Source organism: Rhinoderma darwinii, chromosome 1, assembly GCF_050947455.1.
Source record: "Rhinoderma darwinii isolate aRhiDar2 chromosome 1, aRhiDar2.hap1, whole genome shotgun sequence".
Classification (NCBI taxonomy): Eukaryota; Metazoa; Chordata; class Amphibia; order Anura; family Rhinodermatidae; genus Rhinoderma; species Rhinoderma darwinii.
Window position 1 is genome coordinate 29,862,931 of NC_134687.1, and position 72,089 is coordinate 29,935,019.

The following is a 72,089-nucleotide window of genomic DNA, read 5'->3' on the forward strand; positions in this document are numbered from 1 at the left end:
AGGGCGTATGAAGAGCAGTTGCTAAAATATACATGAGCAACGATTATAGAAGACCAGTCCCTTGATACTGAAAAATAGATTTTAAGGCCCCATGCATATGCATTTGCGTCTGTATACTATCCGCAATTGCGGAGCAGCAATTGTGGATGATATAGGGCACATTATATCCTATGGGCCAATGCACACGAGTGTGGTTTCCACGGTCCGTGCAATGCCCGGAGCCCGGGTTCATTAAACTCAATGCACTCTTGCGTATGCACGGTCTATGATTGCGGACGGCTCACGGATGACATGCCGTCCGTGCCGTAATCACGGACAATGCACCTTCTACACTCCTACAATGGTATGTTCACAATATCTCTCTTGCACCTATACAAATACTGGCTGGTTATCTAATTCTTATTTTATTTTAAGTATTTCAATGACCGGGGTTGTCCCATAAAATATGTAAAACAGGTTGATTTGGTTAGAGGTGTTTGTTTTCTTGCCATTCATGGTACTCTTGTCCAACATCAATGTCTGTAGTTTCCCATGGATAATAACTAGTGACTGAGAATAATTTCTTAGCACTCAAATTGATTGTAGTGTCTACCATTAGTCAAAGCCAAACTTTGACTGTATACAGCTGCTCATAAAAGGAAGGGTCTCTAAGTTTCAGTTCTTCTTCTTCAGTCAACCCTGGATTTTAATGTGTGACTGCATGTTCAGAACATATGAACCATTTCCCTTAAAAAGCAATATTTAAAGGGGTTTTCAGAGTTTATGAAAAATACAGGAAAGTACCTGAAGGTTTTTAAAAGCTCAACAGATGATACCACCATAGCTCAGTAGTAGTTATTTTTTATTTTCATTATGCTGACGAACATGGGTAGCACTGTTCTTTTCATTCTGCTTGGGGCTCTCTGTGGGCAGGATTACAATTTAAAGGATTACAGTTCCCAAGATTCCTTTCCCCTCTCACAGATATTGCCTATAATTACGGCTGCTGCTGAGCATGTGAAACACGATCCCTCCAGCGACAGAGAGGGAGGGCAGGAAGTAGTGGAGATAAGAGGCATGTGATGTGTGATGTCCCATATTACAGGGAGGGAGGAGGGGGAGATAAAACCACTTGTTCGGTGTATGAAATGTCACAAAAGCAGGAGATGAACTCCAAGAGCATTCTCATGTGAGACCGGCTTACAGAGACATATCAGTCACAAACCTTACATTAGTAAGTGATATAACATGCTACAGTTAAACCATCTCCACACAATTTTTAAAGACTGAAAAACCCCTTTAAAGTTAAGATAATTTTATATATTCAACTTCGGCCAAGAAGACTTTCTTCTCTACTTGACCTTCAAGTTTTTGTGACCTTGAACATAGAGATACTTTGACTTTTTCTGTCTTGTTGCCTACATTGTTATCACAACATTGACCTTTTCTTCTTGGACACCAACACATTCATAAGTGTAAAGTATAAGTTCTTTGTCATTCAATGATGTTAAATCAATGAGAATTTTAAAGTTTGTGACATATTGAATATTCCGTCTATGTATAAATGTCTTCCCTCATAGGTTAAAACAAGAATTGTACAAAATGTACATTTAGGTGTTAGCATCCTTTCGATTCCTTCATGCTCCACTTCCTCTTGCTCAGCCATTAGAGGCTCCTTTGTAAGCCATTTTGGCCCATGGTAGTGGTGAGATTAATTAAAGATTAAATTGTCCTGTCCGGAAGGCATGTCCCAGAAGGAACTTGGTGAAACTTTCCTTCTCTTGAAGTCAACATTTTGATGTGTGTCCCGGGGAAAGAAGCTTATTCAGAATTGAAGCAAAGAAGCTGTGCTGTTCACTTACTAGTCACAGTATAGAGGTATATTCACAGCTATTTCCTGGATCCCGAGAGGAATAGCAAAATACGTCTCTTCTTTGGAAAGATTAGAATGCAAGTTACCTTATTGACAAAGACGTTTCTTGTTCTAGAAAGAAAAATACTCAAGATGTGTTAATTGGAATCTTCTTAATATCATTAACCTATGATGAGAGTAATTAAATGTTCAGATAGTAGGGACAATACATAAGGGAAATCCATGTATATTTTAGGCTTATTTGAAGGGGTTGTTCTGGCATTTTAAAATGATGGCCTATCCTAAAGATGGGCCATAAATATAAAATGCCCTGAAAACCCCTTTGATAAATGTTCTTCTACAGTGTTGGGGAATTAGATGGCAATGGAGGTGGAACTTGAAGATCATGGACCACAGCGCAAAATCTGTAACAGGGCCCCCCATCTACTATGTGCCATTTATAATACCGGCATCACTCTATGTGGCAAAAGAGCTGTTGGGCCCCTTCAGGCCCCAGGGTTTAAGTATGACAGCTATAACTGCACCCTATAGTTGAGTTCTTGAATATTCACCAAATTTCCGCCTTCCATGGTTTAATCTACCAAAGTATTCAATTTACCTACAGTAAAGTTTTGTATATTGCCATGCAGTTCTCGATATTATGGACAAGAGAGGGACTGTTTATGGGGGGGAAAAGCCATACTTTTTTTTCTAATCGTGGACAATAACTTTAAAGATCATGGGCACTTTACCAACCAATTATAGCCATGCCACACTTGGTTTTGGTTGGTAAATTGCATTTCAATAGCACTTATCAATGGATTTTTGTTTTGCAGGGCCTGCACTTAAACATTTTGTAGAGTCGTAACTGACTAAGAGACTATGGGTGCTTCTCTGGCTATGTGCCTTTGGGCGCTGCTGTAGTTTCTGAATGCACAGTCCACCCATAGTAAATGGAATTGGAGAAGAGCTGATGTCATGTAGTTGGTTCCATGTATGGAATCAAGCTGAGGGATTCAATGCTCTCAAACTAAACTCTTTGTAGTTTAGGATTCAAGGCTTATCTGTTGCATGCGATCATATTTTGAAGCTTTTAAATTACTTACATGGGCTGTACATAGAGGGCAGTATTATAGTAGTTATATTCTGGTACATAGGGGGCAGTATTATAGTAGTTATATTCTTGTACATAGGAGGCAGTATTATAGCTCTTATATTCTTGTACATAGGGGGCAGTATTATAGTAGTTATATTCTTGTACATAGGAGGCAGTATTATAGTAGTTATATTCTTGTATATAGGAGCAGTATTATAGTAGTTATATTCTAGTACATAGGGGGCAGTATTATAGTAGTTATATTCTTGTACATAGGGGGCAGTATTATAGTAGTATATTCTTGTAAATGAGGACAGTATTATAGTAGTTATATTCTTGCGCATAGGGGGCAGTATAATAGTAGTTATATTCTTGTACATAGGGGGCATTATTATAATAGTTATATTCTTGTACATAGGGGGCAGTATTATAGTATTTATATGCTTGTACATAGGAGGCAGTATTATAGTAGTTATACTCTTGTAAATAGGGGGCAGTATTATAGTAGTTAGACTCTTGTACATAGGAGGCAGTATTATAGTAGTTATATTCTTGTACATAGGGGGCAGTATTATAGTAGTTATATTCTTGTACATAGGAGGCAGTATTATAGTAGTTATATTCTTGTATATAGGAGCAGTATTATAGTAGTTATATTCTAGTACATAGGGGGCAGTATTATAGTAGTTATATTCTTGTACATAGGGGGCAGTATTATAGTAGTATATTCTTGTAAATGAGGACAGTATTATAGTAGTTATATTCTTGCGCATAGGGGGCAGTATAATAGTAGTTATATTCTTGTACATAGGGGGCATTATTCTAATAGTTATATTCTTGTACATAGGGGGCAGTATTATAGTATTTATATGCTTGTACATAGGAGGCAGTATTATAGTAGTTATACTCTTGTAAATAGGGGGCAGTATTATAGTAGTTATATTCTTGTACATAGGAGGCAGTATTATAGTAGTTATATTCTTGTACATAGGGGGCAGTGTTATTGTAGTTATATTCTTGTATATAGGAGACAGTATTATAGTAGTTATATTCTTGTACATAGGAGCAGCATTATAGTAGTTATATTCTTGTATATAGGGGCAGTATTATAGTAGTTATATTCTTGTACATAGAGGGCAGTATTATAGTAGTTATATTCTTGTACATAGGGGGCAGTGTTATTGTAGTTATATTCTTGTATATAGGAGGCAGTATTATAGTAGTTATATTCTTGTACATAGGAGCAGCATTATAGTAGTTATATTCTTGTATATAGGGGCAGTATTATAGTAGTTATATTCTTGTATATAGGAGCAGTATTATAGTAGTTATATTCTAGTACATAGGGGGCAGTATTATAGTAGTTATATTTTTGTACATAGGGGGCAGTATTATAGTAGTATATTCTTGTATATGAGGACAGTATTACAGTAGTTATATTCTTGCACATAGGGGGCAGTACACTAGTAGTTATATTCTTGTACATAGGGGGCATTATTATAATAGTTATATTCTTGTACATAGGGGGCAGTATTATAGTATTTATATGCTTGTACATAGGAGGCAGTATTATAGTAGTTATACTCTTGTACATAGGGGGCAGTATTATAGTAGTTAGACTCTTGTACATAGGAGGCAGTATTATAGAGAAAGCAGCCCTGGAAGATGTTCCAGTCTTAGAAAGAGGGCAAAGAGTTTACTCCAGAGTGTTCCCGGTGGCCAAATCAGACAGCAGTTGGAGACTGGTAATAGACCTGACCTTCCTCAATCAATATCTGGTGATGAGAACCTTCAAGATGGAGACTATCCGGTCGGTGATGAACCTTCTGGAAATGAACGATGTTCTGGCAACAATGAACCTTATGGACGCATACTTGCATGTCCCTATTCTGGCCGTGCACAAAAAGTTCCTCTGACTGGCGGTCCAGACGCAGGGTGGAATACAGCACTTGCAGTTTACCTGCCTATCCTTCGGGATTTTGTCAGCACCCCGTGTGTTCACGAAAATCGTGGTGGTCCGAACAGCAGCGCTGAGGCTGAAACGGATATGTGTGGTCCCTTATTTGGACGACTGGCTAATAAAAGCACCATCAAAATCCCTTCTTCAAGAGCATCTCCAAACCACATTGGAGTTTCTTCACTTTCACGGGTTCATGGTGAACTTCAGAAAGTCACAGCTCTCACCACCACAGAATCTGAAATTCTTAGGATTCATGGTGAATTCCCGGTCGATGACAGTCAAGTTGTCTCCAGAGAGGATTACTGCAATTCGGAGTTCAATAGAATGCCTTATTTGTCATCTGAATATATCGGTTCGAGAAGCCATGAAAATCCTAGGTCTAATGACCTCATCCATAGATGCGGTCCCCTGGGCCAAATCCCACATGAGAGTTTGACATCCTTACTGGGACAAAAATTTCAGAAATCTGGATGCTCTCTTCAAAGTCTCCAACTTCACCCTTCAAGACCTCAACTGGTGGTAAATCCTGGACTCTCTCCGGTCCGGCAAATTTCTTGTTCCCCCACCAAAGAAAGTCCTCACAACGGATACCTCCTTCTGGGGCTGGGGTGCCCATGTAGATCACCTATGGGTTCAGAACAGATGGAGTCAGAAGGAAGTGTCACTATCCTCCAACATGAAGGAACTCAGAGCAGTGAGGTTGTCGCTAATGTCCTTTCAATCTCATCTGGGAAATACTCCGATCCTGGTCAAGTCGGACAACCTAGAAACTGTTTTCTATATAAACAAGCAAGGAGGAACGAGGAGTGCCTCAATGTCGGCCGAATGCAGACGACTTATGAATTGGGCAGAACAACATTCGTTAGGAATTTCAGCAGTTCACATCAAGGGCTTCCTGAACCACACTGCAGATTTCCTCAGCCACAATATCCTCCACCCGGGGGAGTGGAGTCTCAACCCTCAGGTTTTCAGCAGCTTAGCTGCCTCATGGGGAATGCCAGACTTGGATGTGATGGCATCGGAAGAGAACAATAAAGTCCTCGACTTCTGTTCTCTATACCACACCCGCCATGCAATAACATTGGATGGTCTGTCTGTCATTTGGTTTAAAAATTAATCTACATTTTCCTCCCCTCCACTTAATACCCAGAGTATTGAGAAAAGTTCTGGAAGAAAAAGCGGAAGCCATTGCCATCCTGACATTTTGGCCCCACAGAGCCTGGTTCTCCCTAGCCTTGTCTCTCCCGAAAGGCAGGTTGCTGAAACTACCGGTGTCATCGGACCTTTTGTCCCAGAAAGGGGTGTATCACCCGAACCCTCCCAGTCTACAGGTCACGGCCTGGAGACTGACGGGGAGAAAATGACAGAAATGCGGCTCTCATCTCAAATCATTAACACTTTGCTGTCAGCCAGATGCCCCTCAACGGTCACAGTATACAACAGAGTTTGGACCCTGTTTACCTCCTGGTGCTCTAAGAATTCAGAAAATACAGTTTCTCTGAATACTATCATGCAATTTCTTCAGGAGGGCTTCAGTAAATACCCTTAAGCTGCAGTTCACGGCAATCAATACCCAATTGCAAAATCGTTTCTACAACCAACAGTTGGTGAAGACCTTCTTCAAGGCTTTAAGAAACCTTAGCCCAGTCTCTCAGGTACCCTCTCCTTCCTGGGACCTTTGAATAGTGGTGTCGGCTCTAACAAAGCCACCGTTTGAACCCATGCAAGAGTCGTCCATCAGATTTCTCTCCTTCAAGGCCTTCTTCCTGGTGGCAATCACGTCGACAAGGCGCATAAGCGAGCTTCAGGCCCTCTCCTTCAAAGAACCCTATTTGAGAGACCTGGGAGATTGTCTTTTACTGCGTACCATGCCTGGGTTTTTGCCTAAAGTTCCTTCCTTTAGGAATATAAATCAAGAGATATTATTGCCAGTTCTTTTCCCTCATCCCCAAGGTGAAGATCAGAAAAATTAGCATACACTGGACGTGAGAAGAGTAGTACTCACCTATATTCAAAGGACAAAGGCTTTTAGGAAAGCAGAAAATCTGTTCCTTCAACATGCCGGTCTTAATAAGGGGCAAAAAGCAAGTAAAGCCACCCTAACCAGGTGGATTAGGTCAACTATTGAAAAATGCTATAATCTCAATGACCTTCAATCTCTTCTACAGATCAGGGCACATTCCACATGCTCTACAGCTACATCATGGGCACAAGTTGGGCATATTCCCCTGGATCAAATCTGCAGAGCTGCTACTTGGGCATCCACGTCAACCTTTGTCAAGCACTACAGGCTCAACGCACTGGCATCAGAGGGTTCTCTATTTGGCATAAGAGTGCTTGAATTGGCGTCTGCCATCTCGCCCATATAGCTATTGCTTGGCAAGTCCCATATGTGTTGTGCTCCCAAGGACGATCAGGAAAACGAAAATATACTCACCGAAATTTTTATTTCCTGGAGTCCGTAGGCAGCACAAGCTTCCCTCCCTGGCAGAACTTATGACTATTGCTTTGTAAAAATACGCTGGGGCCCGGTTACCGGTACATACTTATAGGGGAAGTCCTTAATTGCTTAATACTTATTGCTAATTAACCTGTCTCTGCTTAATTTTACCTAGGGGGCTATAACCCATATGTGTTGTGCTGCCTACGGACTCCAGGAAATAAACATTTCGGTGAGTACATTTTCGTTATTCTTGTATATAGGAGGCAGTATTATAGTAGTAATATTCTTGTACATAAGGGGCAGTATTATAGTAGTTATATTCTTGTATATAGGAGGCAGTATTATAGTAGGTATATTCTTGTACATAGGGGACAGTATTATAGTTGTAATGACGGGGGTGGGGAGACAGACAAGTGAGCCCTAATCTACCCACCACTCAGTCCCTGCCTACTTGCAACGACCCGCCCTAGGCGACGGGTTACAACTGGGCGACGGTCCCTACGCTCAATAAGTGCACGACAAACAGACAAGGGTACACAGAGATAGGGGGAGAAATGGGCCATTGCCCACGGCAACACCGTGAGCAACAAGAGAAGTGAAAAAGCCGAGTCAAACCAGGAGTGTACGAGGTACCAAACGCAGAGCAGGAGAGTAGTCAGCAAGCCGGGGTCAATATGAAGCAAGGACAATGGTACAAGAAGCTGCAGTAGGGCCAGGAAACCAAACGAGAAGAATCACAAGCAAAGGAGGAACAGGAAAGCAGGTATAAATAGACAGAGGGCGGGAGCTAGCTCCGTCTGGCCAGGCTGTGATAGGTTCTCCCACTCCTAAGCCTGCCACCCTGAGTGGTGGAAGATGGAGTCAGTCTCACAGACATAGAAGCAGGTGCAGACTGATTATCTATGGGAGTTAACCCCGAAGCTGTGCCTGGCAGATCCTTTACAGTACCCCCCCTTTTATGAGGGGCCACCGGACCCTTTCTAAGTGGACCTGGCTTACTGGGGAAACGAAGGTGAAACCTCCTGACCAATATCCCAGCGTGAACATCCCGAGCGGGTACCCAAGTCCTCTCCTCAGGCCCGTATCCTCTCCAATGGACCAGGTACTGGAGGGAGCCTTGGACCATCGTGCTGTCCACAATCTTGGCCACCTCGAATTCTGCCCCCTCAGGGGTGAGAACAGGGACCGGAGGTTTCCTCGAGGGAGCCAAGGACGGGGAGCATCGTTTAAGGAGGGAGGCATGGAACACGTCGTGTACTCGAAAAGATGGGGGCAACTCCAGTCGGAAGGAGACAGGATTGAGGACTTCAATGACCTTGTACGGCCCTATAAACCGGGGAGCAAACTTCTTGGACGGGACCTTAAGGCGCAAATTTTTAGACGATAGCCACACCAGATCACCGACCATAAACAAGGGGTTAGCAGAACGTTTTCTATCTGCCTGAGTTTTTTGTATGCTCTGGGACGCCTCTAGGTTCTTCTGAACCTGAGCCCAGACTGTGCACAGTTCTCGATGAACGACCTCTACCTCGGGATTGTTGGAACTACCAGGTGAAACGGAAGAGAACCATGGATTAAACACAAAATTACAGAAAAAGGGGGAGACCCCTGACGAGTTACTGACCCGGTTATTAAGGGAAAATTCGGCGAGGGGAAGGAATAAGACCCAATCATATTGACAGTCAGAGATAAAACACCTTAAATATTGTTCTAGAGATTGATTAGTCCTCTCAGTTTGGCCATTGGTTTCAGGATGGAAAGCAGAGGAGAAGGACAGATCAATCTCCAACTTCTTACAGAAGGCTCTCCAAAACAAAGAAACAAATTGTACCCCTCTGTCGGAAACATAATTGACAGGGACCCCATGGAGACGCAGGATGTGTTTGACAAACAAGGTAGCTAACGTCTTGGCGTTGGGTAGTTTCTTGAGGGGCACAAAGTGGCACATCTTACTGAAGCGGTCTACTACCACCCATACCACCGGCTTGCCTTGGGATGGAGGCAAATCAGTGATAAAATCCATGGAGATATGTATCCAAGGTCTCTGGGGAATGGGCAACGAACGTAGTAAGCCCGCTGGTCGGGACCTGGGATTCTTGGACCTAGCACAAACCTCACAAGCGGCGACGTAGGCCTTAACGTCTTTTGGCAACCCAGGCCACCAATAGTTTCTGGCAATGAGGTGTTTGGTACCTAGGATGCCTGGATGACCAGATAGTGCGGAGTCATGATTTTCCCTAAGTAACCTTAGCCGATATTGCAGGGGAACAAACAGCTTGTCCTCAGGAAGGTTCCCGGGAGCTGAACCTTGATCAGCCGCAATTTCAGAGACTAAATCAGAATCAATAGTGGAAATGATTATACCTGGAGGCAAAATACAAGCAGGATCTTCCTCCGAAGGAGGGCTGGCCATGAAGCTACGTGACAGTGCATCAGCCTTAACATTTTTAGACCCAGCCCTATAGGTAACCACAAAGTTGAATCTGGTAAAAAATAACGCCCAACGAGCTTGTCTCGGGTTTAGCCTCCGGGCAGATTCTAGGAAAGCTAGATTCTTGTGGTCGGTAAGGACCGTTACCTGGTGCCTAGCCCCCTCCAGGGAGTGGTGCCACTCTTCAAATGCCCATTTAATGGCTAAGAGTTCACGGTTGCCAATATCATAGTTACTCTCAGTGGGTGAAAACTTCCTGGAGAAGTAGGCACAGGGACGGAGATGGGTGAGGGACCTGGTACCCCGGGACAAGACAGCCCCCACTCCCACCTCGGACGCGTCAACCTCCATGATAAATGGCTCCATTTGGTTGGGCTGAACCAGCATCGGGGCCGAGATAAAGCACTTCTTAAGGACCTCAAAAGCCTGGACAGCCTCAGGAGGCCAGTGGAGGAGATCAGCACCTTTGCGAGTGAGATCCGTAAGAGGCTTAGCGATGACCGAGAAGTTAGCAATAAACCTCCTGTAATAATTAGCGAACCCCAGGAAGCACTGTAACGCCTTCAGGGAGGCAGGTTGGACCCATTCCGCCACAGCCAATGTAATGACGGGGGTGGGGAGACAGACAAGTGAGCCCTAATCTACCCACCACTCAGTCCCTGCCTACTTGCAACGACCCGCCCTAGGCGACGGGGTACAACTGGGCGACGGTCCCTACGCTCAATAAGTGCACGACAGACAAACAGACAAGGGTACACAGAGCTAGGGGGAGAAAGGGGCAGTTGCCCACGGCAACACCGTGAGCAACAAGAGAAGTGAACAAGCCGAGTCAAACCAGGAGAGTACGAGGTGCCAAACACAGAGCAGTAGAGTAGTAAACAAGCCGAGTCAAACCAGGAGTGTACGAGGTACCAAACGCAGAGCAGGAGAGTAGTCAGCAAGCCGGGGTCAATATGAAGCAAGGACAATGGTACAAGAAGCTGCAGCAGGGCCAGGAAACCAAACGAGAAGAATCACAAGCAAAGGAGGAACAGGAAAGGCAGGTATAAATAGACAGAGGGAGGGAGCTAGCTCCGTCTGGCCAGGCTGTGATAGGTTCTACCACTCCTAAGCCTGCCACCCTGAGTGGTGGAAGATGGAGTCAGTCTCACAGACATAGAAGCAGGTGCAGACTGATTATCTATGGGCGTTAACCCCGAAGCTGTGCCTGGCAGATCCTTTACAATAGTCGTAATATTCTTGTACATAAGAGGCATTATTATAGTAGTTATATTCTTGTTCATAGGGAGCAGTATTATAGTAATCATATTCTTGTACATAGGTGGCAGTATTATAGTAGTTATATTCTTGTATATAGGAGCAGTATTATAGTAGTTATATTCTTGTACATAGGATGCATTTTTTTAGTGGTTATATTCTTGTATATAGGAGGCAGTATTATAGTAGTTATATTCTTGTACATAGGAGGTAGTATTATAGTAGTTATATTCTTGTACATAGGAGGCAGTATAATAGTAGTTATATTCTTGTACATAGGAGGCAGTATTATAGTAGTTATATTCTTGTATATAGGGGGCAGTATTACAGTAGTTATATTCTTGTACATAGGAGGCAGTATTATAGTAGTTATATTCTTGTATATAGGGGCAGTATTATAGTAGTTATATTCTTGTATATAGGAGTAGTATTATAGTAGTTATATTCTTGTATATAGGGGCAGTATTATAGTAGTTATATTCTTGTACATAGGATGCATTTTTTTTAGTAGTTATATTCAGTATTATAGTAGTTATACTCTTGTACATAGGGGGCAGTATTATAGTAGGTATATTCTTGTATATAGGAGCAGTATTATAGTAGTTATATTCTTGTACATAGGAGGCAGTGTTATAGTAGTTATATTCTTGTACATAGGATGCATTTTTTTAGTGGTTATATTCTTGTATATAGGAGGCAGTATTATAGTAGTTATATTCTTGTACATAGGAGGCAGTATAATAGTAGTTATATTCTTGTACATAGGAGGCAGTATTATAGTAGTTATATTCTTGTATATAGGTGGCAGTATTACAGTAGTTATATTCTTGTACATAGGAGGCAGTATTATAGTAGTTATATTCTTGTATATAGGGGCAGTATTATAGTAGTTATATTCTTGTATATAGGAGTAGTATTATAGTAGTTATATTCTTGTATATAGGGGCAGTATTATAGTAGTTATATTCTTGTACATAGGATGCATTTTTTTTAGTAGTTATATTCAGTATTATAGTAGTTATACTCTTGTACATAGGGGGTAGTATTATAGTAGTTATATTCTTGTATATAGGAGCAGTATTATAGTAGTTCTATTCTTGTATATAGGGGAAGTATTATAGTAGTTATATTCTTGTATATAGGGGCAGTATTATAGTAGATATATTCTTGTACATAGGGGGCAGTATTATAGTAGTTATATTCTTGTATATAGGAGCAGTATTATAGTAGTTATATTCTTGTATATAGGGGCAGTATTATAGCAGTTATATTCTTGTACATAGGAGGCAGTGTTATAGTAGTTATATTCTTGTATATAGGAGCAGTATTATAGCAGTTATATTCTTGTATATAGGGGCAGTATTATAGCAGTTATATTCTTGTACATAGGAGGCAGTGTTATAGTAGTTATATTCTTGTACATAGGATGCATTTTTTTAGTAGTTATATTCAGTATTATAGTAGTTATACTCTTGTACATAGGGGGCAGTATTATAGTAGTTATATTCTTGTATATAGGGGCAGTATTATAGTAGTTATATTCTTGTACATAGGGGGCAGTATTATAGTACTTATAATCTTGTATATAGTGGCAGTATTATAGTAGTTATATTCTTGTATATAGGAGCAGTATTATAGTAGTTATATTCTTGTATATATAGGGGCAGTATTATAGTAGTTATATTCTTGTCCATAGGAGAGGATAGACGTGTGCTTGTGAGCTCCCTGTTAGGACTATGCATGGCTTCTGACCCAGGTGGAGGGGAGGGGTCCTGGGCTGATGATCCTGGGAAAGCCCAGAGTCTGGAGTTTGGCCTGCAGCATGGAGATGGTGGAGGTGAAGATCTGGAAATGGTGGCTGGTGAGTCAACTGAATCTCATGATGTTGGTGAATTGTGCTCAAAAATGACAAAGAAAAATATCTTTAAAATGGAAATGCAAGTTCGCAAATTGAGAACTGAAATTAACCAAGAGACTGATCCAAAGGCAAAGCTGATGAAATGTGAGTGTCTGGATGTTTGCACACGTGAGCTGGTGATATTGAAGGAGAGATTGCAGAAAGAATCATGCACAGTACCCAAAATAAAGAACTGGGCAATTGAGAACAAAAGGGAGACCAGAGCCCAAACTGTGAAGAGAAAAAATATCATTGCAAAAAAAGACACTGACTATAATATTGTGGCACAGGGAAACCCTGGAAGATATGAGTGTGCAGTGGCTGGAGGATCACATCTCTCATCATGTGTGGGGTCTGTGCAATCCGTCAACAAAAATGCTGCTAAAGCTGCAGAGAAATGTGTGGCAGCTGACGAGGGGTTAACTGCAGTAGACTCTATGTGCAGTACTGATGAAGTGAATGCGAGTGGCACTCCTGGGAGTGAGCAAGAAAGTGCCTCATGTCCTGATATTATAAGTGAGACCTCGCTCAGCGCGGTGATTGACAGTCTGATATCGGATGAACCAGCGGCACAGGCTGAGGCGGACATTGCAGACCCTGTTCTGGAGGTTCAGCCGTCCGCAGTGTCAGTGAATGGAGTTCAGGTTACACAGCGATCAGGAGCAGACACAGGAGGATCTGCAGTACAATCAGCTGAGGAGAGGTCCAGTCCTGACCCACCTGCTGACAGACCTCAGTACAGGAGACTGTTCTCCAGCGTCACAAGACCGACTAACCCCACACCTCAGAGGAGGAACGCGGTCAGAATCAGATACAGTATCAGTAGTTATATTCTTGTACATAGGGGTCAGTATTATAGTAGTTATATTCTTGTATATAGGGGCAGTATTATAGTAGTTATATTCTTGTACATAGGGGGCAGTATTATAGTACTTATAATCTTGTATATAGTGGCAGTATTATAGTAGTTATATTCTTGTATATAGGAGCATATATATATATATATATATATATACTCTTGGGAGGTGCCTCGATGGTGGTTCTAAAAGAGTTTTGCTTCATGCTTTGCCAGACTCTACTTTGACTTAATGTAGTTGTCTAGTTTTAAAAAAAAAAACAAAAAAACATTTTCATATATTTGGGAATTCGGAGGTGTCTTGTTCAGGATCCTTATCTCTTGACCATAGAGAGGAGCGGTTACAAAGATTGTCTCTTTGGAAAACCTGTTGTTTTCTACATTACAGACAACCAAGCTGTGGCATGCATGCTGCTGCATAGGGCACAGTCCGTAGCCTCTCCTGTGCTTTAGCCACCTATAGCTACTGACAGACGTGATCTAGGTTAGGGCGGGTTGTAAATGGTTTCATGTGTCTGCTTGAGTTTTTCTTCGACTAACAAAGTGGTACAGTGTCTTGGACTTTTAGATTGTTGTTCAAGAGGCATTGGGCCAGCCAATAATTAATAATTAAGGTACCATCTGCATTGAGTTGGTTTCCATTATTATTCCAAGTACGGCCAATTGCCTTGGATTTGGCCAAATGGATGGAAACTTAGACCTGGTCAGAGTGTGACCAGTTAAACATAGGCACTGCCAACAAAAGGGATCTCATTGGTTAAAATAAAGCCATTGCAGCCCTTGCAGTTTCAGTGGACCCAGTTGACAGTTAGGTCCCTTCATCCCCTCCAAAATGATGATGCCTTGCTGCAAAAAGACTCATGATCAATAGAGGTACGAAAGTAAAGCAGATAATTGGAGGATCAGTTCACTGTTAGGTTACGTTCAGACATGGCAGAATTGCTGCTGAATTCTGCTGTGGACAGTTCACAGTGGAAATCTGCAACAGCCTTATTTTCCATTGGTTTCTATAGCATTTTAGGAAACTTAGTTCAGACGTTGTGGAAAATAACAGTGCAGAATTTAGGCTGCTTTGCAGGATCTACAGTCCGCAGCATGCACAGTCTGTTGCGGAGAAGCAGCGGAATTTAGCTGTGGATTTCAGCTTTTGCAATGCAAATTCTCAAATCTGCGGCAAGTTCGATGTGCTATCCGCCACATCTGAATTACCTGTTAAATATGCAAATTTTGCTGCAGAATCATTTAGTAATTGCCGCGAATTTGCGGCAAAATCTACAGCGGAACATTTCTGCCACGTCTGACCATGCCCTTAGTCCACCACTGGTCTGCTATAAGGAGATGGTAAGATTATAGTAAGTTCTTCAGGTGCAATGAGTGATATTAATGCATGAATTCTACAATACATACAGCTCTGTAGAATAGGTTGGAGCTATAGTCACAAGATATAATGATGAACTGAATAATTCAACATGTCACTGCCGTCTGGACAAACTTCATGAAACATTCCCATCACAAGGCTACACAATATTTCCTTTCTCTACAAATAAACAATATTGATACATTTTAATTACATTTTTAACTCTTCTAAAACTCCTACTTGAGCTGACCCTATGTTCTGTAATCACAGGGTTAATCAATGACACCCATCCTCTGATTTACTGCTCTGCTGTAAAGAATGCACTGCCAAAAGCAATAGGTAGGGGGGGCACTTTTGTGCTGCTAACATCATGCGCTGACTTAAGTAGTTACATTGTAATTAACGGTGAGCTAATATATCTTGGCAATAGTCGCACACTTTGTTTCTGAATGTTTCAAAGAAAAACCTATTCACACATAGTAACACTAATGTATTTGATTCACTGATGTCCTGGACCTGAAGTGAGACGGGGAGAACAGAACACACTTTGATTTGATGACATGAAAGGTAATCTTTTCTTACAAAGCTATTCTTTCCAGACAAGCACATTTTAATTTATATTTCCATCTGCCAATGGAGACGTCGCTGCCAAATAAACCATTGACCACAGCAAGTTCATTGTGACTGCTGGAACCGTGAAGCAAGAGGAGCGATCAAGCTGTTCCAATCATTTATGTGTTACTGTTCCTTTAAGAAGGCTGTGTTGTATGTGAGTTTATTAAGTGGAGTCAGTATGTCTGACACCAGAAAAGCAGCTAACTAAAAAAGACAGGCTTGACAGCAATAAAAGGTACTGTAGCCCCGCTAGTTAAAAATAGCTGCTCGAGTTACAAGACTGTTAGAAACTTTGAACCATGGAGGAATATTTTGCATACAGCTGCCATGAAGGTTTTTGTAATATTTCCTCTTAAATGTTATCGCACCTTCCGTTCCTTCGGTTGGGGCCTCATGGTAGAGACAATCTTGTTTTATCATAGCGAGCCCATTGTAAACCAAGTTTTATGGCACTAAACAGAAAAAAAAAGTATACCAAGAGTAAAGCTGGCATTACACTGCCTGACCTGGGCCGTGTAAACGAGTGTCGATCAACGAGACAGCTCGTTGATCGGCGATCGTTTGCTCCTTTCACAATGAGCTAATATGGGGATGAGCGGTCCTTACTCGGATCGCTCATCCCCATACATTAGTATTGTGTTGCCGACAATGATAATATTTTGGACATTTAAAACAATACGATCAGCTGATGAACGAGCGTTTGGTAATTCATCTACTTATCGCTTCCCTGTTTACACAGGGCAATTATCGGGAACGAGCGTTCTTTGCCCGATAATTGGCCAGTGCAAAAGAACCTTAACAGAGGAACAGCAATTTTACATAGGGACTATCTATAAGAATTAAAAGGTTTTTTTGTAAAATGGAAAACTTTCTAATATATGCATTTCAAATCCTCACCTTTTTCAAGATCTTGGCTTGCTGTCATTGAATAGAAGCATTCTTGTTTACATCCAGAGGCTGAAAACTGGCACAGATCTAATATAACTGATAGCTTGCTACAATTGTATCCAGTCTCACTCTGAGAGACTTCAGGCTAATACATTGACAACATTGGTAACACCCAGCTGTTAATGTATTCATATATTTCCAGGAGGAATAACAGAGGGACGTCCCAATGTAGAGTTCTAAGAAAGGCTGCTCCAGAATTTTTATTTCATGGGGAATACTTACTAAAACAGACGTGTCAGGAGAGCTGACAGATCTTTTTAAAGAGGTTTTGTATTCACGATGCCAATAGTTTGTGTTTGTTTGATCCTGGTTTTTGTTTGTTAATTTCCTTTGACAATGAGACGTGGATGGGAGCGCTGAGTTTACATTGAAACGACCTGCGTTACTTCACAGAGCTGCTGGGATATGAAGATAAACAGAACTAATGTGCAACGGCAGAGGTATTAGTTTTCACAGGTCACAAGCAAAGTTACAGCAAAGTCAAATACAGTTATTCTAAAATGATGGGGAAAAAGTCCATAAAAGTGACATACAACGTTACTTAAAGGGAGAGTTCACTTTTACAGTCCCATGAGACTTGGCTCCTGAAGTGCTGATACTTGTGCTGTTACTCTGCACTCAGGCTGAGAATGTGGAATTGTTCTCATAGGCAATGTTCACATCTGCGTGTAACGTGGACTTTATTATGATACACTGTAGGCAGATTAATAACCAATCAACGTCTTTATTAACCCCTTAAGGACGCAGCCTAGTTTTGGCCTTAAGGCTCAGAGCCCATTTTTCAAATCTGACATATTTCACTTTATGTGGTAATAACGTCGGAATGCTTAAACCTACCCAAGCGATTCTGAGATTGTTTTCTCGTGACACATTGGGCTTCATGTTCGTGGTAAAATTTGGTCGATATATTCAGTGTTAATTGGTGAAAAATTGCAAAATTTAGAGAAAATTTTGAAAAAATTGCATTTTTCAGAATTGAAATGCATCTGCTTGTAAAACAGACGGTTATACCACCCAAAATAGTTACTAGTTCACATTTCCCATATGTCTACTTTAGATTGGCATCGTTTTTTGAACATTCTTTTATTTTTCTTGGACGTTACAAGGCTTAGAACATAAACAGCAATTTCTCATATTTTTAAGAAAATTTCAAAAGCCTTTTTTTAAGGTACCTCTTGAGTTCTGAAGTGGCTTTGAGGGGCCTATGTATTAGAAACCCTGATAAAACACCCCATTTTAAAAACTAGACCCCTCAAAGTATTCAAAACAGCTTTTAGAAAGTTTTTTAACCCTTCAGGCATTTCACAGGAATGAAAGCAATGTGGAGGTGAAATTTGCAAATTTCATTTTTCTTGCTGAAGTTCAATTTTATTCATTTTTTACCAGAGAAACACTACTAAATATGTATTGTCCAGATTCTGCAGTTTTTAGAAATGTCCCACATGTGGCCCTACTGCACTCGTGGACTAAAACACAAGCCCTAGAAGCAAGGAAGCACCTAGTGCTTTTTGAGGCCTCTTTTTTATTAGAATATATTTTAGGCAGCATGCCAGGTTTGAAGAGGTGTTGAGGTGCCAAAACAGTAGGAATCCCCCAATAGTGACCCCATTTTGGAAACTACACCCCTCAAGGAATTCATTTATGGTTGTTGTTACCATTTTGACCGCACAGTTTTTTTCACAGCACGTATTTGAATTGGGCTGTGAAATGAAAAAAATGTCATTTTTTCCAATAAAATGTCATTTGTGATCAAAATTTCTCATTTTCACAGGTAAAAAAAATACCCCATTTTGTTGCCCAATTTGTCCTTAGTGTGGCAATACCCCATTTGTGGTGATAAACTGCCGTTTGGGCCCATGGGAGGGCTCAGAAGGAAAGGAGCGCTATATGTTTGTTGGAGTCCAGATTTTGCTGGATTGGTTTTCGGGTGCCATGTCGCATTTGCAGAGCCTCAGAGGTATCAAAGCAATGGAAACCCACCAAAAGTGACCCCATTTTGGAAACTACACCCCTCAAGGAATTCATTTATGGTTGTTGTTAGCATTTTGACCGCACAGTTTTTTCACAGCACCTATTTCAATTGGGCTGTGACATTAAAAAAATTACGTTTTTTTCCAATAAGATGTAATTTTTTATCAAAATATCTTATTTTCACAGGGAACAAAATACTCAATTTTGTTGACCAATTTCTCCTGAGTGCAGCAATACCCCATTTGTGGCAATAAAGTGCCGTTTGGGCCCATGGGAGGCCTAAGAAGGGAAGGAGCGCTGTGTGTTCTTTGGAGTACAGATTTTGCTGGTTTGGTTTTTGGGTGCCATGTCGCATTTGCAGAGCCCCAGAGGTATCAAAGCAACGGAAACCCATCAGAAGTGACCCCATTTTGGAAACTATACCCCTCAAGGAATTCATTTATGGGTAATGTGACCTTTTAGACCCCATAGTTTCTTCACAGAACTTATTTGAATTGGGCTGGGAATTAAAAAAAAATATATTTTTTCCTATAATATGTCATATTAGCTCAAAAATTCTTATTTTCACAAAAAATAAAATACTCCATTTTGTTGCCCAATTTGTCCTGAGTGCGGCAATACCCCATTTGTGGTGATAAACTGCCGTTTGGGCCCATGGGAGGGCTCAGAAGGAAAGGAGCGCTATATGTTTGTTGGAGTCCAGATTTTGCTGGATTGGTTTTCGGGTGCCATGTCGTATTTGCAGAGCCCCAGAGGTATCAAAGCAATAGAAACCAACCACAAATGACCCCATTTTGGAAACTACACCCCTCAAGGAATTCATTTATGGGTGTTGTGACCATTTTGACCCCATAGTTTTTTCACAGAACTTATTTGAATTGGGCTGGGAATGAAAACAAAAATTATTTTTTTTAAATAATATGTAGTTTTGGCTGAAAATGTCTTATTTTCACAAGAAACAAAATACCCCATTCTGTTGCGCAATTTGTTCTGAGTGCCGCAATACCCCATTTGTTGTGATAAACTGCCGTTTGGGCCCATGGGAGGGCTCAGAAGGAAAGGACCACCATTTGGCCTACTGGGGATTTTCTAGTGCGAAGTCATGTATGCAGAAGCACCTGAGGTACCAGTACAGTTGAAACCCGAAAAAAGTGACCCCGTTTTAATAACTACACCCTTAAGGCATTAATCTAGAGGTGTAGTGAGCATTTTGACCAGAGACCTACACCCCATAAACTGTAATGTGGGTTCTCCAGGGTATGGCAATACCCTACATGTGGCTGTTATCAGCTGCCTGGGCACACAGCAGGGCTCAGAAGGGAAAGATGGGGGGGGGGGGAATAAGCTGTGTGGAGTGCATGAGGGTAAATAAAATTGGGGTAAATTATAAACCAAGGGATGTATGATAAATTTTAAAACTGACTTTCATACAGAGCTCTGGTTATTTGGGACACGTGTCACATTGATATATTGTGTCATCCCTTATCGCCCTCTTATAGCAGACTTTGCACCTCTTTTGACTTTTTCCCTTCTTGCCAGTTTGGGGAACTTCTCCTGGAAAGCGTTGCCGCCTTGGTACGATGCGTGTGGCCCCGCTTCCAGAAGTACTGGGTGCCCCCCCTTCTTTATCCCTAAAGATTAGGTTCTTGATAATCACCTCTTGAAATTCCAGGAAAGTTCCCGTCTGGCCTGCACATCGACGTAGCACGTACGCATTGTACAAAGCCATCTGTATGATGTGCCCGGCCAGCTTCTTATACCACACCGCATGGTGCTGTAGGGCTTCAGGATTTGATCTGACAAGTCCACCCCTCCCATGTACCTATTGTAGTCCAGGATGCAGTCTGGTTTGGGGGTGGCCTTTCCTTCATATATCCTAAACCTGTAGGTATACCCTGATGCACTCTCGCAGCTTATACATCTTCACGCCATACCTTGCTCTCTTACACGGCAGGTACTCGTGGAATTGAACCCTCCCTTTAAAATGTACCAGGGACTCATCAATAGAAATACACTTCTCGGGGGTGAATGCTTGGGAAAACCGGGCACTGGAACGGTCTAATAGGGGTCTCCGTTTATACAAACTGTCAAAACTGGGGTCATCTCGGGGTGGGCACGGCTCATTATCAGTATAATGTAAGAAGCAAAGTATTGCCTCATTTATTTATTTTTTTAGGTTCCAGTTCAGTTCTGAAGTTGCTTTGAGGGGCCCATATATTAGAAACCCCTATCAAATAAGCCATTTTAGAAACTAGACCCCTCAAAGTATTCACAACAGCATTTAGAAAGTTTATGAACCCTTTGGGCCTGTTCACACGGAGTTTTTTGACGCGGAAAACGCGTCGGAAAACGCGCCAAAAACGACCCAAAATGACTCCCATTGATTTCAATGGGAGATGGAGGCGTTTTTTTACCGCGAGTAAAAAAAAACGCCTCGCGGCAAAAAGAAGGGACATGACCCTTCTTGATGCGGTTTCCGCGTCCAAAACCGCATTGAAAGCAATGGGGACACGTCAAAAAACACCTCGAACTAGTGAGGTGTTTTCTGACGAGTATATTGCCGAGAGTTTTGGAGGAGTTTCTTGCAGTCTCCTGCTGCTAGTCCAGCCCAGAAAGGGGCTGTCATTTCCTGTCTGCTCGTGGAGGCTGAAAAACATCGTGGACAGAACTCAGGGATACAGAAAACCGAAGTCCTGCATCCAAATACAAGTAAGTGCACTTGCTCCTATGTTCCATACATGCTATACATGTATGGAGCTGTGCATTTTTTTTTTTTTAGATTTTTTTTTTTAGATTTTTTTTTTCAATTTTTTTATTTTTAATTTTTTAATTTTGTTATGCAGTTGTTCATGGATGTCATCTCTTTTTTATTTTTTTTTAACATTTCAGGAACAGAAATGACGACAGCAGAGGTGTACCACCGAATGGACATTGATGTTGGGAAATTGATTCAAGAAGTAAGTATACTTTTTTTTTTTTAATGTGGGCCTGTTCACATCAGCGTGGTTTCCGCTGAGGGGTTCCGTCGGTGCTTTCAGTCAGGGGAACCCCTCAACGGAAAGGCAAGTGTGAAGTGGTGACAGATCCGTTGCTAATGGTTTCTGTTTGTCCCCGTTGTGCAAAGGGTTCTGTCGTTTCGACTGAACCAATACCGCAGTGTAGGGAATCCCATTAGCAACGGATCCATCAGCATTGAAGTCAATGATGATGCAAACAGAAAACAATGTTTTTTTTAATGTGGGCCTGTTCACATCAGCGTGGTTTCTGCTCAGGGGTTCCGTCGGTGCTTTCAGTCAGGGGAACCCCTCAACGGAAAGGCAAGTGTGAAGTAAGTTCCGTTTGCATCACCATTCATTTCCATGGTGACAGATCCGTTGACAGAAGGCTGTCAGGCTGGGTTCACACGACCATGTTACGTCTGTAATGTACGGAACGTATTTCAGCCGGAAGACCCGGACCGAAGACAGTGCAGGGAGCCGGGCTCCTAGCATCATAGTGATGTACGACGCTAGGAGTCCCTGCCTCGCTGCAGGACAACTGTCCCGTACTGTAATCATGATTACAGTACGGGACAGTAGTTCCACGCAGAGGCAGGGACTCCTAGTGTCGTACATCACTATGATGCTAGGAGCCCGGCTCCCTGCACTGTCTTCGGTCCGGGTCTTCCGGCCGAAATACGTTCCGTACATTATGTACGTAACATGGTTGTGTGAACCCAGCCTCATGCGTGTGAAAACCTCGGCAAAAACAGCCTGGAAAACCGCCTCAAAAACCACGTCAAAAACCACGTCAAAAACCACATCAAACATGAAAACCTCCAGGGTCAGTTTTTACAGGAGGAATTTTCCTCCTGCAAAAAACTCCGTGTGAACAGGGCCTTAGGTGTTTCACAGAAATTTAGAGCAAAGTAGAGGTGAAATGTACATATTTTTTTTTGTCAGAAAATCCTCTTTATACCATTTTTTTTATAACACAAAAGGATTTATCACAGAAACGCAACTTAATACTTATTGCCCAGATTCTGCAGTTTAGAGAAATATCCTACATGTGGCCCTAGTGCGGTAATGGACAGAAGCACCGGCCTCCGAAGCAAAGGAGCACCTAGTGGATTTTGAGGCCTCTTTTTTATTAGGCACCATGTCCGGTTTGAAGAGGTCTTGTGGTGCCAAAACATTGGGAACCCCCCAAAAGTGACCCCAATTTGGAAATTAGACCCCTTGAGGAATGCATTGTAGTTTTCTTGGGGTGCATGCGGCTTTTTGATCAGTTTTTATTCTATTTTTAGGTGGCGTGGTGACTAATAAACAGCAATTCTACTATTGTTTTTTTATTCTTTTTTTTTTACTGCGTTCACCGTGCACTATAAATGACATATTCACTTTATTCTGCGGGGCGATACGATTACGGCGATACCAGATGTTTAGTTTTTTTTTATGTCTTATGGCGTTTGCACAATAAAATACGATTTGTAAACAATCATTTACTTTTTGTGTTGCCTTATTCTAAGAGCCAGAACTTTTTTATTTTTCAATCAATAAAGCCGTGCGAGGACTTATTTTTTGCGTAACGAACTGTAGTTTCGATCAGCACCATTTTTAGGTACATGCGACTTTTTGATCTCTTTTTATTCCAGTTTTTGGGAGGTGAAGTGACCAAACAATTGTGATTGTGGTTCGGTTTATTATTATTTTCCTTTACGGCGTTCACCGTGCGGGATAAATAACGAAATAATTTTGTAGTTCAGGCCGTTACGGACGCGGCGATACCAATTATGTATAGTTTATTTGTTTATATATTTTTATTAATAATAAATGACTGATAAGGGAAAAAGGGGGATTTTTACTTTTAATACTTTTAAAACTTTTATTTTCTTATTTTTACACAACTTCTTTTAACTTTTTTTTACTGTATTACTTTGTCCCACTAGGGGACTTGAGGGCAGGAGGCCCTGATCGCAATTCTAATACACTGCCCTACATGCGTAGTGCAGTGTATTAGAACTGTCATCTACTCACTGACAGCAAGCATAGTGGGTCCTGACGTTGTCAGGACCCACTAGGCTTCCGTCTATGGCATAGCCGGACGCCATTGTTTGGTGTCCGGTTGCCATAGTCACCATCGCCGGCCGCTATCGCGTAGCAGGCCGGCGATGGCAGCTTAACCCCTAAAAAGCCGCAATCTCTATAGAACGCGGCTTTTAAGGGGTTAATCAGCGGGGACACAGCGGTCGGTCCCCGCTGTAGGAGCTGTGACAGCTGCTGAACAAGACAGCAGCTGTCACAGCTCCTGTATGTGTCGGGAGGACGGCCGAAACGGCCGTTACTCCCGAGACGTACTATTCCGTCATGGAGCGCGAACGATACAGCTGCCATGACGTAATAGTACGTCCAGGAGCGGGAAGGGGTTAAACAGAAGCTTATACGTTTCAGAAAAGCGGTCAATAAATGAGGTCAGGGAACTTGACCTCCGTGGGAGTTCCCACCGTGCCCGTTTGTGTCAAAGATGCGCCGTTGTCTTGTACTGGCATGCACGGTGCAGCCGGGCAGAGTACACCTCGCTGCACCGTGTGTGCCCAAGTAGTACAAGGCAATGGCGCATTAGAGAATGTTGGAGGAGACTGGTAGTGATGTATAACAGCCAGGGGGATGTCAATCAAGCATGGAAAGGTGGGTTTGGAGGCAGGACTCTTCAGGATAGCGGCACCGCCCCATGACCCTTTAATAAGTAATTAGCATATAGCATGCACCCTTTTAAAAGTTGATTTTATAAATTTTGCTGCATCTGAAAAAAACCTAGACGGGAATATTTGGAAACATTGTCAGGTCATGTATTACTGCATGGTGGCGGTTCAAGGGGTTAAAACGACCTGATAGATTTCCATTAAATATTCATCGAATTGAAAACAATTCCATCTGCCCTGCAATTTTTTTATTATAAATATATTCTATATAATTACAGCTCCAGAACCAAGCTCATACATATATACGGTATGAGAGCCAAGCTCATACATAAATACAGCACTAGAATCAAGTTCAGTACATAAATACAGCACCAGAACAAAGCTAAGTACATATATACAAACCAGACCCAAGCTCAGTACATGTATACAGTACTAGAACCAAGCTAAGTGCATAAATACAGCAGCAGAACCAAATTCAGTACATATACACAGCACCAGAATAAAGCTCAGTACATATATACAGCACCAGAACAAAGCTCATACATGTGTACATCATCAGAACAAAGCTCAATACTTATATACAGTACCAGAACCATGCTCAGTACATATATACAACACCAAAACCAAGCTCAGTACATATATACAACACCAGAACCAAGCTCAGTTCATATATACAACACCAGGTGCGGCCATTTGTATCAGAGTCGTGCACGAGCCGGAATAATACTGATAATGTTAGCACTAAACGTGTGCTAACCGGCATTTAATTTGAATTTAACACAATCCCTGATGATCTGTCACATATGACTGTGGCATTGAAACGCGTAGGGTTGTTAACTAATTATTCAGCTTGTGGTCCGAGAGTTTGAAATCTTTGAAGGGGAATATCGGTCTGCAACTAGGACTGTTGATATACCCTCTCTCTTTGACTACAAGCTGTTTAACCTGTATGGGCTGGAATAATTCAATCCTTTCAGCGAGTGGTTGTTAGGGTTATATACAATAAGAGGAGGTTTGGTCTGTATACATATGCTCTATTAGACCATCTCCTATCCCTTACCGCTTGTCTGAGCCTGAACATATGTATTTTGGGCCATATGAGCCTATTTTATACTATACTAACAAAACTTAATTTTAATTCGTTCTAATCACTCAGTACATATATACAGCCCCAGAACAAAGCTAAGTACATATACAAACCAGACCCAAGCTCAGTACATGTATACAGTACTAGAACCAAGCTTAGTGCATAAATACAACACCAGAACCAAGCTCAGTACATATATACAACACCAGAACCAATCTCAGTACATATATACAACACCAGAACAAAGCTCAGTACATATATACAGCCCCAGAACAAAGCTAAGTACATATACAAACCAGACCCAAGCTCAGTACATGTATACAGTACTAGAACCAAGCTTAGTTCATAAATACAACACCAGAAGCAAGCTCAGTACATATATACAGCACCAGAACAAAGCTCATACATATATACAGCACCAGAACAAAGCTCAATACATATATACAGAACCAGAACAAAGCTCAATACATATATACAGCACCAGAACAAAGCTCAGCACATATATACAACACCAGAACCAAGCTCAGTACATATATACAACACCAGAACAAAGCTCATACATATATACAGCACCAGAACAAAGCTCAATACATATATACAGAACCAGAACAAAGCTCAATACATATATACAGCACCAGAACAAAGCTCAGCACATATATACAACACCAGAACCAAGCTCAGTACATATATACAACACCAGAACAAAGCTCAGTACATATATACAGCCCCAGAACCAAACTCCGTACAAAAATACAGCACCAGAACCAAGCTCAGCATATATACACAGCTCCAGAACCAAGCTCAGCACATAAATACAACACCAGCACAAATACAGCTCAATTTAGTGAAACCCCTGTCGTATAGGTTTGTACGGCCGCCTAAAACTACAGCTCCCAGCATGACCCGAACATTGGTAAGGATATGCTGGGAGTTGCTGTTTCACCCAAAAAATCATACCACCCGTCATCTCGCTGCAGCTCATACAGTGACTACTGTACTGATTAGAGGCGGAATAAATATTTACATTAAGTGTCTCACTGGTGACGTCTGTTCAGATTCTAGTTGTCCTTTTTCTCTTTTCTACTCCATCCGCTCCAGACCTCTATGATGATTTCTCCCGGCCACAACCCATTTCTGCCGTTTTCCACTCAGATGTTTTCAGCTTCTCACTTTTCAAACATTTCTGCCCCTATAAACGAATATAAAATTCTAATGGTGCCACACACTAAGTCCCTAAATATAATAACGCTATACACTGCACCTCTAATTATAATAGAGCCATACACTGTGTCCCTGATTATAAAAGCACCATACACTGCATCCCTGATTATAATAGCACCAGACACTGTGTCCCTGATTATAATAGCACCATACACTGTCCCACACACACACACACACACACACACACACACACACACAGTGCTCCCTGTAGATAGTGCCCCCAGAGAGCTCCCTGTAGATAGTGCCCCCATAGAGTCTCCTGTAGATAGTGCCCCTCATAGAGCCCGCTGTAGATAGTGCCCCACATATAGACCCCCTGTGGATAGCGCTCTACATATAGCCCCCTGTAAATAGGGCTCTACATATAGTGCCCCACATATAGCACCCCCTGTATATAGTACCACACATATAGTCCCCTGTATATGGTGCCCTACATATAGCCCCACTGTAGATAGTGCTCTACATATAGCCCCACCTGTAGATAGTGGCCCACATATAGCACACCCTGTAGATAGTGCCCTACATATTGCCCCCCAGTATATAGTATCCCACATATAGCCTCCCCTGTAGATTGGGCAGCATTCTATGTCTACATACTTATATAGTCTGTCAATCAATGAGTAGGACTGCCCATTGGACTCCTAAGCCAAAATGAAACAGAAATTTAAATGAATATATTTTAATGAGGATGTGACTCTCTCTGCTTACTTGCTTATAAGGACCTGATTTTCCATGTGGGTCCAGAATGGCAGCGCGCATAAACCAGTTTGTACCCTAAAATTTGCACTTTGTAATATATTTTTCTGTAATATTTGAAAAAATATACAAACACATAAAAAGCATGCCATGAATAAGGACACGAGACGTGTCAGAAACGCGTAGGCACAATTAACCAAGGAAATTCTTGATCCTTCACCCTTCACTCATCTCTGTACTCTGATTTGTTACTGAACTATCTCATTAAGTTCTTTTTAAACAAGTTATATCAATAAAATTGGAACAGGAGTTCCTTTTTACTTACGTTCAGCGCTGGATCTTGGTTCTATTTTTTCTCCTGTTGTTTGCCGCCGGCCGTGCGGGAATTCGGGCGCTGTCTGTCCACAGACACAACTAATGGTGAGCTGGAGGATTTCCTCCCCACTCTTCCCTACTTACAATTTTGATACATAAAAAGCAAGCCAGAAAACACTGCAACAATTTGCACATATGAACTGAGCAAGAATAGAGAATTAGGCTGCTGAAAGGATTGCCTAGAATGGATACAATTGTTTCCGCCTCACAGCTGCACTACTGTAGGTCAATATGAGTTTACAGCTTTCAGCAAGCAAGCAGAGGTCTTGAAAATAGTGAGATCATTAACCACAAAAGAGGAGATTAATCAAAACTTGTGCAATGTTAAAGTGAAGAAGTTGCCAATATTAATCAGGTTGCTGCTCTTTTAATGTTCCAAAGGACTTCTGAAAAATGAGAGATGGGATCTGATTTGCTATGCGCAACTGCAACTTTTTTCCCTTGCACCAGTTTTGATAAATCTCTCTCAAAGTGCATTAGAAAGTTGCAGAACGTGTCATTATACAATTATTACGCTTTATTTACCTAAAATATCCAGGTTTCAGTAATGGAAAAATGTGCGGAATAGAAACTGAGAGGGAAGAGACAGAGACCTCCTTGGGTGTCTGTGTGGACAGACGTGGAGTCTTGTTCTCCTTTACTTCCCGTCCTGTACGTTTTTAAAAGAGCAAACACTGAGCTGAAACAACTTACCAAATATTGAAAATGGAAACGAGATGAAAATAAAGAATATGTTCCAAATGGCCGGCTTTGTGCACTGTTTGAGGGCAGACATTGGCGGCATTCATTGAAAGGATTAAGTAGACCTGCAGCGAGGGACACATCTCCTTGCTGGGAGCGGGCATACTGCATATGGTTTACATGTAAAGTTTTTAATTGGCACAACCAGAACTATAAGGCTTGGACTCCACATCGATTTTTAGGCTCTTGATGGTCAAGGTAAAATCATGGGTTAACGCAACCGTCCTGCGACCTCAATGTTTTCCTATGGTGGAAAAGTCATGTGACAATTGAAAAGACTGTAAGATTGGTCAGAATTCTTATGATCGCCGTAAGTTGCCCACAACTTTTTCCGCTATAAGGAAACTTTGAGATCTCACAATTATCCCATGATGCCGCGACTGTCAAACAGAAGTTGACACAGAGCCCTAGCCTAACTATCTTTCCAAGCTATAGTAAAGTGGTCTGTGTCCTTTTGAAACTTCAACTCCCAACATCCCCTGATTGTCAGAACATCCTGGGAGTTGCAGTTTCACGACCGCCATAGAGTCACAGACTACGGACCACATTTGTATAAGCTAAACTTAACGAACGTTCATAGAAACGCTCGGTCCCGGTCATTGCAATGTGTAAACAGATCAACGATCAGGCGATGAACGAAGAAATGCTCGTTCATTAGCTGATTGTATCGTTTACGCAGCATGAAATAATATCGTTTTCTGGCAGCGCATGTCCCTGTGTAAACAGGAAGATGTCCTGCCGACATGATGGAAATTTATGGGGACGAGCCATTGTAGTAACGACCTCTCGTCCCCTTGCATTGCTCCTTGTGAAAGGGGCAAACGAGCGCCGATCAATGAGATGTTTTGTTGATCGGCACTCTTTTAGGCTGGGTTCACACGAGCACATTAACGTCCGTAATGGACGGACGTATTTCGGCCGGAAGTCCCAGACCGAACTCAGTACAGGGAGCCGGGCTCCTAGCATCGTAGTTATGTACGACGCTAGGAGTCCCTGCCTCTCCGTGGAACTACTGTCCCGTACTGAAAACATGATTACAGTACGGGACAGTTGTCCTGCAGAGAGGCAGGGACTCCTAGCATCGTACATAAGTATGATGCTAGGAGCCCGGCTCCCTGCACTGTGTTCGGTCCGGTACTTGCGGCCGAAATACGTCCGTCAATTACGGACGTAATTAGTGTGTGTGCACATACCCTCACATGGCCCATGTCGGACCGTGTAAGAAGACCCTAAAGGGGGTTTTACACTGGGCAATTATCGGGCAAACGATAGTACATAGAACGCTCGTTGCCGGTAATTGTCCTGTGTAAACAGGGCAGCGATCAGCAGATGAACAAGCAAACGCTCCATCATCTGTTGATCGTATCGGTTTAAAAGAGTAAAATATTATTGTTGTCGGCAGCACATCTCCCTGTGTAAACAGGGAGACGCGCTGCCAACATGATAATAATGTATGGGGACGACCACTCGTCCCTATATACAACGTGTTCCAAATTATTATGCACATTGGATTTAAGTGTCATAAACATTTAATTATTAGTTTTTCAATTAAACTCATGGATGGTATTGTGTCTTAGGGCTCTTTGGATCATTGTAATCAATCTCAGACACCTGTGATAATTAGTTTGCCAGGTGTGCCCAATCAAAGGAAAACTACTTAAGTAGGACGTTCCACATTATTAAGCAGGCCACAGGTTTCAAGCAATATGGGAAAGAAAAAGGATCTCTCTGCTGCCGAAAAACGTGAAATAGTGCAATACCTTGGACAAGGTATGAAAACATTGGATATTTCAAGAAAAATTAAGCGTGATCATCGTACTGTGAAAAGATTTGTGGCTGATTTAGAGCACAGACGGGTTCGTTCAGATAAAGGCATAATGAGGAAGGTTTCTGCCAGACAAATTAATAGGATTAGGAGAGAAGCTGCTAAAATGCCATTGCAAAGAAACAAACAGGTATTTGAAGCCGCTGGTGCCTCTGGAGTCCCGCGAACCTCAAGGTGTAGGATCCTCCAGAGGTTTGCAAGTGTGCATAAAGCTATTATTCGGCCACCCCTAAACAATCAATGCTCACAAGCAAAAACCGTGGCAGTGGGCTCAGAAATACATGAAGACTAATTTTCAAACCGTGTTGTTTACTGATGAGTGCCGTGCAACCCTGGATGGTCCAGATGGATGGAGTAGTGGATGGTTGGTGAATGGCCTCCATGTCCCAACAAGGCTGCGACGTCAGCAAGGAGGTGGCAGAGTCATGTTTTGGGCTGGAATCATGGGGAGAGAGATGGTCGGTCCCTTTAGGGTCCCTGATGGTGTGAAAATTACCTCTGCAAAGTACATAGAGTTTATGACTGACCACTTTCTTCCGTGGTACAAAAAGAAAAACCGTGCCTTCCGTACCAAAATTATCTTCATGCATGACAATGCTGCAAAGAATACCTCTGTGTCATTGGCTGCTACTGGCATAAAAGGAGAGAAACTCATGGTGTGGCCCCCTTGTTCCCCTGACCTCAACCCTATTGAGAACCTTTGGAGCATCCTCAAGCAAAATATCTATGAGGGTGGGAGGCAGTTCACATCAAAACAGAAGCTCTGGGAGGTTATTCTGACATCCTGCAAAGATATTCAAGCAGAAACTGTCCAAATACTCACAAATTCAATGGATGCAAGAATTGTGAAGGTGATATCAAAGAAGGGACCCTATGTTAACATGTAACTTGGCCTGTTAAGTTTTTTTTGATTGAAAGAGCTTTTGATTTCTGTAAATATGACCTCCTGATGCTGCAAATTCAACAAATTACCATTTTAGTTCTCTTTACAACCTTTAAAATGTTTTGATCTCTGTTGTGCATAATAATGTGAAACAGTGCATTTTGAGTTTTTTACTTCTAAAAAAAAATCTGTTATTAGGAGATTTGTTCAATAAAATGCGTATTATACTCCAACGGTTGATGGCTTGAAGATTATACTGACTGTCATTTGTATCGACTATTTAAGAAAATCAGTGAAAAATAACATTTGCATAATAATTTGGAACGCGGTGTATAGCTCCGTGTGACATGTTGTCTCATTGATCGGCACTCGCTGCACCTGCCAAAATTGGCCGGACTAATAGGGCCTTAAAGAGGCTCTGTCACCACATTATAAGTGGCCTATCTTGTACATGATGTGATCGGCGCTGTAATGTAGATTACAGCAGTGTTTTTTATTTAGAAAATCTATCATTTTTGACGGAGTAATGACCTATTTTAGCTTTATGCTAATTACTTTCTTGGACAACTAGGCGTGTTTTACTTTTTGGCCAAGTTGGCGTTGTGGAGAGAAGTGTATGACGCTGACCAATCAGCGTCTTACACTTCTCTCCATTCATTTGCACAGCACATAGCAATATAGCTATATCACTATGTGCAGCCACATAAACACACTATAACGTTACTGCAGTGTCCTGACAATGAATATACATTACCTCCAGCCAGGACGTCATGTCTATTCACAATCCTGACACTTCTGTAGTGTCTGTGTGAGATTTACAGCAAGGCAAGCGTAATCTCGTTTTAAATGACAGGTTACATCGTAATCTCGCGAGATTACGCTTGCCTTGCTGTAAATCTCACACAGACTCTACAGAAGTGTCAGGATTCTGAATAGACATCACGTCCTGTCTGGTAGTGATGTACAGTGAAGGAAATAAGTATTTGATCCCTTGCTGATTTTGTAAGTTTGCCCACTGTCAAAGACATGAACAGTCTAGAATTTTTAGGCTAGGTTAATTTTAATAGTGAGAGATAGATTATATTTTTTTAAAAAAACCTGAAAATCACATAGTCAAAATTATATATATATTTATTTGCATTGTGCACAGAGAAATAAGTATTTGATCCCTTTGGCAAACAAGACTTAATACTTGGTGGCAAAACCCTTGTTGGCAAGCACAGCAGTCAGATGTTTTTTGTAGTTGATGATGAGGTTTGCACACATGTTAGATGGAATTTTGGACCACTCCTCTTTGCAGATCATCTGTAAATCATTAAGATTTCGAGGCGGTCGCTTGGCAACTCGGATCTTCACCTCCCTCCATAAGTTTTCGATTGGATTAAGGTCTGGAGACTGGCTAGGCCACTCCATGACCTTAATGTGCTTCTTTTTGAGCCAGTCCTTTGTTGCCTTGGCTGTATGTTTCGGGTCATTGCCGTGCTGGAAGACCCAGCCACGAGCCATTGTTAATGTCCTGGTGGAGGGAAGGAGGTTGTCACTCAGGATTTGACGGTACATGGCTCCATCCATTCTCCCATTGATGCGGTGAAGTAGTCCTGTGCCCTTAGCAGAGAAACACCCCCAAAACATAATGTTTCCACCTCCATGCTTGACAGTGGGGACGGTGTTCTTTGGGTCATAGGCAGCATTTCTCTTCCTCCAAACACGGCGAGTTGAGTTAATGCCAAAGAGCTCAATTTTAGTCTCATCTGACCACAGCACCTTCTCCCAATCACTCTCAGAATCATCCAGATGTTCATTTGCAAACTTCAGACGGGCCTGTACATGTGCCTTCTTGAGCATGGGGACCTTGCGGGCACTGCAGGATTTTAATCCATTACAACATAATGTGTTACCAATGGTTTTCTTGGTGACTGTGGTCCCAGCTTGAGATAATTAACAAGTTCCCCCCGTGTAGTTTTCGGCTGAGCTCTCACCTTCCTCAGGATCAAGGATACCCCACGAGGTGAGATTTTGCATGGAGCCCCAGATCGATGTCGATTGACAGTCATTTTGTATGTCTTCCATTTTCTTACTATTGCACCAACAGTTGTCTCCTTCTCACCCAGCGTCTTACTTATGGTTTTGTAGCCCATTCCAGCCTTGTGCAGGTCTATGATCTTGTCCCTGACATCCTTAGAAAGCTCTTTGGTCTTGCCCATGTTGTAGAGGTTAGAGTCAGACTGATTAATTGAGTCTGTGGACAGGAGTCTTTTATACAGGGGACCATGTAAGACAGCTGTCTTTAATGCAGGCACCAAGTTGATTTGGAGCGTGTAACTGGTCTGGAGGAGGCTGAACTCTTAATGGTTGGTAGGGGATCAAATACTTATTTCTCTGTGCACAATGCAAATAAATATCTATAATTTTGGCTATGTGATTTTTCAGTTTTTTTTTAAATATAATCTATCTCTCACTGGTAAAATTAACCTAGCCTAAAAATTCTAGACTGTTCATGACTTTGACAGTGGGCAAACTTACAAAATCAGCAAGGGATCAAATACTTATTTCCTTCACTGTATATTCACTGTCAGGACACTTGAGTAATGTTATAGTGTGTTTATGTGGCTGCACATAGTGATCTAGTAAGATCACTATGTGCTGTGTAAATGAATGGGGAGAAGTGTATGATACTGATTGGTCAGCGTCATGCACTTCTCTCCACAACGCCCACTTGGTCAAAAAGTAATACACGCCCAGTTGTCCATTAAGAAAGTCATTAGCATAAAGCTAAAATAGGTCATAACCGTCAAAAATGATCATTTTCTAAATAAAAAACACTGCTGTAATCTACATTACAGCGCCGATCACATTATGTACAAGATAGGCCACTTATAATGTGGTGACAGAGCCTCTTTAAGCCAAGTCAATTGCAGTGTGATATCTTAAAATTCCAGATAAACAGCTTATCTATACCACACTTTATCTGGAAAATAAATACGATTCTCTTTGTAAAGGTCCTCCAAGGTGAAATCAGATTAATAAATACATCTCACCTATGTAGTCCCAAACAATCTGGGGATCCAAAGGTGTCTTCTGGTTGGCTGGCTGTCATGACCCACCCAGGAACCTGTATAGAGAATACCTGACTGCACGCACAGACTTTACAGTAAGTCATTCCCTATACAGGTCCCATGGCGGGTGATGGCAACCACTGCTGGAGCAGCCTGCCAGAAGAAACCCGTTCATCCCAAATCAGTGGGGACCATGTAGGTGAAACTTTGGTGCGAGGGTGGGCAACTCCACTCCGGGCCTGTATTTTTAGCTTTTGCCTGGATTCAGAGTATTACTTTAAATATATAAGAGAATTTGCTCTCATGAAGAAAAAATATTATTTTTACAGATTATTTGCATAGAGTCGCCATCCCCTGTAGCAATGTACAGACTTAATTATATAGAATGTAAATTACAACATTTATAAAATTAATATTAAAACAGACAAGATACAACAGGATAGAAAGCCCAGCCCGAAAACCTAAAGCTCTCCACTTACCATGTGGGAAAACAGCACAAAAAATTACCAACAATTCTAATCCCCTTCATTCGTTCTTTTCTGTCAAGATATTAAAAATTATTATCAGTGGTTTCCTACTTATATCTGTTTCTGGGAAAGTTGCGTGAGAACCAATATGGCTGCTATTACAGCTCAGACTGTACTTGAATGGGCCTACAGCAATTTCTGTACAGACTTTGAGCCAGCATAAAATGATAAAGATTTCAGCCTGCAGAATTGTGAATGCAGCTCTGGAGTATAATACAGAGTGTAACTCAGGATCAGTACAAGATAAACAATACATTGTATTTGCAAAGTTACTTAACTTTTTATATAGATTAGAGCTATATATAAACTTTAAAATGAAGATAATAAGTGAACATACCCTTTAAATGACAACTTTCTTAAAATCAAATATAACTGAGAAATAGAAATGTTAAAAAATTAACTCTAAATCTACACACTGTAATCTGGATAGAGCAATCAAATGTGTCCAAGTCATTCACCACCCACGAACACTGGGGGGACAATGGTTATCAGGAGGTTCAGGAGGATCCAAGAGAGTCCAAGAAAAGCTGGATCCATAGATAACCCCCCTTATAGGAGGGTTTTATAACTATGAACGGAGAACTTACCATCCAAGGAGGAAAATCCCTTGGCAAGAACATGCTCCACCATATGGAGACAACCATGGACAATACCATAGGTGATGTGGATATAGAGGATATAATTAACATCATAACCAATATATGACTTATGATAATATAACACAGGGGAAAAAAACTATAAAAACATATCACCAATCCCTACAAATAATAGATACTCGGCTTCACAAGAAAGAAATGTAAATCCAAATAAAAACCAACATTTTTCGCAACAGAGATTTGCATATGAAAATGAATATACAGATAGGCGGACCCTGAGGTGCTCAGAAATACACAAGCAAAAAGAAAACTAGAAGAGGTCAATTTTTTTTTTATAAACCTTAGGAAAATAAAGGAAGTGTAAATAAAACAGGGAATTTTTAATTTGAGCAAAAAGATACTGATGGAGAATCATATAAGTGTATCAAGTAGATGTTTCAAATTTGCCCCAGATGCTGAAGCAAATAAATTCCAAAGATTTATTAATGTACAAAAATTTGTAAGAGGGATTCAATTAAAAAAATATTTTCATATCAATCCCTGATATAAAACCATGTGTAGTTACAGTATTTACACACAAATTTTTTGACAAAGGTCTGAATTCATCCTCAAAATCTCCAAAATAATAAAGCATTGTAATAAAGGTCAGTACTCAGCATGCCACCGTAAGACGAATATCGGTATGGCAGGAAGGTTATAAAGAGAGAAAGAAAGCAAGAGAAAGAGAAAGAAAGAGAAGAGAGAAAGAAAGAGAGAAAAAGAAAAAGAAAGAAAGAGAAAATAAGAGAGAAAGAAAGAAAAAAGAGAAAAAGAAAGAGAAAAAGAAAGAAAGAAATAGAAAGGCTATTTGAAGTAGTATTACATCTTAAGAATTATGGCATATTGCTAGGATATGCCAAAATGATAAAAACATTGTAGTAAAGGTCAGTACTCTGCATGCCACTGTAAGCTGAATATCGGTAAGGCAGGAAGGTTACGAAGAAAGAAAGAGAGAAAGAAAGTAAGTAAGTCACGGTGGAGAAAGCACGGGGAAGGAAGAAATAGGAAGGTAGAGAAAAAAAGGAAATAAAAAGAAAGAAAGAAAGAAATAGCAATGCTCTTTAGAGTAGTATTACATCATAGGAATTATGGCATATTGCTAGGATATGTCAAAACTTCCTGATCGATGGGGATCTGACACCCACCGATCCCCAGAATAAAGTGGCTGAAGCCGATTTGCAGTTGCTCTGCACAGCCCTGCTCCATTCAAGTGAATGCACAGACGGTGGACAGCTACTGGCCACTGTGCAGGGAAAAATTGTTAACGCTGCAGTCCCGTCTTTCTGAGGATCGGAGTCCCGGCAGTTAGACTCCCACCGATCAAGAAAGGATGGCATATCCTAGTGATATGCAATAACTTCTGGTGGGACTTCATTTAGAATTGGTTGGCATGTGCTGTGGACCCCACAGAACAAAAGTAGCAAATATATATGGCTATTTTGTCATGTCAAAAAGAGCACTAAGTACACCAAGGAGCAAGAGAGGCCCATTAATGGAGAATACAGTACATAGGTGCTCTGTAAACCTGGAAGTATTCCAAAATAAACGTGCATTATGTTGGGCAAATCCTCGAGAGTTTATGATGATATGTGAAGTCATTCATGTGAACCGAGAAAAAAAAAACATCTTAATATGTAGGCGATTAGCAATGATGCGGGAGGTTTTACCGTTTACTGTGAGATGGAGACAGAGATTTCACAAATTAAAATAAGCAGAACATACACGGGTCAGTATTTATGGCATCTTTATTGGAACTATATGGGGTCACTTAAAGAACAGAGCAGCCCTTTAAATAAAAAATGTATTTATGCAAAAGTCTTTATTAGGTTTCATACTTCAGTTCGGGGGTGCACAACCTTTTTTCTATCCGAGGGTCTCATTATCATATGCCGTAAATGTCTCAGTCTGGATAAAACTGATGCACTATGCTATGCCTGGTGTAGGGCCTGACAGGGCGGTGCATGACACAGGAATTTCTGTGCTACACGCCGCTCCTCGTCCCTTCTCTTCAATCTGACCTGGAAGATACATGAGAGCGTCTATCTATAATCAGTGCAGGGAAGAGAGAATGGAGCAGGTTCTCTGTATCAGTAGGATGCGGTTGTCTTCTGACAGTTGTGTCTATCTGAACTATCTGGACACAACCAAGCATGTTGTTTGGGGGGGGGGGGACACAGAATGGAGTCGTAGGCCTGCAGGTTATACACCCTGCTTTACATCATTGGGTCTCAAACTTTTTTTTCATGGACTTTCAGTGTTAGGGTATGTTCACACGCCCTATTTACGGACGTTTTACGCCTGGAATTACGCCCAAAAATACGGCTCCAAAGCATCGGCAAACATCTGCCCATTCATTTGAATGGGTTTTACGATGTACTGTGCTGACGGTCTTTATTTTTACGCGCCACTGTCAAAAGACGGCGTGTAAAAAAGACGCCAGCGTCAAAGAAGTGCATGACACTTCTTGGGACGTAATTGGAGCCGTTTTCCACTGACTCCATAGAAAAACAGCTCCAATTACGTCAGTTATGGACACCGCGAAAAACGCCTGCACATGCAAAAACGTCTGAAATTCAGGAGCTGTTTTCGCCTGAAAACAGCTCCGTAATTTCAGACGGATTTTACGTTTGCGTGTGAACATACCCTTAGGGTATGTGCACACGATAACTGCAATTACGTCTGAAATTACGGAGCTGTTTTCAGGAGAAAACAGCTCCTGAATTTCAGACGTAATTGCTCGTACTCGCGTGTTGCGGGGCGTCTTTTACGGCCGTAATTTGGAGCTGTTCTGCATTGGAGTCAATGACAAACTGCTCCAATTACGTCCCAAGAAGTGTCCTGCACTTCATTTGACGAGGCTGTATTTTTACATGCCGTCTTTTGAGAGCGACACGTAAAATGACAGGTCGTCGGCACAGTACATCGGCAAACCCATTGAAAGTAATGGGCAGATGTTTGCCGACGTATTGGAGCCGTATTGGAGCCGCCTCCATTATGTCTGAAAATAGGTCGTGTCAACCCAGCCTTAGAGGGACATTGTCTGTCATGCCACAAGTGTCAATATATTTGGGTTTTGGAACAAAAGTTAGGGCCGATTAGAAGAAAGATGGCATTATAAAATGACTATAGCTTTCAACTATAGGTTGAATGCGTGACCCTAAAGTCAACACCCCACAGATGGGACAATTTTTGGACTTCCGGTATCTGCTGTTTATGAGCTTGTCAGCCAATAACCAATGACTGGTTCATGGAAGCAATTTTGTATGCATGCAGCCGTGACTTCAAAAGCAGCTAACAGTCTGATATTTTATTGAGGGTGCTGCCTTAATGACCTGTCATTGGAATGTACAAGTCATCTATATATTGTCCAAGGCCAATGTAAGCTTCAGCGTGGTATTGTTGTAGGACTCCAGGGGTTCCATGATTCCACGACACTGAAGTTCATTGTTCTAATCTTGGGGGGGACTTGTGTTAGTGTGATATTATTTTACAAGGATCAATGTGTCATTGTTTTGGATCCTACATATCAGTTGTCCGTGTTGTAGGACTTGGTCAGTGTGCCATTGATCTAGGATTACCAGTACCAGGGTAATAGTGGAATGTGACCGTAATGGACAGTATTATAACACCCAACTCTCTACCGACTATTGTTCTGGGCGAACAAGTGTTATAGTGTCACTACCCTTGATCCCCAAGTATCACTGAGTGATTGTCCTAGACATTCTAGTAACCCCAGTAGTGGTGGATGTGAAGTGTCATGGCCATCTCGATAATAAGCAGGTCTTGGTGACCAGAACAGAAATGATCTGCAAGGTCTTCCTTAGTTACTATCTATAGTTATATCTATTTTAAGAAGATCATACCCTAACAATCAAAGACCAAAATTCCAAGAACCCAAAGCTCTATTGAGTTTTGTAAAGCATGGGCATTGAGTAGCAGGGGCACTGGACCTACCTAAGTTATGTACAGAGAAGAGTTCAGCCAATGATTGTTCCCTTACGTGATGTTGCTAGCAAAACCCAAAAATTGATATAGAGTTTAGTGATAGTATCCACCCGCAACCCCAATTTTCTCATTCTTAATTTCCTTAGAGTAGGATTGGTTTGTGAACTTAATGGACAGTATTTTAAGACTCAACTCTCCATGCTCCTTGGTCAATATACCATTGCCCTTTATCCTCACCCCACGTAGTAATTGTGATTGGTAACGGATCCAGAGTGTTATGGCTATCCAAATAATTTGCTGGTCTTAGTGACCAGAACAAAAATGATCTTCAAATTACCTGCATGTTCCTGACTTTTTAAGGTTATACACATTTTTAAGAAGTCCATATTTTATCTTATGACTCCCAGAAACCGATAGCTCTTTTGAGTTATGAGCTGTGTTAAGTACTGGCATTGAGTAAAGTGCATGAGGCATGGACACAGAAGAGTTTAGCCAATGACCGTTCCCTCATGTAATGGTGCTGGCATCACCAGGAACTTTCTTTAGAGCTTACTCATGGCATCCACCTGGATACCAACAGTTTTCTGCTACCAACAATTTGCCTAATTCTTAATTTCCTAATTCCAGTGCATCATTGGTTTGTGAGCTTAATGGACAGTAATCTAATTCTCAACGTGCCATTGCCCTTGATCCTCAACTGTTAGTGAAAGATTGTTCTGGACAATCTAGTGACCCCCCTAGAGGTGAATGTGATTGTTCGAGAAGATGATCTCCAAATGGCCTTCATGTTCCTCACGTTATGGTTATACACATTTTTATGGTCATATTTTAGCCCATGACTCCTAAAAACCTGCAATTCTTCGAGCTTTGAGCTTTCTAAAGTATGAGCAGTAAGTAAAGTGGCATGGGGCATCTAATGTGTATGGGGGTGTTCTGACTCACCCGTGATGGCAAATGTCGGGGGAAAGATGTATCAGGTATGGCATGTTTGATTATAATCCTTTACAAAAGATAAGCTACCGTCAAAGGTGTCTGGTATCAGCTTATCCCCCTCTTCCCATTGAGTACACATGCACGCTCAGCCGAGCCGAGTGTGCATTTATTTAGGGGACTTGGAAGGAATAGCTGTCGGGCGAAACAGCATTTGGCCGACAGCCATCAAAGGTGGCATGGGGCCTATGCAAGTTATAAACAGATAAGAGTTCAGCCAATAATACTTCCCTCACAAGCTGGTGTAGGCATCACCAGCAACTCGATCTAGAGCTCAATGATGATATCCACTTGGATACCACCCGTTTTCTACTGCCAGCCTCATTGTGTAAAAAGGGGCACAGCAAATAGAAGGTATTTTGTCAATGTGTATTACAACATGCCTTTGTTGTCGATTTTTAACATTTTGGCAACTGTTGCTCCAATTAAGGAGAGTCAGGATATCTGGTTCATATAGAAGAACTGTGACTTGTTTAACATAATCTGCAAAACAAAAGTGTGACCCCCCCCCCCCTTTAAGGGTTAAGATAAATGTCTAAACAACGTAATCTTCTACATGAATGGATTATACAGAGGACAAAGGATTTTAGTTCCATGTAAAGTTATCTCCCTGCACAGTTTATCGTACTTGGCATGAAATTGGGTAACTGCTGTTTTTATAGATGGGGGCTGAATACTGGTTCCGTAAAAGGGAAGATTTACACACTCCTTATCATTATAATCCAATTACCTCACGGATATAACATATAAAGGAAGCTTTATGCCACCATTACGGCTACAGATTGTTGTCCCCTCAGCGGGTACCAGGAACATGATGTTTATGTGGATTAAGAAGGTTTATTGGGGATCGAAATTATAATGTGTGAGGTTATAGCTATTATGTTATATAACCTGATATAACCATTCAAAACTTAGGGTCCTGTGTTTGATGTGTTTCTCCTTCAAGCAATAAACACTTAGCAGAACTCAGCTTGTTCTATAACTGTGTGTGCCTTACCTCTTTTTCTTCTGGATCCTGGAAAGCTAAAGTACAGCTGCCATGTTTAGCAGCTGTGGAGCTATCATTCAGTTAAAGAGTCACCTAGGCTTTATAGATATGCATATCCCCTGTTCTCTTCTGCCTCTCATTGCGGATGATCCTATTATACACTATACTCAATATAGTACCTGATCTATCCATATAGCTACAGCTTTTTAATATAGCAATCTAAGGTCTCGTTCACATCAGCATTCGGTTTCCGTTCATGGGTTCTGTTAGACCTTTCCGTCGGAGGAACCCATGAACGGATAGTCAAACGCAAACTATATCTTCCATTGCATTACAATTGATTTCAATTTTAATGCTTCCGTTGCAAATGGTTTCCATTTGTTTCCGTTCCGTAAGGTTTTCGACTGAATTCACATGACCGAGTGCAAGCTGGGACATGAAAACCGTCCGTTTTTCACGTCCGAGTGGCACCCGTGCGGGACCAGTTTTCACGGATCCCTCATAGACTTGAGTCTATTGAGGGATCCGTAATAACAGAAGAAATAGGATATCCTATTTTTCCACGGACCCTTCACACGGTCCGTTAAAACAACGGCTGTGTGAATGACCCCATTGAAATACATGGGTCCGTGTGATGGGCGTTGCTCTAACGGCCGTCACACGGACGTATACTATGGTCGTGTGAATAAGCCCTTAATCCTATGTTCTTTATCTCCTTCAACTCTGGCGTGGAGTGGCAGTGTCTGCCCATACATTGTTACGCCATGAGCACGATTGAGTCAATGTTCTCCTCTAATGAGAAGACCAGTGGCGTAGCTATAGGGGTCGCAACGGTCGCAACTGCGACCGTCCCCTAATCATGGGGAGCCCGCAGGGCCCCCTTTGCCACACAACGCTGACCTCGCTGGTCCTGCTTTCAACTGAATCTGCATCCGCATTGGCACACATTCAGTTGGGTTGAATTCTGGAGCCTTGCTCCAGCATTCATTGTGCCGCGAGCGGCTCGGCGCAGGCAGGCGCGATGTAGTGACGTAATCGCGCCTGTCTGCGCCGAGTCACTCACTGGACAGTGCAGAGGAGGAGAAGGATCTCCTCACCCGTGGTGGGAACGGGGATAGGTAAGTAATTATGTTATTTTTCTATTAGGTACATATGGGGGCATTATACTGGGTATGGAGGGGGCTCATATGGTAGCTGGGTATGGGACAGCTAAGGGGGGCATTATACTGTATGGGGGCATTACAGTGTATGGGACAGCTATGGGGGGCATTATACTGTATGGGGGGCGTTATACTGTATGGGGCAGCTATGTGGGCATTATACTGCGTGGGGCATTATACTGTAGGTGGCAGCCATGGAGGGCATTATACTTGTTGGGGGGTATTATACTGTATGGGGCAGCTATGGAGGGCATTATACTGTATGAAGGGCATTATACTGTATGGGGGTGTTATACTGTATGGGGCAGCTATAGGGGCATTATAATGTATGGGGCAGCTATGGGGGCATTATACTGTATTGGGCATTATAGTGTATGGGGCAGCTATGGGGGAATATACTGTATGGTGGGCATTATATTGTATGGAGAAGCTATGGGGGCATTATACTGTATGGGGCATAATACTCTATGGGGGTTATTATACTGTATGGGGGGCATTACAGTGTATGGGGCAGCTATGGGACATTATACTGTGTGGGGGGCAGCTATGGGGGCATTATACTGTGTGGTGGTATTATACTGTGGGGGCAGCTATGGGGGAGCATTATACTGTTGGGGCATTCATGGGGTCTGTCGGGCAAGGCAGCTGGGCATAGGCGTGCGCAGGAGTCTGGGGGTGTTGGGGAGGGGTAGGGGGGCCCAAGCTGAATTCTGGCACCAGGGCCCATGAGCCTTTAGCTACATCCCTAGAGAAGACCATTGACTTCTAAGGGAAGGGGAAAACACATGAGCCAAGCACCAACAATTCATTCTCTTACAATGGGCCAGTAGTAAATTTTGCAACATTAGTAAAAGGCAAGTAAAGGAAAGTATCTACAAAGTTACTCAATTGAGTTTTCTTTTTTAAGCATGGAAACAATTCTGAACATGCTGGGTCAGCGGTTAAATATACATTATAATTCCATAAAATGCACCAACAATCAATGAAAATTTGAAACCAAATCTCTATCATTCCACCACCACTACTAGATGTTACATACTGTGGTAATGAGCCACATAATGTAAGCTTTTAGGGTCTACTGTAGAATTTTGTTCCTATTGACACTGTTCATAGAACATTTTTGTCACAAAACTAAATAGATGGATGGATGATAGATAGATAGATAGATGGATAGATAGATATGAGATAGATAGATAGATATTAGATAGATAGATAGATAGATAGATAGTCCCCTCTTCATTCACTGTCATATTGTGCAGCATGGGTTATCTAGTGTATACTGTTGGATGCTGTACGTATTATGTTTTTGCAGCTTTTCTAATTTTTGGTGCTCTCAGATCATTTTAGTATAAGGGAACTTAAAAATAAAACCCTCCACCCCCCCCCCCCCCCCACCAAGCTCATAGGCCTGATTTACTCATAAATAAGTGTGGAGGGGTAATTGCCCCCCCTGCCATGTGGTGTGGCGCAGTAATCAGTAAATAATAGCTTATAATGGCAGTAGGAGAGGGGGGGTCTCTACTTCTCAAGCCCAGCTGAAGGCTACATAAATCAGCTCACAGGTCAGGCTATATTCCCTTTAACTCATAGCAGCGATTTAAACACAACAGCTACTTGTATGAGCACAAAGTGATTATTTTCACTGGAAGCAATTCAGAAAAGAGGCCACATAAAACCTTGTATTGTAAAAAGAAAGAAAACAGAGCTGGCTGCGCTTCCAATAATTACTGTCATGTGGCTGCCAAGTGCGGCGGTTTGTTGCGATTAGCGGTTGCATGAATAGGTAATAAGTAATAAAATATACATTTGTTAAATGACTGCGGCCAATTACAATAGTGGCTACAGTGCCTGTAATGTGTTTTTATCATCAGCTCTTTCACATCTCCCAATATGTCCTGCGCTCGGCAAAAGCAAGATTGTAATTAAAAGATCAGGTTCCCGGCTCGCTTTACATTATTGGTGACTGAAATCTTCATGTCACAAGAATAGGACTTTTCTTCTAATCCCCCCCGTATAGAGCAAGGCGAGTTCTCCGACCACAGGGAATAATAATGCAATGTTTGAATATTCAGAAAATGTATTTCTTGTAAAGGAAAACTGCAGTACTATTATGTCACTGGATTATCTACTGCTTGTTCTATAGAACCGAACACAGCAAGCAGTTTTAATAATCAGTAAAAGATGGATTTATTATTGTTATAGTCAAGGCTTTAGATAGATAGATAGATAGATAGACAGACAGACAGACAGACAGATAGATAGATAGATAGATAGATAGATAGATAGATAGATAGATAGATAGATAGATAGATAGGTAGATAGGTAGATAGATAGATAGGTAGATAGATAGATAGATAGATAGATAGATAGATAGATAAAAAATAGAAAAAGTGAGATATATAAGTAATAGATATGTAGTAGAGCTGAATTTGTTCACCGTTCCTAGTTGACCATACCTGGTGTCCTTATGGGTTGATCCTTTTAGGATGTACGCATATGTGACTTTTTTTTCTAAAACATTTGACACACGTTTTTGTAAAAATGATTAAAAAATGAATACTTTTCAATCCTGTGAGCCTGGGTTTGGACACATTGGTCAGGTTTGTCAGGTGGTTTTGGTATTTTTCATTTGTTTTATTCAATGTTTTACTGTCTAGATCAGGGGTCAGCAACCTATGGCATCGGTGCCACAGCTGGCACTTGGGGCATGGTTTGCTGGCAGACTTTCCTCTACCCGGTGTCTGCGGCGCAGAACACAGGGAGAGAGAGAGCGGCGCTTCATTATGTGCTGGTGGCACTAATCACCAGTAAGGAGAACAGTGCTCTCTCCCCGTGTGATCAGCGCCGCAAATTTCGGAGTTCAGTAATGACTCTGTAAAAGAAAGTTAGCAAAAGTTGGCAGCTCTCCCCTATATGCACCCCTCAAAGCTGGTGTTCAGTAGCCGTGGTCTTTCCTATGTGCCCGCCAAGCTGGTGTTCAATAGTCGCTCTCTCTCCTCTGTGTGAAGCACCCCAAGCCGGTATTCAGTAGCCACAGTCTCTCCTATATGCAGTTCCATCTAGCTGGTGTTTAGTAGCCACGGTCTCTCCTATGTGCACCCCCCAATCTGGTGTTTAGAAGCCGCGGTCTCTCCTATGTGCACCCCCCAATCTGGTGTTTGGAAGCCGCGGTATTTCCTATGTGTACCCCCTAATCTGTTGTTCAGTAGCTGCGATCTCATCCTATGTGCACCCCCCAAATCTGGTGTTTAGTAACCGCGGTCTCTCCTATGTTCACCCCCCAGTAGGTGTTCAGTAGCCTTGTTTGCACCGCAGAAGGCACCCATAGACAGACAAGGGTCACACTGAAATGTAAGTTTAATTAACTGATTAATTGGTTTATGTCACATACGTGGTAACAGTTTGTCTTTATATGACTTTCACGTTTGCATTGCACACTGGGTAATTCTAGGTAATTTATATGGGTGTAATGTGCTATGAGATGCTTCCTATGTCTCTAATAAACGTCATATATATGGCAAAGCACGAATAACATTTGAGACAGTAGAAAAGATTTATATCTACACACACATTTCTTGGTTATGTGTATAGAAAAATAGAGTATATTATCCAATGTGCTAGAGTCCGTAAGAGGATACGGTTAGACCTTTTTCCCAGGTAACGTCACTCTTGGACTTCAACAGGGACTACATGTTGAGGATCAGTCGGCGTCTCGCTACGCCTGGTGCAACGTTCCGGGGGTCCGCCCCTTTCTCAAACATTTTGCCCAAAAATAAATGATCTCAAATGTCATTCATGCATTAGGTTGCTTCTTCCTTGTCACCAGTTTTGATACATCTCCCCCAATGCATTTTCTTTTTTGGCGTATCTGTTTTTTTTTTTTTTTCAATATGCGTCATGCTTTACATGTGCCCTTTTTATGTGCATATTATTTTATGGCATTGATATGTTATGAACAAAATATTTTAAAAAAATGTCAAAAAACTTCTATGAATGAAAACAAATTATAAATTGAAGATGATGTTGAAGACGATGAAGTAAGTATCTGAGATATGGATAAAGAGACGATAGATCGGGTGATATCAGACTGGTTTTCCAGCCTCGTAGCGTCAACAGGTGTCATTTTTCAGCAGGCTTGTTCATTACCTCAGTGACCTACCGTCCTGCTTCTATGTCGGGAAGTCAACGTATTATATTCTTAATGGTTTATGTAAGCAAGGATACGTGACTCTAGGTGTGCTAATACAAGCCCAAACAAAACATATGGGTGTGCTAGGAGGCTTCCAGCCAACCAACATACCAGGCAACAAAGCCGCAATGCACCATGTAAAGTAAGGCGAGGGGTTAGATCATGGAAAGGATGAGTAGGGAGCGATCACATATTTTGACGTTTTATTTTAAGTTACATATTTTATATTAATTAAGAGAACCACGTGTTACATTGATATACAGAACAAAGCGTTGGCTCCAGAGAACTATTCCGAAACCCTCTATAGTAGATAATCTGCTTTATCTGTACCTGCAGCAATGGCAGCTTGCCAGCTGAGATCTGTGTCAATAGACAGGATATTTTTTTCCCATCTATGTTCATTTCTTATTTTTGTTACAGAAATCCCAATTTCTGTTCTGACACGTTACAGGTTGAACATTTCTCCTAGATTTATATAATATCACAAAACAGATTAAAGTCGTTTTTCGATTTGGACAATCCGTACTTTTTAGAAATATTCCTTGACAATAAGCAGGTTACAAAGTGTTACAAAGTAACTGTTAAATTTTCCTGCAGCGCCACCACAGAGGAAATGAAGCATTACACGTGCTCGTTCAAATCAATGGGTTGTATGTGTAATGCAGGACAGTACACTTCCTCCAGAGCGAATAGACTCTTTGTAACCACTCTCCACCCTGTCCAAGAGATGAGGATCCTGAACAGGGATCATCTGAGTCTATAAAGCATCATTTGGGATCACAAAAAGTAGTACAATGCTCCAAACTGGAACATCGATATGTCCGTCAGCCCCCCCCGCAACCAATGGAGGCGATTTTTGAAGAGGATTTCCAGTTTGGACAAAAGGAAGAGTCAGATGTCGTCATACACTGGAGATTGCTGTTGGCCGAAAGCTCCAACATGGCTCATCTCTATGGGGACCGTTGGAAGTCCTCTATATACATGGGATCATTGGCTGATCCCATTAAAATCGCTGGATTTGGTATTTGTAAATGGCCATCTTAATGGGAATGTATCATGAAAAAATGACATTATTTCAATCAGATTTTTATTCTAAACATATTTATTTGTTTTTTATGTGACTATTCACAGAATTTAAAAAAAACTTAAAATAATGCAGTTTTCACGCTGGCCGCTAGAGCAGTCACAATAGGCTAAGACTTTCTAATTTCTGCAGAAAACTTGTTAGCTTTGCTGTGTAGACTGGGAATGGGTCAGCAAAGGGCAGGTGATTTAAAGACAGCTCTGTTGTAATGCTGGAGATCTAGATAAGACAGAATAGTAAAGATCCTATTACACGGGTCAATTATTGGGCAACGAGCATTCAGGTGAACACAGGGCAACGATGAACCGATGAACGAGCAAACGATCGTTTAACGGCTGATTGTACAGTTTATGCTGCAAGAAATATTATCGCACATCCATTCCCCTGTGTAAACAGTGAGACGTGCTGCCGACATGATAGAAATGTATGGGGATGAGTGATCGGAGTAACGATCACTCATCCTCAATCATAGCTCATTGTGAAAGGAGCAAACGAGCGCCAATCAACGAGCTGTGTCGTCGATCAGCGCTCTTTTATACAGCCCATGTCGGGCAATGTAAGAGGACCCTAACACTATACAGACACATAAGACTCTGTATGCAGCTCCCCTGTCACTCCCTGTTCTCTGGGGTACGGTGCTGTATTCCATCACTTCCTGGAGACTGTTAGGGTATGCTCACACGGCCTATTTACGGACGTAATTCGGGCATTTTAACCCCCGAATTACGTCCGAAATTACGGCTTGAAAGCGTTGACAAACATCTGCCCATTGAAAGCAATGGGCTGACGTTTGTCTGTTCACACGGGGCGTATATTTACGCGTCGCTGTCAAAAGACGGCGCGTAAATAGACGTCCGCGCCAAAGAAGTGTCATGTCACTTCTTCAGACGTAAATGGAGCCGTTTTCCATGGACTCCATGGAAAACCAGCTCCAGTTACGTCCGTAATGGACGCGGCGTTCAAGCGCCTGCACATGCCGTTACGGCTGAAATGACGGGGCTGTTTGTTTTTTGAGCAACTCGCGTTTTTCGCAGCGTTTTTCGCTGAGTTTTCGCAGCGTTTTTTACGTCCGTTTTTGGAGCTGTTTTCATTGGAGCCTATGAGAAAACGACTACAAAAACATCCAAAGAAGAGGCAGTCATTTTACGCGTCGTCGTTTGACAGCTGTCAAACGACGACGCGTAAATTACAGGTCGTCGGCTCAGTACGTCGGCAAACCCATTCAAATGAATGGGCAGATGTTTGCCGACGTATTGGAGCCTTATTTTCAGGCGTAAATGGAGGCATAATACGCCTCGTTTACGCCTGAAAATAGGTTGTGTGAACCCAGCCTAATAGTCTATGTAATTTCTCTGTCAATTAACTCCCATTCATTGCAGCTGCCATAAAGCACACACACACCCACTCTCCCTGCTATATAGGAAGAATGTGTGTGCTTCCAATATGGCCAAGGGAATTTTTTTTTAAAATAATTAATCAATACCTACAACATTTAAAAAAAAAACAAGAACAAACATGTTATTTATTTTCTACAGACTTAGGCCCCATGCACACGACCGTAGAATTCGTCCATAATTACGGTCCGCAATTATGGACCCATTTATTTCTATTGACCACAGACACCTTCTCGTATATTTACGGGAAGGCGTCCGGGCCATAGAAAGCCTTTGCACAAGATAGGACATGTCCTATCTTTTGCTTTTTAAAAGACAGTGCTCTAATACTTTGTATGGGAGCACGGGTCGAAAATGTGGGTGGCTGTTCGCAGCCACCAGCGGCCGGCCGTCCCCATAATCGCATACCGTGATTTCGGGCACGGCTGTGTGCATGAGGCCTTACATATCGTTTTTGAATTGGGCCCAGGAACTTCAAGTAACGCCTCTATATGAAGGCCAGACATACTGGACACCTCAATATTCAACCATTTCAGCAGCAGCTACTATTCTAGCCTCAGTCTGACCTCGGGTAAACTTTCGGCTTTCAGCGATAGTATTTCTGAGTCTGAACAAGTACTTATTAACTGAAGTAATATTTTGATTCCATGAATAAGACAAGTATTCAGTGTGAGTGAGCCGGAGTCAATGGGTCACTATGACTCCATGAATGTTACTTTGTTGACACATAGTTTGTCCTTTGTGCTTGTGTTATTCTTTAAGCTGTACTTCTGGGTCTTGCCCCGCTCATGTACTCAGCTTGTATGTTGTCTTATACCTTAACTTTCTGATCTAAATCATCAAAGGATGGATGTTTGCCGGTAGCCATCGATATCTAAGTGGCTTTCTTTTTGCTTTTTTTGATTAGAAATTTCTATGAGGATTTTGATAGAATGAAACAACATAAAATAGAAGTAGAACATGATAAAAGAACAAAAAGGACAAAATAAGACATAAAATAAAAGTTACCCAAACTCCTGTTCTACTTTGTAACCTGTTTATTGGTTCCCTAGAAAACATCAGCAGCAAGAGCTTCCACTATTACAGTAGGAATGGCAAACTAATTTATACTACAGGTGCTTGGCATGAGGGTATGAAAAATAATCTCAAACTCAATCAACTGAGAGAGGTCTGGAGCCCTGGTCATTAAACTAGACCGGTCACTAGGTCATAAGTTAAACTGGTTAACTGACCTGAATAGCGTTGTCTCCCTTATTCCAGCACCGTTTTCTTTTCTTCCTGGAACCCCCTGGGTCCAGAGATATGGCCTACTGTTGTGTTGGCTCCCTATATGCTAATTTGGTGGAGCTAGCTTCCTCGACTCTGATGCTGACCAATCAGCGCGAGGCAGCTTAAGGGTAGTTCACACCCTATTGGCTAACTACAGCAAAATAGCATAGAGGGAGCTAACACAACAGTGGGCCATATCTCTGGAACGGTGGGGTCCAGGAAAAAAAAGGAAAACAGCGCTAGAACCAGTTCAACTTATATGACCTAGTAACAGGTCCTTTTTGAATGTCATGCGTCCCTAACCAACCACTGGTTAACAAATTGCATTCAAGGAGAACTTATCAATTCAAAAAAAATAAAAATTCCCTAAACTGAAATGTTGTGATTGCCGTAACTTACTAAGGGGTTGTGGGCCCCCAGAAAATATCCTAATGCCTGAATTGTCAGTCCACTCCTGTTCAGATCAAATCTATCACTGGGAAAAACATAAAGGATGCTTGACCATTCCCTGCACATGGGAAAGAGGGTCCTTTCGGCCCGCTCAGGCATCAGGGCCCAGAGGAACCCTTTATAGCTACGATCCTGTTACCAGGTTTATATAACCTGTCTGGACATACCGGTAGATCTCCTAAAGTCTATATTTTACCAAACCATGGTCGTATCTGCAAAGGAAAAATTTCCACTAAAATTAATAAGTTCAGTTGTTTTCATAGCTAAATACGTCTGTGCAAAAAGTTTCTAGCCCACTGGGCCGTGTCCGGCAAGCTGAAACATAACAAGTAGAAGATGATGTAACTAGAAGTCTTTGATTAATCAAGCAAGCAAATTACATTACATGATGTCTTATTTTCACATATGAGAGAACTTCAGGTTTTGATGGAAATTAAAACAGGACGTCAGTATGCAGGAATAGGGAGCTTGTATGTGATGTGTAAGGAAACGGCATCTTACTTTCCATGGTAATTGCTGAAAGAAGACGTAGAAGTTGTGATCTCACGACCATTGTCTCCACGGTGCTGGACGTGTATCAGGAGAAACCTTTGCTGCAATTTAATTAAGGTCATATCCAAATTAAATTGATATCAGTTGCCATGAAGAATGTTCAGGCTCTATGAGGCTATGTTCAGGCTCCGTGTAAGCAACCCTCATGATTTCAGATTCATTAACAAAACCATTAGCATGGTAATAAAAACATTATTTTCCAAGTAGAACCATTCAGTAAAAAATTCAAGGATTTATACTAAGGGCTTGTCCACACGTAACGGAATTGGTGCTAAAAATTTCTGCAGAAATTCCGCTGCGGAAAAACCTCACCATGTCCTGAGGTTTTTACTGCAGAAAATTATGCGGATTTTGCTGCGTTTTTCTCAATGTTAGGAGATGGTGACATCTCCTATGAAAAACGCAGCAATTCTATCCACTTTCCGTACATGCTGCGTAAAAAAAATTTGCACCGCATGTGAATTTTTGCAAGGAAATTTTACGCAGCGTGCGGATGAGATTTGTTAAATCTCCCCCACTTTGCTGCTACTGTATTCTGCTGCGTATTTTCCGTCCGCAATGCCCGACAGAAAATATGCAGCAATTCCGCTACGTGTGGACAAGCCCTTAGAGTTTGCTCTTTCCCCACACACTATCCCACAGTTAGGAACTCCCCTCGATGACCCTAATAGGACATATGCACAGAGCTTGTCTTTATGAGACAGCCCCTTTAAACATTGATAAGGTTCCTTCCAGATAAAAAAAAAAAGTGATCTAAACCTCAAGATGGTTTTTCGACTTTCATCAAAGACTTTCATAAAATATCGACTGGATATGCCATAAAAAAGTCAGGTCATTGGGAGTCCAATTGCTGGAACCAATATCAATTCCATAAAAGAAGGCGCCCAATCCCTATTCCCGGCAAAGAAGTGGTCACTCTCCCCTAACATAGTAGGTTCCAAAGAGTTGATAAATTTCAACTAAGATATTGTATAGGAAAGGGAAAAGGGCAAAAATGAGGGCAAATCTATTTTTATAATATACCAGCAAGAGCGAACATATGTCGCCTATTGGGAAAGAGATTTAGAGGATGATTGATCGCCGTATTTTAAATCACCCAATAAAATTGTTTTGAATTTATTCATTTATTTTCAAATCCCATTTATTTTATTTTCACTTTACCACTTATCCTTTTTTATTGAAAGCAGCAGTATAATAAATGCGAATAGGGAGGGAGGATTATTTGTGTTATAAACTTTTTTATTGGAGACATGAATTCATGTATTTCCTCAACACAAACAGTTACTGCAGCTTAGGCTTCGTTCACCTCTGCGTCGGTGTTCCGTTCATGGGTTCCGTCAGACCTTTCCATCAGTGGAACACATGAACGGAAACCAAACGAAAATCATAGCTTTCAGTTGGCATTGCCATTGATTTCAATGGTAATGCTTCCGTTGCTAATGGTTTCCGTTTGTCTCCGTTTCCGTAAGGTTTCTGTTTTTTTGGAGAATCAATAGTGCAGTCGACAACTACCTGGTCCCCTTGTTCCTGGGATCACTCAGTGATCAAAACTTTTTGGCACACTCATGTTAATAAATACAGATGTATCAGAGCGAGGTTGTCATTTGACACATTTTGATGTTATGACGTGTTACCATATTATAGTATATTGACACGTGGCAGATTTATTGCAGACATTTCTGCGACTGTCCTATTCATCTGAATGGTGCTTGCAGAAATTTATGCACAAGCTGCAGAAACTATCCCATTCAAATCTGCTGCATGTAAATATACCCTAAGGGCATGCCCACACGTGGTGGATTTCCTCCGCAACTGTCCGCATCAATGCCGCACAGAATCTGCGTTGCAGATTCTGCGGCGGATCTGCCCAAAATGTGCAGTAAATTGATGCGGACTAGCTGCTGCGGACTGCGGTAAAAGTGCTTCCCTTCTCTCTATCAGTGCAGGATAGAGAGAAGGGACAGTGAAAGTAAACGAATTTCATACTTACCGGCCGTTGTCTTGGTGACGCGTCCCTCTTTCGGCATCCAGCCCGACCTCCCTGGATGACGCGGCAGTCCATGTGACCGCTGCAGCCTGTGATTGGCTGCAGCCGTCACTTAGACTGAAACGTCATCCTGGGAAGCCGGACTGGAGGAAGAAGCAGGGAGTTCTCGGTAAGTATGAACTTCTATTTTTTTTACAGGTTGCTGTATATTGGGATCGGTAGTCACTGTCCAGGGTGCTGAAACAGTTACTGCCGATCGCTTAACTCTTTCAGCACCCTGGACAGTGACTATTTACTGACGTCTCCTAGCAACGCTCCCGTAATTACGGGAGCCCCATTGACTTCCTCAGTCTGGCTGTAGACCTAGAAATACATAGGTCCAGCCAGAATGAAGAAATGTCATGTCAAAAAAGCAAGACGCATCCGCAGCACACATAACATGTGCATGACAGCTGCAGACTTCATTGCGGAACTTAGAATCTCCATTGAAGTCAATGGAGAACTTCCGCCATGAGTCCGCAACCAGTCCGCCACTGGTCCGCAACATCCATTGCATGCTGCGGACACCAAACTCCGCACCGCAGCCTATGCTCCGCAGTGGAATTTTCAGCCTCGTCTAAACGAAGCCTACTAAAAAGAAGTGGAAGGCAATGGAGAAACGGCTCCGCTGCGGGTTAACGCTGCGGAGTTTCCGCAGCGGAATTCAAGAGCAATTCCGCCACGTGTGGCTTTGCCCTAACACTACAGCAGGAAAAGGTGCATACTATGGTTGCATTAAAGACACTTTACTGCGGGGTGGAGTTCAACCTTTTTTACATAGATTATAAATTATTACAAATTACTGTAAAAAATATAATTAGTGCACAATTTTTTTTTCCATTAAGCTGTTTAATTTAAAAATGATAAATTTTTTAATTGTTTTGTTTTTCGTAATTATTCATTAAAGTACAACATAAAGATTTATGTGTTGTATTTTTTTATTAAAAAAGTTCGTTAATTATCTAAAACGTGAGATTTTTATATTTTTTTACTTTTGTAATTATTTTATTTTAATTGTTTCGTTAATATTTTTGTGCGTGAATGTGTTTCATTTACAAGAGCATCACAGGAGCAATAACATTTTGTTTTCTTAGATTTTATTATTCTTTTACTCATAAATGATCATAAGAAAAGTGACAATAATAATAATTATTATTATTATCTTTACTATCTTTATTATTATTCATATTATAAATATTTATTATTATTAACATTATTATTATTTTCATTATTTCATTATTATTCATACTATTATTATAATTTATTAGTTTTATTTTAATTCTTATTGTAAATATTCATTATTATTATTTATTATTATTATCATTTGATATCTTTATTATTATTCATATTATAAATATGTATTATTATCATTATTATTTATTAGCTTTGTTGTAATTCCTATTTTAAATATTCATTATTATTATTTCTTGTAAATATTCATTATTATTATTATTTATTATTTTATTATCTTTAATATATTTATTATTATTCATATTATAAATATGTATTATTATTATTATTATCGTTATCATTATTATTTTAATTATATCATTATTATTATTATTAATAATAATATTATTATTTATTAGTTTTATTTTAATTCTTATTGTAAATATTCATTATTATTATTATCATTTATTATCTTTATTATTATTCATATTATAAATATGTATTATTATCATTATTATTTATTAGCTTTGTTGTAATTCCTATTATAAATATTCATTATTATTGTTATTATTATTATTTAATACTGTATTATGGATGATTATTATTTTTATTATTATTTGTATTGTTATTATTTTGGTGTTATATTTACCAGATCATTATCAGAAATGGTTTTATGTATTTGCCTTATTGCAAAATGCAATATTTTTAATCATATGCGTTTGTTTCTAATTATAATAATTTATAAAAATTATAATTGTAAAGGCTTTTGATGCCTTTAATTATGGAAGGGATATATGGGAGGGTTGCCATACAGTCTGCTTGTGGCTGCCTTGAAGGACCTCCCCCCTTACAAGCCCAAACATTGTTGTGGTCAGGCCTTGGGACGGGAGCGTGGACCCACTGTGTCACTATTAGATTTGGCTAGTGCTAAACCCAGGGGAGGTATGTAAACTAGGATTCTGCAATGTTCACTATAAAGGCACGTTCAGACGTGGCGGAATTGCTGCAGACACTGTCCGCATCAATGCCGCACATAATCCGCATTGCAGATTCCGTTGTGGATTTGGCTAAAATGTTAGGTAAAATGCTGCGGATTTGTCGTTGCGTATTCAGGTTCGTATCACATCCTGCTCTCTTTCAAACATTCCATCCCAGTCTGGGCATAGACCTCGACACACATAGGTCCAGCCTTGATCCCGTGTGTTGCGCTCACTATACCCTGCACTGGAGGTGTCCCACAATTCGGGACGGTTATGTACCTGAAAAACAAATAGACAGTTCATATTGAAGTTTGATTTGTACTTATGAATAATGTTATGTTATGTGTTTATCTTGGTTATAATCTTTACATACTGCAGATGCTGCTATTCAGACGTCATACATACAAGTAAACCAGTGAAAACATGACATAAACATATAAAGTTACTTACAAGGTTAATAAGAGTGGACACTTCCATATCCATTCGCCTACATCTGGCCATGGTAATAGCTCTGTGTACCTGTAATAAGCCTGGAAGCCGAAAATGGAGGTTTTCTCTTCCTCATCAGAATGATGAAATATCCTGTTCCTGAATGAAATCCGCAATGCAACACACAGCAAATCCGCAACACACATAACATCTGCGGATTTCATTGCGTAATTTTGAAACTCCATTGAAGTCAATGGAGAAATTCCGCAACACGTACGCAACAAGTCTGCAACAGACTGTGCATGCTGCGGACTGCAAATACAGCACCGCAGCCTATGTTCCGCAGCAGAGTTTTCCGCAACGTCTGCACGAAGTTAACTAAAAAGGTGTTGAAACCAATGGAAAAACTGTCTGCTGTGGATTTCCACTGCGGACTGTCCGCAGCGGAATTCCACAGCTATTCCGCCACGTCTGAACGTGCCCTTAGGGTATGTTCATACATGCATTTTTAAGCCGTTTTTTGGGCCGTAAACGTACCTAAGGGTATGTTCACATGCTAAACAAAAGACGTTTGTAAAATACGGGGCCGTTTTCAAGGGAAAACAGCCTCTGATTTTCAGCCGTTTTTAAGCATCAAGCGTTTTTGATGCGGTTTTTTTGCCCTTTCTGGAGCTGTATTTCTATTGGCCCAATGAAAAACGGCTCCAAAAAATGGCTCAATAAGTGACATGCACTTTTTACTTTTTTTGACACACCGTTTTTACAAACGGCCGCATAAAAAAACACTTTGTCAGAACGAAACCCATGAAAATCAATGGGCAGATGTTTGGAGATGTTCAGCGTCCGTTTTTTCAGCCGTTTTTCGTGGTGTTTATGGCTGAAAATAAGCTGTGTGAACATACCCTTAAAGCCACTGGACTTTGTGCAGGGAATCCCCAGGTTGTGTCCCCGGCATAGTCTCCAATAGTTACCTCTTACAGTTTGCAGATGGTATTTCTGAAGTGAGGCACCAAAATCAATAAAAACAAACATGGTTGTACAAATTTGAGGTGAGGGCCAGCAGAGTTCAATACGTTAGGACACAGGTTGGGCAGGAGGCTATCCATAAGCGAGTCAGGAAACAATTCAGGTCAAATCCAAAGTAGCAAATAAACAAATGGACAAGATCCAAAGACCCTTGTTACTCAGGCAAGGCGTGGCAGGTTTGAGCAGGTTACTGAAGTGTCTTGACAGTGAATAGACATCACCTCAAGACAGGACGCGATCTCTATTCACAATCCCGACACTTCTCTAACGTTTGTGTGGGACTTACAGCACAGCAAGCGTGATCTCGATGTAAGCTGTCATTTATAGCATGACCTCGCGTGATCACGCTTGCTGTGCTGTAAGTCCCACACAAACGTTACCGAAGTGTCGGGATTGTGAATAGAGATCGCGTCCTGGCTGGAGGTGATGTCTATTCACTGTCAGGACACTTCAGTAACGTTAGTGTGTGTGTATGTGACTGCACATAGTGAACAACGCAGGGTAATTATGTGCTGATTACATGAATGGAGAGAAGTGTATGACGCTGATTGGTCACTGATCGGTCACTGATTGGTCAGCGTCATACACTTCTCTCCACAACGCCCTCTTGGTCAAAAGTAAAAACACGCCCAGTTGGGCATTAAGAAAGTAATTAGCATAAAGCTAAAATCGCTTATAACTTGGTGAAAATAGATTGTTCTTCTAAATAACACTGCCAATCACATTATGTAGGAGATAGGGCACTTATAATGTGGTGACAGAGTCTCTTTAATCAGAGGTGATCAGCCATAGGCTGAGCATCAACCAGCTGACATGAACTGTCCCTTTAAGATGTAGCAGAACTCAGAAGCTGTGGAGAGGCAGGTGCTGGTGAGACAAGGTATGCCTAGTGGCCATCGTCCCGTTATATCATATTACTTTAGACTGGCTGAAATGTCACAAGGGGTCAAACACTAAGTTGGTGATTAGGGTTACTCCCACAATAATAATAGTTCGTTTCTAATGGAAAAACTATGTATAGTACTGGTATTTCAGGTAGAGGGGGATTAGATGCTGGTTGTTGTTGTTTGAGCTGATCCAGATCAAACAAGGGAGATCCATTAACCGTTCTCCACAATATACCTTTTCCCAAGTAAGGCTTTCCAGTTCATATCTGACAACAAATTCAGTGTAAGGGTGTGTTCACATGCTGAGTCAAAAACGGCTGACAAATACGGAGCTGTTTTCAGAGAAAACAGCCTCTGATTTTCAGCTGTTTTTGAAACGGAATACGTTTTTTGAGGCGTTTTTCTCTAGACGTTTTTGGAGCTGTTTTTCCATTGATACTATGTAAAACAGCTCCAAAAACGGCTCAAGTAATGACATGCTCCTCCTTTTTACTGGTCGTGTTTTTTTACGTGCCATTTTTTAATACGGCGGCATAAAACACTGAAAGACTGCCCTGTCTGAACGAAACACCGTTTTCCCTATTGAATTCAATGGGCAGATGTTTGTAGGCATTTAGCTCCTGTTTTTCAGGCGTATTTTGGGGCATTTGCACTCCGAAATATGCCTGAAGTCACAGCGTGGAACATATCTTTACATTGACGTCTTTTAACATGCTGTCGATTCTTTGATTTCATTTAGGCTTCAACTACAAAGATAAGCGGAAAAATAAAACATCACAAAACACTGAAACAGCAACAACAACAAAAAGGAAAAATACGAGAAGATAGATATCTGCAACCATTCCCCGAGTTTGAAAATGTAAAAACAAAAAATATTATAAAATATACATATTCTGCTACTCCAAGGAAGCTACATTACCCTCGTCAAAGTTCACACAGCTTTAATAATGCAATTAGGGTCGCAGTTTTATAGAAAATGGGGACCTGAGTGAGAAGCAAAGTAGGTGCCCCCCATTCTTTCCATTTTTAGACAGTTGTTCTCGTAATTTCACCAATGTGACGCTAGATGTATGCCGAAAGGACTTTTCTTTCGTATACGCCGGGTGAATAGTGTCCTATGAATACCCCGAACGTAGTTTACAAACCGCATTCGAACACAGACTTAGGCTTTATTCAGACAAATGGGAAATACGCGCGTGCAACGCGCGTGATTTTCGCGCGCGTTGCACGGACCTATATTAGTCTATGGGGCCGTGCAGACATGTGCGTGATTTTTGCGCTGCGTTGGTCCGTTGCAAAAAACTCACGACATGTCCGTTGATTCTGCGTTTTCAACGCATCACGCACCCATTGAAGTCAATGGGTGCGTGAAAACAACGCACGGCACACGGAAGCACCTCCGTACGCACAGCGTTTTTCACGCAACACTTGTTAAGTCTATGTAAATGAGTTGACCAAACTAGACAAAACAAGTACAAACCAGGAAGTGGCTTTTCACTTTCTGAGCACATGCGCACAGTTCCAACCGACATCTGCTGCAATGCCACGTGCGTGCGATGTTGAAAAACGTATCTGCTTGGTCCATGACAGACCCCAGTTGTGGAACACCAACGCAGAGGCCTACCACGACCGCACAGGCAAGGAGGTTGGCTGGGATGAGGTCGCGCAGAGCCTCTTCGGACAGGAGTGGGATAAAAGCACCACAAGAGACCGCAAAAGCATAGGTAAGCGCAGATCTCTATTGATGCTAATGCAATCGGCCATGCTGTAGTGTATATCCTTGTGTTTCACATGTTTGTACTGTGCTTGGTCGCAGGTGTGTCACTGCATCATTAGGCAAGTGTTTAATGTTTAGTTGTGTTTAAAGTTTAGCGAGGTTTCGGACAAGTGCAGTTTTCAGTTAGGTCACATGGTCTCCTTTTTTTGTCTGTTTCCTGTTCCTATGTCCAGTTGATGATGTTAAAACACGGTGGAGGAGCTGTCGGGATCAGTTCAGGAGGGAATTTGGAAGCAGAGGGCGAAGTGGGGATGGGGCGTCCAAAAAACGCCCCTACATATATATGAAACAGCTGATGTTCCTCAAGGACATTATGGAGATGCGGCCGTAAGTACTGACTGTACCTTGATGACATGTGTGTGTTCACTGTATAATCGGCCTAAAAAGCTGTTTGGCCCTTGTGGACATGTTAAAAGGAGTAACGCAAAATGTTTCTGGCAGATGCAGTGATAATCTCAATGACACCGAGGAGGAGGCTGGCCATGTGGAGTCGCAGCTGGTCACGGAACAACATCCCGTGCTGCCCTTGACCCCCGAGCTCACGCAAACACAAGCAGCCACCCAGTTAAGCAGCCAACGCCAGCTGCCACGGGACATGGCCAATCTCCGGACGCCACCAGCCAGACGCCGGCGCACCCAGGTTGCCACAGCAGGTGCCAACGTGGACTCGAAAGTCCTGGAGTACCTTCGGCGCTGTTCGGAGGATGATGGATGTGACGCTTTTGGCCGTACCATAGCGCCGCTACTCCGGCGAGTCCCGGACTACCGGATGGCACGCGTCCAAGGTGCCATCCTTGCTATAATTGACTCTGCCACTCCTCCTAACAATCCACGCCAGTGCTTCCAGGTAATAGAGCAATGGTGTGGATTGCCTGAGGATTTGGTGCCCTCTACTGCACCTCTCCCTTCCCAGCCTGCACACACCTTTCCACGGCCACAGTACCAACGGCCGATGGTGAGCATAATGTCACCTGGTCATGTGGTGCCTCGGGAGTGCCCTTTCGCCCCCTACGGCAGACCCCAGCCTCCCTTTGGCCAGGGCCCCCCGGCAGGGTTCAACCCTCTGTATCAGCACCACTATGCTGTTGAGGAACATCCTCAGCAGGCCCAGGGACAGTATAGTGGTGCTGAAATGCAGAGCCATCAGTCGCCATCACAGAGGTATCATGATTTATAGATGTGTGGAGGGCGATTACGGCTGCCTCGATGTGGTGATGTAAACATCGAAGTCCCAGTTTGTTAATGTAGCATCATGTTGGTGCGTTTTATATTTTTGGATGCCTGCTGGTTTCTGTTAAAAGTTACCGTTCAAAATTACAGATTAAATTGTTTTTCTGTTTGCAAGTAAGATTTGATGTGTTTGCCTCCATCTATGTGGTGGCACCCAGGTTCCCACAAAGATTCTTTTATGTAATGTTCAAACATTATGCCGATGGAGCAAGATTGTAGCATGCCATGATTGAGGTATTAGTGTATCTTTGGTGGTTTTCCTCCATTCCTCATATTGTGCTCGCCTGCATTGCAGTGGTGTGAGAAATGTCGAACAAATGTATTTTGCCTTGGGATTAGTGAACATGGGCTAAGCCAATCTGCCTCCCAAGCTATTTCGTCTAGAGGACATTCAAACTAAAACGAAAAACCACCAAAGATATAAGCTCGCAACCCACGTCAAGGGTCCTCATGTCTTGCGAGTCCCTAATCAAAATATCCCCTCCCCAAATAACAACTAATTTTACTTAAAAATGCTACAGTGGGCCACTAATCTACACTAGGACAGCCCTCACAGAACATCCTCCTGCCATGCCACAGCTCCATCGGGGCTGTCAAAATATTGTGCAAATATGTTGCGTACTCGAATCCCAGATGTTTGAGCCCTTCCAAGTGGAATTTGCTGCGGAATGGTTGATGTGGAAACATTTTGCCGAATATATTCGGCATCACAACCGGCATCATGTATGCGACAAAAATTATGAAGCACGACACACGCTTGTATGACACGGGTGACATTTTGCGGCGTCAGTTGCATGGTGGTGAGAAAAACACGCCATTTGGAGGACATTATGCCAAATGCACATTCCACACATCGGCGTGCTCTGCTAAGCCGGTAATTGAATATGCGCCGGCGGTCATCCAAGCCTCTTCGAGCAAATGGGCGCATGACTTGACTTGTGAGTCCAAAACCCTCATCTGCCACGATCACATAAGGGACTGGTGGTCCTCGCGAGCCAGGCAGGTTGTTCGGCGCCGGCACGGAAAGTAGATTGCACATCAGACGATGGCCCATCCTGGATGTACGAAAGATGCGGGCATCAGCTGAGCTTCCATAGGACCCTATATGTACAATGGTAAAACAATAATTGCTGTCGGACAAGGCCAACAAGACGATGGAAAAAAACTGTTTGTAGTTATAGAATCGGGATCCTGAGTGGGGGGGCTTCCCGTCTAGGGCACCAATACAATTTGGAAATTGGGTGGTGGTGATAAAGTCGGCAGAAATCGAAAGCCAGTGGTCTGTCGTGGGCTGAGGCATCACTGTGGCCTTCAATCGCAGCCACAACACAACACAGGTGCCTGTCACAATGCCCGAAATTGTGCTCACTCCAAGAAGGAATTAAAAATGTAACGAATGATAGCTGTTTCCGGTAGCTAGAAATCTACATGGGCGAGATGCAAAAACACAACACACAAATAAACGTGATGTAGGACATGACAACCACACACCATCCTGTAAGCTGCTATTGTTTAAAACACACATACCTCAACGTCACAAGGAGTCGCTCCTCGGGGGAAATGCAGCGCCGCATATTTGTGTCCTGGTAGGTTATTCCTGTGCGAATCAGGTCCAGCAGAATATCAAAAGTCGACACAGACATGCGGCAAAACGTCCGAAATTTCTCAGGGTGGCTGCGAAGGTCATCATATAGAGTATGAAAATGGCCTTTGGAGGTGCGCTGGGCCACAAGTGGATGAACCCAAATCCTCCCTCTTCTCCGGGTTCCCTCCTGAAGCATGGGTCGGCGCTCACCAAATCTCAGAGAAACCATCCATGATATCAGCACACGGCCCAGCGGAGTCAAGGGCATAGTGTAGCTTTTTTACCTGTAAAAACCCAAAAAAACACCCAACACGGCCAAAAGTAGTTTGCAAGGTGCAAACTCGATGCGAACATGTGCTCACATCAAGCAGGTGTTGGAGAAGGTGTCTTTTTGTAGGCTGCCCTCTCCATTACTCCGCTCTCCGTTGTTTTGACGTGCGTAAAAAACGCATGCCATACGCGCGTAAAATACGCAATCACGCAGCCCTAACGGATGCCACACGCAACTACCATGCAACCAAAACGCTGCGTTTTTCACGCGCGCAAAAACGCCACGTTCGTGTGAATCCAGCCTTAAAGAGGCTCTGTCACCAGATTTTGCAACCCCTATCTGCTATTGCAGCAGATCGGCGCTGCAATGTAGATTACAGTAACGTTTTTATTTAAAAAAAACGAGCATTTTTGCCAAGTTATGGCCATATTTGTATTTATGCAAATGAGGCTTGCAAAAGTACAACTGGGCGTGTTGAAAAGTAAAAGTACAACTGGGCGTGTATTATGTGCGTACATCGGGGCGTGTTTACTACTTTTACTAGCTGGGCGTTCTGATGAGAAGTATCATCCACTTCTCTTCAGAACGCCCAGCTTCTGGCAGTGCAGATCTGTGACGTCACTCACAGGTCCTGCATCGTGACGGCCACATCGGCACCAGAGGCTACAGATGATTCTGCAGCAGCATCAGCGTTTGCAGGTAAGTAGCTACATCGATTTACCTGCAAACGCCGATGCTGCTGCAGAATCATCTGTAGCCTCTGGTGCCGATGTGTCCTCGCTCGTCTGACACGATGCAGGACCTGGGGAAGTGACGTCACAGCGTGATCTCTCGAGAACACGGCTGTGTCTGCACTGCCAGAAGCTGGGCGTTCTGAAGAGAAGTGGATGATACTTCTCGTCAGAACGCCCAGCTAGTAAAAGTAGTAAAAACGCCCCGATGTACGCACATAATACACGCCCACTTGGACTTTTACTTTAAACACACCCACTTGGACTTTTGCAAGCCTCATTTGCATAAATACAAAAATGGTCATAACTTGGCCAAAAATGCTCGTTTTTTAAAAATAAAAACGTTACTGTAATCTACATTGCAGCGCCGATCTGCTGCAATAGCAGATAGGGGTTGCAAAATCTGGTGACAGAGCCTCTTTAATGCTAAAGAAACATATCAGCGTTTGTAGAAAAAAAATTGAACGCAATATTTTACCAAATTGGAGACCCTGAAAATAAATGCATATTTTCGTTAAAATTTTTCAAAGCTGATATTTTGCACACGATCAGCAATAAAATTTGTTAGTATACGGCTTTCCGAAAGTCTATACTTCTCATTTATTACATTAGACAGATAGAAATACAGTCAGTGGCAGTTTGGAAACTCAGGAAAATGTTTCATGAGGATCAAGTGTTTGTACCAACACGCTCTCCCTGCAGGTTCTACTCCGCTCAGTTTTTACGAGTAGGATACTGTATAAATGCTAGGCAGAATGCATTGAAGTGGAATCACACTGTTGCCTATTGTCTCTAATAAGGATTATCTCCCTGCAATGACCCGGGAACATGGTGTGAGCTCCAGGCCACAACAAGGTTCTTAAACATAAAACAGTATCCAGTTCCAACTTTCTATCTTTCTCCAGATCCCATCTGGAATGTACATATGCTTACGCCCCGATGAAGCCCTCCCTTTATAGATATGGGTCTATGTGATAGGAAGAAGAGAAATTAGGTGGACATAAACAAGCGCTGGTTTTCACATGTAGGACTTTTGCGAATACAGAGTGTCAGCCTGACACTGTGCGGCTCCCTGTAATCTGCCAGATGGAATTGAACTGTGATAAAACGTATGCTGCTCTGTTACATATGTATAGGCTTAGGTTCAGTGATGTCTTTCTGTTCTGTCAGCGATACAAACTCCCCAAACTTTTTTCCACAATCAATGATGTATTGATTGTATAGCAAAGGTCAAAAGTGACCAAGTTCAATTTGTAACTGTAATTTGCACCCGCGTGCGCTCCACCGCAAACGTGCACTCGCGCGCGCTCGACCGCACAAGCGCGCGCACGAGGGTCCGCAGGCGTGCGCCCGCGCGCGAACGACCGGGCGTGCCGGCGCGCAACCTGCTCGTGCCCGCACCACAAGAACATCCCCGAACATCCCCGGCGCACAGACAACTTACCTGCTGGCCCGCCTCCTCCTCCTCCTTCGCCTCCTCCTTCTCCGCCCCCTCCTCCTTCTCCGCCTCCCTCAAGAGCGTAGCTACCTATGGAGAGGGGGAGGAGTCCAGTTGTTGCGCGGCGGCAGGAGTTCGTCGTTCAATTTTCTGGAGCCTGGAGGTGAAGGACGACATCTGGACCGAAGACATCGCCTGAAGAGGACTGGAGTGGGAGCAGTTCTTCTGACACAGTGAGTAAAATGTCTCAAAGTGCTGATCATGTATGGCCCTGTTCACACAGAGTATTTTGCAGGCCGAAAAAATCTGCCTCAAAATTCCTTAAAGAATTTTGAGGCAGATTTTGACCTGCCCACACTATCTTGCTGCGTTTTTTGCTGCGTTTTTTGCCCGCGGCGATTGAGGACAGCAGACAAAGAACACAGCGAAAAATGCATTTTCTGCCTCCCATTGATTTCGATGGGAGGTCAGAGGCAGAACCGCGGCAAGAAAGGACGTGCTGCTTTTCCTTTTTTCAGACGAACGTGTAATACGTCCGTGCAACGTGTGTGATTTTCACGCGCCTCGCACGGACCTATGTTACTCTACGGGGCCGTGCAGACTGTCAGTGATTTTCACGTGTGTCCGCTGCGTAAAACTCACGACATGTCCTATATTTGTGCATTGTTCGCGCATCACGCACCCATTGAAGTCAATGGGTGGGTGAAAATCACGCCCAGCACTTCCGCAGCCGTATAAACTATGAATGAAAACAGAAAAGCACCGCGTGCTACAAACATACAAACAGAGTGTCATAATGATGGCGGCTGCGCGAAAATCACGCAGCCACGCATCATACGCTGCTGCCACACGGAGCTGTTATGGACCTTTTGCATGCGCAAAACGCCACGTTTTTTGCGCGTGCAAAAAGCACACGCTCGTGTAAATCCGGCCTTAGGGTAGGAACACACTAGGCATGAACACTGCGGATTTTATGCAACACATTTTATTGTGGATAATCCGCAGCGTATCACAGTCGCAGCCAAGTGGATGAGATATGAACAAATCTCATCCACACGCTGCAAAAATTTTTTACCTGCAGTGTGGCTTTTGGCTTTTTAAGCCGCAGCGTGTCAATGTATTCTGTGGAATCGCTGCTCCTCTGTTGTGGAAATGCTGCGGTTCTGCCGCAAAAATCACAAATGAGAAAAAAAAAGGTACTTTTTTAATTTATAAAAAAGTTTAGACTTACCCCGTCCGTAGTCCTGGCGACGCATCTCTCTCTTCTGAACGTAGCCCGGCCTCCTGTCATGACGTTTCATCCCATGTGACTGCTGCAGCGGTCACATGGTCTACAGCGTCATCACAGGAGGCGGGGCTACGTTCAGAAGAGAGAGATGTGTCACCAGGACTACGGCCGGGGTAAGTCTAAACTTTTTTATAAATTTAAAAAAGTGCCTTTTTTTTTTTTTCTCATTTGTGATTTTTGCGGCAGAACCGCAGCATTTCCGCAACAGAGGAGCAGCGATTCCACACAATACATTGACACGCTGCGGCTTAAAAAGCCAAAAGCCACACTGCAGGTCCATTTTTTTTGCAGCGTGTGGATGAGATTTGTTCATATCTCATCCACTCTGCTGCGACTGTGATACGCTGCGGATTTTCCACAATAAAATGTGTTGCATAAAATCTGCAGCATTCATGCCTAGTGTGTTCCTACCCTAAGGCCGGATTTACACGAGCGTGTGCTTTTTGCGTGCGCAAAAACATGGCGTTTTGCGCATGCAAAAGGTCCATAACAGCTCCGTGTGGCAGCAGCGTATGATGCGCGGCTGCGTGGTTTTCGCGCAGCCGCCATCATTATGACACTCTGTTTGTATGTTTGTAGCACGCGGTGCTTTTCTGTTTTCATTCATAGTTTATACGGCTGCGGAAGTGCTGGGCGTGATTTTCACCCACCCATTGACTTCAATGGGTGCGTGATGCGTGAACAATGCACAAATATTGGACATGTCGTGAGTTTTACGCAGCGGACACACGCTGCGTGAAAATTACTGACAGCCCGCACGGCCCCATAGAGTAACATAGGTCCGTGCGAGGCGCGTGAAAATCACACACGTTGCACGGACGTATTACACGTTCGTCTGAATAAGCCCTAACAATAAGGCCCAGTTCACAGAGTTTTTGGGCCTTGATATTGACTCGGACACTGCGTCAGAATCAGCACCAAAAAACTTCCAAAACCGCCTCCCATTGATTTAATCTGAAATCAATGGGAGCCAGTCGCGGAAAAAAGAAAAAGCAGCACGTCCTTTCTTGCCGCGGTTCTGCCTCTGACCTGCCATCGAAATCAATGGGAGGCAGAAAATGCATTTTTCGCTGCGTTTTTTGTCTGCTGTCCTCAATCGCCGCGGGCAAAAAAACGCAGCAAAAAACGCGGCAAGATAGTGTGGGCAGGTCAAAATCTGCCTGAAAATTCGGTGCGCGGTTCCAGGCGGTCGCGGGTGCGCGGGCGGTCGCAGGTGCGATCGGTCGCATGGGCGGCTGTATTTGACGGCCCCCATGACGACCCCCATGCTACCCAGGGCCGCCATCAGGGGGGGTATTAGGGGTACTGATGTGAGAGGCCCGGCCAAACCTAATTGAAAGGGGGGCCCGCAGCTCACAACATTCTTTTGGTGAAAAAAACGGGCCACATTGCATGGGCCTGTTTTTTTTCTACCAAAGGCAAGTCGCGGCAGTTGCCGGGCCCCCCTTTCAATTAAGTTTGGCAGGGCCTCTCACATCAGTACCCCTAATACCACCCCTAATACCCTGGGTACCATGATATAGTGCTGGACGGAGTACCGTTAACAGGTGGTGCCACGGTAGGGGGGCCCAGAAAATTTAGCTGTATGGGGCCCTGAAATTCCTGATGGCGGCCCTGAGTACACATACCCTCAGATCGTGACAGTAACAACAACAATCATATGGTATTAATGGATATAACAAAAGAAAAACATCATACTCGCAATAATATTGTCAGTAATTTTTAATTATATAATATATATTCTTGAGAGCTTCAAAAATGGAAAGAAAATGAACATTCACTGACGATGAGACAGGAGATAGAGGTCCTTGCCAGGGGTGTTGGTAGGTACCTGGAGCACTACAGGACACTGGGGGAGGATATAGCTACAATTAAATGTGGCGATTGAGATCTGGGACATTGGGCAAAAAGAGACCCTGGTCGTGTGCCCCGGGTGGACTCTGCATGTTAAATCTAACAGGTCCCCAGAGTCATACAATCAGGGGCTGTTCATATTACATTTGGGCCATACAGTTGAGGGGAAAAAATAAGTTTATTTGATGGATCCATTTTTTGTAAAGAGGAAGTGAAGTTTTTCTTTTTGAAATTGATCCAAAAGTTTACTGGGCAAACGTATGCCATAAATTTAGATTCCCAATGACTATTTTTGTAAAAAGGTGTTAGCGTAGCATTTACATTTTCTAATTTTCAACTGCGCAAAGTGTTGTGTAGCTGGCGAAGTTCAAGACTTGGGCCGCTGTATAGAAAGCTGAAAGAGGTTAAAAAAATAATGATAAAAAGAGGAGGAAAGAAAGGGAAAAATGAAGGCAGGAGGGAGGAAAGAAAGGAGGGTGACAGAAAGGGAAGGAAGGAAGGAAGGAAGGAAAAAAGGCAGGAAGAAAGGAGGGAAGGAAAGAGAGGTTGTAAGGAGGAAACGAGGGAGGTAAGGAAGAAAGCAAACAGGGAAGGAAGGAAGGAACAGAAGGTAAGAAGGGAGGGAGGTAGGGAACTAACGAAGGAAGCGTGACACAGGTTGATTAGAAATTTAACAGAAATATAATAAGTGGAATTCAGAAACAGAGACATGGTAATTGTAAGGTTATGGTAAGAACAGTCTATATAATAAATTTAATTCAAAGGGTGGCATTACCCCCTGGCAATTTACCTTTCACTGGTTTGGCAATAGTACTCTGATAAACAGAGAGTTCACACAGCCGAGATGATCCTGACGGCGTACCTGAGAGCAGGTATTCCAGTCTATGTAAATATCCCCATATAGGGTCAAGCAATCATTTTCCCAAAATTCGGCTCACAACGGCCCTAGTCTAACAGTAAATTTTCAGTGAAGTGTGTTCAATTTTCTGCATCTTTGTCCAGGATAATTTATCTGAAAGCCACCGCGGCTTTTTCCATCGACACGGTGGGATAGAAGTGATACAGCCTGCAGTAACACATTCCTTTTTACTTTTATGAAAGACAGATATGATGCAGCCTCTTTCCTGCAGCAAAATAGCAGCAGTCATGATTAGTATTTGAGAAACTATTTTAGTAATTCGAGCGTTGGCTCTCCCCGCTGTGAGGCTTATGAACTCTCAGTCTTACAGATGGTGTCCTATCCTGACTCTTCTGGCTTAGGTTAAATGTTATTTATTTATCCTGCTACATCTTCAAAGCGTTGGAGGAGAGCTTACCGGGCTGTTGTCCTGCTTGTTAAGACTGCTGGAGACAAGCTTAGAGAAACAGCTAGCTAATCGGCATTCTTAGCAGCTTAGGTAAAGTGAGAGCGGAAAGACTCTACTTGGAGAAACCTGAATGACGGCCCCAACATATTAGATATTAGAAGCATTATTATTATTATTAATGATCGTTATTTCATTACTTGTGTATCCGGATATGTCCCGCCTTAAAGATTAGGAACTTTTTTTGTACCTTTTTTATTTGTTAGGTCATCCAAGTTTTTGTGAATTTTTGTATATTTGGTGTAAAAAAATTGTAAAATGTAAATGTAAATTTTTTTCTCATTGATACTACATTTTTAGTGCTTCTCAATACAGGGCTTCTCAATCTTTTTCTACTCAGACCTCACCATTGGTCCATGCCCATATTACAAATATTTCTCAAATTATATTTCATTTTTCTAAGGTCAGTATAGTGTTAAAATAAGCACAAAAGAAGTCATCACGTTGCTTTATCAGATAATGTTGTGGCCAGGGAAAGGCCTGTGCCGCAGGAAAGAATAGCATATAATCGCTCCTATCCAGGGGCGTAACTAGGAAAGACTGGGCCCCATAGCAAACTTTTGACTGGGGCCCCCCCTCCACTCGGTGTCACACAACCCCCCCTTGTAGATAGTGCCTTTTTTACAGCCCCCCCGTAGATAACGCCATACAGCCCCCCTGTAGAGAACGCCATACAGCCCCCCCTGTAGGGAACGCCATACAGCCCCCCCCTGTAGGGAACGCCATACAGCCCCCCCCTGTAGGGAACGCCATACAGCCCCCCCCTGTAGGGAACGCCATACTGCCCCCCCCCTGTAGGGAACGCCATACAGCCCCCCCCTGTAGGGAACGCCATACAGCCCCCCCCTGTAGGGAACGCCATACAGCCCCCCCTGTAGGGAACGCCATACAGCCCCCCCTGTAGGGAACGCCATACAGCTCCTCCCTGTAGGGAATGCCATACAGCCACCCCCCCTGTAGGGAACGCCATACAGCGTCCCCCCTCCCAAAAAAATGCGACCTACAGTGTGTCCTTCAAAATACATATATCCCCTCTCCACAGGATCTCCACAGGATAAGGGATACATGTGTGATCGCTGGCAGCGATAGGGAGAACGGGGGACTGAAAGTCCCCTGAACGTCTCCATGACAAACCTCTGACTTCCGGCGTCTGCGCAGCTCAATAAAAATGAAAGGAGCGCTGGTCACGCATGCGCACAAGCACGACCGGCGCTCCATTTATTTCTACGGAGCTGCCGACACAGACCCCGGAAGTCCGAGGTTTGTGATGGAGAACTTCAGGGGACTTTCAGTCCCCCGTTCTCCCTATCAATGCCAGCGATCACACATGTATCCCCTGTCCTGTGGATATCCTGTGGAGAGGGGATACATGTCCTGTGGAGAGGGGGAGGGGATACATGTCTTTTGCTCTAATTTGCGCCTTCAGGACCAGACACCGTTTAGCCCTTTTTAGCGCACGTTAGTTAAATGGCTATAACTTTTTTATTTGTTGGGCTAACGACGTGATTTTTGCGACGTTTTTTCCGTAGACAATGCAGGTTTCATTTTTTATCGTTTTTATACACACCTTTTTTGCTATTTTAGAATTTTTATTCATAAAGTTTGAAAATAATAGTAAAAAAATAAGCTTTTTTACATTTCAGCAATTTTTTTTTTGGGTAATAACATAGTTTTACCCTAAAATAGACCTTTTATTTGTGATCGCCATTGTCTACCGTAAATTTTTATATATTACATGTCTATATTAGGGTAATTGGGTCAGCGCTAGCGTTACAACAATGATTGGAGGGGGGAACGTTTTTTTTTGGGGTGGGTATTTTATGTGTATTTATTATTTACATTTTTTTTTCACTTTACTTTATTATTTTTTTATTATTATGGTCTGTCCCCCAAAGGTCAAAGAAGACCTTTGGGGAACTTTATATATTTTTTTTCTTTCTTTTACACCATGTTTTCCACTGTAACTGGAGCTGCACAGCAGCCCCAGTTACAGGGGAAATCAGCCCTCTCATAGTGACGATTGTCACTAACTGGGCTGTGCTGGGTCTAGTAAGACCCAGCAGCAGCCTGCCACTAACGGCACCCGGCGATCATGTGACCAGTCACATGATCACCGGGAGGAATAGAGACAGCGCCGCTGCTGCTGTCTCTATTCCTGTACACAGCGCGCATTCAGCGCTGTGTACAAGTGATCAGAGAAGACAGAAGCAGCGAAAGCTGCTTCTATCCTCTCCTCAGGGTCCCCGGAAGTCACTGACAGCCGGAGACCCGACATTCAGCTGCCCGATCGCGCGGGCAGCAAGTTAAAACCCGAGCCGTAGAAAGCCTATGGCTCGGGTTTTAAGGACCCGTCCCTGACCGCTGGCCGTAAAAACACAGCCAGCGGTCGGGAACCAGTTAATGGCAGAGCGGGGAGATACCTCCGTGCTCTGCCGTAGTGTTCAGTGGCGTCCCGCTGTAGCAGCCATAGCGGCTGCTAGCGGAGCCTCCGGCCATAGTGGGGGCCCAGGCCGGCGGGCGACACGGGCCCCCTCATGCCGCGGGCCCCGTAGCAGCCGCTACTGCTGCTACGGCGGTAGTTACGCCACTGCTCCTATCAAAGCCGTGCTTTACCAACAATTGGG